At 38.3% G+C, this 72,089-nt stretch overlaps 2 protein-coding genes across 2 annotated transcripts; both read right to left on the bottom strand.

The window, feature by feature from the left end:
- Positions 1-41,707: 41,707 nt before the first annotated feature.
- Positions 41,708-43,057, bottom strand: LOC131996178 (uncharacterized). Its single transcript, XM_059365632.1, has one exon. It carries the CDS (start codon positions 43,055-43,057, stop codon positions 41,708-41,710), a length of 1,350 nt encoding a protein of 449 aa, XP_059221615.1.
- Positions 43,058-43,104: 47 nt separating this feature from the next.
- On the bottom strand, positions 43,105-44,046 carry LOC131996177 (uncharacterized). Its single transcript, XM_059365631.1, has one exon. The coding sequence runs from the start codon at positions 44,044-44,046 to the stop codon at positions 43,105-43,107; it is 942 nt and encodes a 313-aa protein (XP_059221614.1).
- Between the last annotated feature and the right edge of the window lie 28,043 nt (positions 44,047-72,089).

The following is a 72,089-nucleotide window of genomic DNA, read 5'->3' as shown; positions in this document are numbered from 1 at the left end:
AACGTGAAGTCGATTGGCACGGTTGTTGGAAGTCGTAACAGAACACTACGTTCAATCACTTCTTTCAGGGACTCAAGAAATCAAGACTAAGGCCACTTTATATTCGAACCGATATGGGCCATTTGCAATCCCCAACGGCCAAAATGACTAAGGGGCTAGCTATAAGTTCGACGCAGGTCAATATTTTGCGACGTTACAAACGGGATGACTAGATTTATGATATTTTTAGGCTATTTTAAAATGTTTACCATCTGAAAACAGCAAAAAGTGTTTGCTGTTTGAGCACAAAATTATTGCTATTCAATCTTCAGTAGACCTTCTGTTGTTATAGCAAACATTTTTTCTGTTTTTAGTAACAAATTTCTCTGAGTGTACATAAAATGAAACGATTTATTTAGTATACGCGCTGAAATCTGTCCGTTTTGCTACTACGCCTCATTTACAGAAATTGAAAAATATGTTTGTTATGCTTAGTCTATAAAAAAATTTGACAATATTTTAATTTTATAGATTTTTACTTCCAAATTCTTTATTCTATTGTTTTTATTTTTTCGTGATTTTTCGAACATTTTCCAGCTCGATATTATGTTCAATGATTTCTATTCAAAGAATAGCACAGCAAATAACTTATAAATGGTGAATAATAACACACTTGCTTGTTATTAATTCGGATCACCTTGACTAGTTAGTGGATCGCGATATCTCTTACACAATGTAACTTTATCAAGAGCTTTGTCAAATTGATTAAGGTGCCTTACATATCGAAATACTATTGAGTACGGTGTAGAGAACGCCTTTGATTCGAAACAAGGCTCAATAAGTCCTCTAACTCGCCTTAGCACAGCAAAAGAGAAGAAAGCCTTACCTTTCACTATTCCGATACAAACTGACAATATTCGTAATCTTCTCCTGAATAGCTTTTAAAAAAGTCCCATACTATCATGATCGTCCAATAAGCCTACTTTATAATGTTTTGGGGTCGGGGCGGCCCGCAGTAACTTGAACCCAATTTTTATACCTTCCATCAAAGGATGGGGGAATATTAATTTCGTCATTCTGTTTGTAAAACCTCGAAATATGCGTCTAAGATCTAGACATATCCGTCCGTCTGTCTGTCGACAGCACGCTAACTTTCGAAGGAGTAAAGCCAGCCTTTTGAAGTTTTGCACAAATATTTTTTATTAGTGTAGGTCGGTTGGTATTGCAAATGGGCCAAATCGGTCCATGTTTTGATATAGCTGCCATATAAACCGATCTTGGGTCTGGACTTCTTAAGCCTCTAGAGGGTGAAATTCTCATCCGATTTGACTGAAATTTTGCACATAGTGTTTTAGTATCACTTCTAACAACAGTACCAAGTATGGTTCAAATCGGCCCATAACCTAGTATAGCTGTCATATAAACCGATCTGGGGTCTTGACTTCTTGAGCCTCTAGAGAGCGCAATTCTTACCCGATTGGAATGAAATTTTGCACGTAGTATTTTGTTATGATATCCAACAACTGTGCCAAGTATGCTTCTAATCGGTTCATAAACTGATATAGCTGCCATATAAACCGATCTGGGATCTTGACTTCTTGAGCCTCTAGAGGTCGCAATTATTATCCGATTTGCCTGAAATTTTGTACAACGGATCCTCTCATGACCATTAGTATACGTGTTTATTATGGTTTGAATCGGTCTATAGCCCGATACAGCTCCCATATAAATCGATCTCTTTATTTTACTTCTTGAGCCCCTAAAGGGCGCAATTCTTATTCGAATTGGCTGACATTTTACACAGGTCTCCAACATATAATTTAATTGTGTTTTGCCTAAGAAAAAATGCCGGGAAAAGAACTCGACAAGTGCGATCCATGGTGGAGGGTATATAAGATTCGGCCCGGCCGAATTTAGCACGCTTTTACTTGTTATATCCTACACCACCACTTTGGCACAGTGTATTATAAGTTTGTGCATTTGTTTGCAACGCTAAGAAGGAGAAGAGCCAGACCCATTGATAGGTATACCGATCGGCTTGCAATCATGATTCGATTTAGCTATGTCCGTATGTCTGTCCATATATTCTTGTGATCAAAGTACAGGGAAATTTGGCACATGTCACTTCTTTGAACCAAGGATGAACGATCATTTCATTAAAATCGATCCTGATTTAGATATAGCTCGCATATATATATTTCATCTGATATGGACTTTTAAGGCTGTAGAAGCCTCATTTTTGGTTCAATCTTATAAATGAGGTGTTTCATATAACGTCTTAATAATCGGCCCAGATTCAGATATAGTTCCCATATATATATTTCATTCGATATGGAATTTTAAGGCTGTAGAAGCCACATTTTTTGTAAATTTAAAATTTCCAAAATTCTTCTGTTACTTTTCAATTGGTAAAGATGCTTCCATTTTCTTTTTTTTTTAATTCGGGTCGCTATTGGGAGCAGTACTGATCCATCAGCGGTGACAGTCAGAGGTGAATTTTACACTGATTGCCAACGCATTATTTATAGGCCGATCCTAATCTTTCAAAGCCTTCAAAGTGTGCGAATATCTTAGTTTTATAGTGAAAGTTCCGTGTAATTAGCTTCAGTATTTCGAGGACATTTCTCATTTGCGCTAACTTTTGCTCTCAAACTAGTTTTATGATTTAAATGTATTTTATTTTCTTAAAATATACGCAAACAAACTTAAAACATTAAGTTAAATATTTAAACATAAATAAATTTTTGCCAATATTTACCATGAACCATCTATATTATGCGGAAATGATGTCGCTAATTTCTTCTTCGAACTTAATTAAAATCGATCGAAAATCTGTTTTTGTTGGAAAAGATGTCCGGTAAAAATTGCACCCAACTATTATGGTACATGCTTATAATTTCCATCATGTCTTTATGTAAGGTCCGTAAGGTTGTAGACCTTACTTGATGAAGGCACCATATAAACCGATCTCCCGATTTGAATTTTTGAGCCTTTACAAGACACAATTTTTGTCTGATTTCTCTAAAATGTTGTAGTGTTTTGTTATGACTTCCTACAACTGTCAAGTACGGTTCAAATCGGTCTATAACCTGAGATAGCTCCCATATAACCCGATCTTCCGATTTGATTACTTGAGCCCCTGGAAGCCGAAATGTTTCCCCGATTTGGCTAAAATTTTGCACATAGTGTTCTGCTATGACTTCCAATAACTGTCCCAAGCACGGACCAAATCGGTCTATAACCTAATATAGCTTCCATATAAACTTATATCCCGATTTGTCTTCTTGAGATCTTGCAAGCTGCAATTGTTGTATTGGTCTTTTCAGTAGCTATATCTAAAAATAAACCGATTTGAACCATATACGACACAGATGTCGAAAAGCCTAAAATAATTCACTGCGTCAAATTTCAGTGAAATTGGATTATAAATGCGCCTTTTTTGGGGCTAAGACTTTAAATCGAGATATCGGTCTACATGGCAGCTATATGCAAATCCTGATCGATCTAGACCAAATTACAGAAATATGTTTAGGGGCTTAACTCTCTGTCCCAAATTTCGGCAACATCGTACAATAAATGCGCCTTTCATGGGCCCAAAACATTAAATCGAGAGATCGGTCTATATGGCAGCTATATTCAAATCTGGACCGATCTGGACCAAAGTGACGAAGGATGTCGAAGGGCCTAACACAACTCACTGTCCCAAATTTCAGCAAAATCGGATAATAAATGTAGCCTAAGACCCTCAATCGGCGGATCGGTCTATATGGGGGCTATATGAATATATAGTCCGATATAGCCCATCTTCGAACTTATGGACCAAAAAAGAATCTGTGCAAAGTTTCAGCTCAATATCTCTATTTTTGAAGACTGTAGCGTGATTTCAACAGACAGACGGACGGACATGTCCAGATCGTCTTAAATTTTTACGGTGATCAAAAATATATATACTTTATAGGGTTTGAAATGGATATTTCGATGTGTTGCAAACGGAATGACAAAATGAATATACCGCCATCCTTCGGCGGTGGGTATAAGAATGGAACCATACACACTTCAACAACGCAATGAAATTATTGAAATTTACTACAAAAATTGTGAAATACTTGCTGTCACAGTGCGCAAAACTTTTGTTGGGCAATGCAAAATTATCTCATCTGGGGCCCGGAAAACTCAGGAGCTATTGTTGAGAAGCCCCTTCCATCCTCAACGTGTGACTCTTTGGTTGCGGTTTATGGTCCGACGGTGTCATTAGATCTCAATTTTCGAAAATGAGGTTGGATAAAGAATTACGGTGAGTGAATTGCAATATCGGAAAGTGGTTATTGATTTTTTATGGTCGAAGCTGGTTGGTATTGATATAGACAACGTTTACCTTCAGCTAGACGGTGCTTCCTGGCACATAAGCAACGAAACCATTGGGTTTTTACGGGAAAAGTTTCCGGGCCATATTATCTATGAAAGAGTTGTTCACAATTGTCCACCAAAATCTTGCGTTTTAACACCTTGCGGCTTTTTCCTTTGAGACCACGTGAAAGATAAAGTGTACGCCAACAACCCATAATCGATACAAGACCTCATGTTCATCGTTGTCACAAGAAGCTTAGTTACGAGCTGCCGGGCACATCCACAGGTTGCGGATAGTGGAATGCTCTATACGGAGTAGCTGCAAGTGCAGTCGCGGACAATCAGCGAAGGGGAGAGTCTCAGTAAGAGACCGGGCTCCATTGGCTCTGGCATAAATACTGAGTGCCTATGATGCTCGATATGACAAGGCGAGTTTTTGATAACCAATGGCCATCATGTTCCCTCCGCGATCGGTCTCTTGGACCGGAACGAGCTATATCACGTATAGGAGCTTGACGGGGATAGCCACCCCAGCATATGTTCGTAGGGTTATAAAACAACAACAAGATATTAAAGATAGAATTCGTGGGGCTATCGCGGACATAGCCAGCCACTTTGAAAAGGACATGGTCCTGTACGTGTGGTCGTGGTTGGCATTCGGTTCATGTTCCTTTTTACTATTGATGATTTATCATCCTCTTTGTCATGAAATGAATATCAGATCATTTACATTAAAAAATGGCATATTTCTTCAAATGACAAAATAACAACTCTTATTGAAAGACCGTTAATTATAATATTGTGAATACAACTAATCATGGCACAATGTGACACATATTTCCCTCTTCGTAGAAATTGGTTAAAATTTAGACATTCATACCTCCCCTATATAAATATATACTGTGTTCTTTTCCATTAATTGCTTTTAATCTGTTTTGTTCTTGGGTGTCAAGATTATGGCTTTGCCCGATTTTCCACGCACTTACTTATTCCGTTAATTCTGGAACAGTGATATATGTCACGAATCATTCGAAACACCTGTATTTGACATTTGTCATAGAATAAGCTATTGGGAACTCTATTAGCTATTGGGAACTCTATTACTTAAATCCCTGTCCACCGGCAGCCGTTGTAGTCGTTAACTATTGCATAAGCTACAGTTCTTTTTTTTTAATTTAGTGCGGTATTCTAGTCGGTTTCGGAGTTTACCTTAGAGTGGTTCATAGTTAAGTCTGTAACAGAAAATTGCACTTTCAAACCTTACATATGTGTAATGGTTGAAATGTGTATACTCGTAGTATAGTCTTTAAAATAAACTAATGCACAAAAAACAACCTCAAACATGCACAACGCAAACTATTCATGTTTTGTTTTCGCTGTTTCCACAAGGAAAGAAAACTTTAAGTAGAAACGAAACCGATACAACTAAAAATGTGCTAAACTTTAGCAGTAAACTAAATACACCCGCTTTTCGTGTTGACTTTGTTCGTACAATGTGCTTTAAAATAAGGAAAACATGCTGTTAAATTCTTATTTAGGAATTTAAAATATTCATATGTACATATATTTTACAGCCATGTCCGTCCGTCTGTCGAAATCACGATAGCGGACGAACGCGTTAAGCTAGCCGCTTGAAATTTTGCACAGATACTAATTATTGACTTAGGTCGTTGGGGATTGCAAATAGAGCACATCGGTTCTGATTTAGATATAGCTCCCGTATATCCCGATTTGACTTCTTGAGCCCCTGGAAGACGCAACTTTTGTCCGATGTGGCTCAAATTTTGCATATTGTGTTCTGTTATGACTTCCAGCAACTGTTCCATGTACGGTTTAAATCAACCCATAACCCGATATAGCTCCCATACAAATCGATCTCCAGATTTGATTTCTTGAGCCCCTCTAAGCCTCATTTTATGAAATTTTCATGTAGTGTTCTATTGCAATTTCTAACAACTGTGCCAAGTACGGTCTTAATCGGTTTTTAACCTGATATAGCTACCATATAAACAGATCTCCCGATTAGACTTCTTGAGCCTTTACAAGCCGCAATTTTTGTACGTTTTATATGCATTTTTTCCATCTTGTGTTCTGTTATGAATTACAATAACTGTGCCAAGTACGGTCCAAATCAGTCTATAACCTGATATAGCTCCAATATAAACCGATCTCCAGATTTGACTTTTTGAGCCCCTGGAAGCCGCAGTTGTTGTCCGATTTGGCTGACATTTTTCATGCGGTGTTCTGTTACGACTTCCAATAATTGTGTCTAATACGGTCCAAGTCAGTCTATAACCTGATATTGCTCCCATGTTAACCGGTCTCTCGATCACCCTTTTTTGCTGATTTGCCACAATTTTGGTACATCTTGACATTATGAGTCGATTAAGGCATGTCCCTCACTCCGTCCGTCCGTCAGTCGAAATCACGATAGCGTTCGAACGCGTACTAAATCAGATTTGGTTATAGCCACCATAAAAACCGATCTCCCGAATTGACTTCTTGAGCCCCAGAAAGTCGCAATGTTTGTCCGATTGAGCTAAAATTTTGCATGTAGTGTTCTGTTATGGCTTCCAACAACTGTGCTTAGTACGGTCTAAATTGGTCTATTACCTGGAATAGCTCGCATATAAACCGATTTCCCTATTTGACTTCATGAGTCCTTATAACTGCAATTTTTGTCCAATTTATCTAAAATGGAGCATGCAGCGTTTTGTTATGACTTTCTACAACTGTGCCAAGTACAGTCCAAATCGGTTTTTAACCTGATATAGGTAGCATATAAACCAATCTCCCGATTGACTTCTTGAGTCTTTACAAGTCATGATCGTGGGTTCCCAAGATTAGGTCCGGCCAAACTTAGCACTCTTTTACTTGTTATTTTTTTTATGATAACATCCATACAAAAACCAATGTCTTTTGTAAAGCATGGGTTGATAAATTGATAAGTACATTGAAGTTTTCATTTAAATAAAAGTGTAATTGGTAAAAAAAATTACTGATACAATATATAAATGAAAAGTTAAAAAAACAGAAAAAGCAAAAAAGAAAACTTAAAAGAAACAAGTAAAAAGGCGTTAAGTTCGGCCGGGCCGAACTTTGGATACCCACCACCTCGGCTATATATGTAAACCACCTTTCGTCAAAATCCGGTGCAAAACTCATAACTTATGTCCCATAGCAGAAATATGTGGAGGGGCTTAACTTTACTCTTTGTCCCAAATTTCGGCAACATCGAACAATAAATGCGCCCCAAAACTTAAAACCGAGAGATCGGTCTATATGGCAGCTATATCCAAATCTGGACAGATCAGTGCGATAATGCAGAAGTATGTTAAGGGGCTTAACTTAACTCACTGTCCCAAATTTCGGCGACATCGGACAATAAATGCGTGTTTTATGGGCCTAAGACCCCAAATCGGAGGATCGGTCTATATGGCAGCTATATCTAAATCTGAACCGATCTGAGCCAAATTCACAGAGGACACAACTCACTGTCCCAAATCATAACACAACTCACTGTCCCAAATCATAGGAAAATCGGCTAATAAATGTGGCTTTTATGGGCCTAAGACTCTAAATTTGAGGATCGGTCTATATGGCAGCTATATCCAAATCTGAACCGATCTGAGCCATATTGACGAAGGATGTCGAGTGGCCTAACACAACTCACTGTCCCAAATTTCAGCAAAATCGGATAATAAATGTGGCTTTTATGGGCCTAAGACCCCAAATCGGAGGATCGGTCTATATGGCAGCTATATCCAAATCTAGACCGATCTGAGCCAAATTAACGGAGGATATCGAAAGGCCTAACACAACTCACTGTACCAAATTTCAGCAAAATCGGATAATAAATGAGGCTTTTATGGGCCCAAGACCCTAAATCGGCCGATCGGTCTATATGGGGGCTACATCAAGATAAAGTCCGATATAGCCCATCTTCGAACTTAACCTGCTTATGGACAAAAAAAGAATCTGTGCAAAGTTTCAGCTCAATATCTCGATTTTTAAAGGCTGTAGCGTGATTTCAACAGACAGACGGACAGACGGACGGACATGTCTAGATCGTCTTAGATTTTTACGCTGATCAAGAATATATATACTTTATAGGGTCGGAAATGGATATTTCGATGTGTTGCAAACGGAATGACAAAATGAATATACCCTCATCCTTCGGTGGTGGGTATAAAAATTCACTATGTTACTGATACAATAAATAAACAAAAATCAAACAACTAAAAGCGTGCTAAGTTCTGCCGGGCCGAATCTTATATTCCCTCCATCATGGATCGCATTTGTCGAGTTCTTTTCCCGGCATCTTAGGCAAAAAAGGATATAAGAAAAGACTTGCTCTGCTATTAGAGCGATATCAAGATATGGTCCGGTTTGGACCAGAATTATATTATATGTTCGAGATCTGTGTAAAATGTCAGCCAATTCGAATAAGAATTGCGCCCTTTGGGGGCTCGAGAAGTAAAATAGAGAGATCGATTTATATGGGAGCAGTATCGGGCTATGGACCGATTCAGACCATAATAAACACGTATGTTGATGGTCATGAGAGGATCCGTTGTACAAAATTTCAGGTAAATCGGATAATAATTGCGACCTCTAGAGGCTCAAGAAGTCAAGATCCCAGATCGGTTAAATGGCAGATATATCAGTTTATGAACCGAATTGAATCATACTTAGCACAGTTATTGGATATCATAACAAAACACGTCGTGCAAAATTTCATTCTAAACGGATGAGAACTGCGCACTCTAGAGGCTCAAAAATACAAGACCCAAGATCGGTTTATATGGCAGCTATACCAGGTTATGAACCGATTTGAACCTTTTTTGACACAGTTGTTGAAAGTAAAAATAAAATACGTCATGCAAAATTTCAGCCAAATCGGATAGGGATTGCGCTCTCTAGAGGCTTACGAAGTCAAGTCAACAGATCTGTTTATATGATAGCTATATCAGGTTATGAACCGATTTCAACCATACTTGGCACAGTTGTTGGATATCATAGCAAAATACTACGCGCAAAATTTCATTCCAATCGGATAAGAATTGCGCACTCTAGAGGCTTAAGAAATCAAGACCCAAGATCTCTTTTTATGGCAGCTATATCAGGTTATGGACCGATATGGCCCATTTACAATACCAACTGACCTACACTAATAAGAAGTATTTGTGCAAAATTTCAAGCGGCTAGCTTTACTCCTTCGGAAGTTAGCGTGCTTTCGACAGACAGACAGACGGACGGACATGTCTAGATCGACATAAAATGTTGCGGCGATCAAGAATATATATACTTTATGGGGTCTCAGACGAATATTTCGAGTATTTATAAACAGAATGACGAAATTAGTATACCCCCCATCCTATGGTGGGGTAGCGCCCACCATTCACAGTTACGTTACGATTCGCATCATCTTTGATAAATTATCCGATTGCTTCCATAAGGCACTTCGACTTTGTTGGATTGAAAAGTAGTCCTTTGGTATTTGCCTATGTTTTTATCCTATCCAGGTCACTACTAAGGCGAAGAACGCTATCGATCAGCCTATCCGGTGAAGAGCTCATATACAACGTCTGAATATACACGAATACCACAGTTCTGTAACTGTCCAGGAAGGTCATGGCTATATAAGGAAAACCAGTAATGAGGGCTTAAGTCGGGCGGAGCCGACTATATAATAACCTGGACCTACCCTACAATCATAAATTCGGGCAACATATATATGTATATGAGAGCTATATCTAAATCTGCTATGGTGCTGTATTCAAATCTGAACCGATTTTACGAAATCTTAAAAATATGTTAAGATCAGTAACAAAACAATCGGTGTCATATTTTGGACAGATCGTTTGAAAATTAAATTTATAAGTGTAAATCGGGTGAAATATATGTAGCTATATATCCAAATCGTAGTCGATTATAATGAAATTTTGCGTATATGTTTAGTTTAATAACAAAATAATATATGAGAAAATTGTATGCAGGTTGGTCGAAATTTGTTGTTGCTACGGCCATATAAGTGCAAATCAGATTATACATATATATGGGAGCTAAATCCAAATCTGCACCGATTTAGATGATTTTGTGCGGATCTGTTGAAAATTGTAGCTACTAAGGCCATTTAAGTGCAAATCGGGCGATTCATATATATGGGAGCTATATCTAAATCTACACCGATTTTTACCAAAATCAAAAGCGATCGTCCTTTGGCCAAAAAAGTGTCATGTGCAAAATTTAGTGATGATTGAATAACAAATACGACCTGCAATTTGATTACAAGACGGGCGTATGGACAGACGGACATGGCTTAATCAAATCAGAAAGTTATTCCGTGTCAATCGGTATACTTATCATTGTGTCTTGCTCTTCTCATTCTTAGCGTTGCAAACACATGCGGAAACTTATAGTACCCTATAACACATTGGTGGTCTAGGGTATAACAAGTAAAAGCGTGCTAAGTTCGGCCGGGTCGAATCTTATATACCCTCCACCATGGATCGCATTTGTCAAGTTCTTTTCCCGGCATTTCTTCTTAGGCAAAACAGGATATAAGAAAAGATTTGCTCTGCTATTAGAGCGATATCAAGATATGGTCCGGTTTGGACCACAATTAAATTATATGTTGGAGACCTGTGTAAAATGTCAGCCAATTCGAATATGAATTGAGTCCTTTGGGGGCTCAAGAAGTAAAATAGAGAGATCGATTTATATGGGAGCTGTATCGGGCTATAGACCGATTCAGACCATAACAAGTAAAAGCGTGCTAAGTTCGGCCGGGCCGAATCTTATATACCCTCCACCATGGAGCGCATTTGTCGAGTTCTTTTCCCGACATCTCTTCTTAGACAAAAAATGATATTAGAAAAGATTTGCTCCGCTATTAGAGCGATATCAAGATATGATCCGGTTTAGACCACAATTAAATTATATTTTGGAGACCGTGTAATATGTCAACCAATTCGAATAGGAATTGCGCCCTTTGGGTCTGTATCGGGCTATAGACCGATTCAGACCATGATAAACACGTATGCTAATGGTCATGAGAGGATCCGTTGTACAAAATTTGAGGCAAATCGGATAATAATTGCGACCTCTAGAGGCTCAAGAAGTCAAGATCCCAGTTCGGTTTATATGGCAGCTATATCAGGTTATGAACCGATTTGAACCATACTTGGCACAGTTGTTGAATATCATAACAAAACACGTCGTACAATATTTCATTTCAATCGGATAAGAATTGCGCACTCTAGAGGCTCAAGAAGTCAAGACCCAAGATCGGTTTTTATTGCAGCTATATCAGGTTATGCACCGATATGGCCCATTTACAATACCAACCGACCTACACTAATAAGTAGTATTTGTGCAAAATTGCAAGCGGCTAGCTTTACTCCTTCGGAAGTTAGCGTGATTTCGACAGACAGACGGACGGACATGGCTAGATCGACATAAAATGTTGCGACGATCAAGAATATATATACTTTATGGGGTCTTAGACGAATATTTCGAGTAGCAACAAACTGAATGACGAAATTAGTATACCCCCATCCTATGGTGGAGGGTATAATATTCCACATCGGTCCACGTTTTGGTATTGCTACCATATCTTGGATCTTGACTTCTTGAGCCTCTAGAGGGTGCAGTTTTAATCTATGTTGGCTGAAATTTTGAATGAAGCGTATTGTTTTGAGTTGCAATAGCTGTGCCAAGTATGGTCTAAATCGGTTCATAAGCTGATCTAACTCTCACATAAACCGATTTCCCAAATATATTTCTTAAGCCTCTAGAGGCCGCAATTCTTATGCGATGTCGTTGAAATTTTATGAAAAGTCTTCTCCTCCAACATTCATGATAAATATGGTCTAAGCCGTATATAACCGTATTAGCTCCCATTTAACATAGATAGATCTCCCGAGTTTTCTTCTTAAGCCGCTATGGGGCTCATTTTCAATCCGATTTGTCTGAAATTTTGCACAGTGACTTCTACTGTAGTCTCCAACATCCAACTGAAGTAAGTTCCAAAGTGATAATAATCTGATATATCTCCAATTGCAAGGCAGTTTCAACCATTATCATAGATTGCGATCTATGGTGGAGGGTATATAAAATTCGGCGCGGCAGAACTTATCCCTCTTTTCCTTGCTTCCTTATTGCTTATTTCGAAGATTTTTATAAATACCAAATTAAAATACAAAATATGCTTTCATTAATACCAGCCATCGAAGATTATATTTCAGTAGCTAAATTGTGGTCATTTTAAATGAAACCTTGACGACACGTTTGCGTTACTAACGATGGTGATAACCACCAAAATACAGAAACAACTGAGCAACGATATCCTTGATTATAATGATACTTGTAGCATAATTATGGCAAATGTTTATAATTAAACGAGATGATGTGTCAATTTTGCTAGTATACATTTTAAATTAGAAAACAATCACCAAACTACTTGAAATTTCACATTGGGTTTTATTTAAAGGGGCTATAGACTGCCGGTACAATTTTATTATTTTGAACATAATAAATAAATCATTCGAGATTAATTTAATCTACTATTAGTAAACCAATTATACTGGTCAACAAATTGTTGTTGTGTGTTGTTTCATTTTTCGTTTCGTTTTCATCTTACATTGGCGCATTAAGCTGCTAACCGCAGAGTGGAGTGGGCGTGTTTTCATTTCGCTCCTCAAAGAAAATATCTATATCTCGGAAGTAGCTACCTATTGTATTTTCCTTAATTTATTCCTCTTATGGACATAGGGCTTCTACAAGATTATCCCATTTTACTCTTTCTTGACTTGTTACTTTCATCTCTTCCCATGACATATTCCATTTATATCTAGCAGTATCGTACGGCGCCAGGTGTTCGTCCACGAGTTCGGTTACCTTGTGGGTTACATTTGAGGTTATAGCGATTAATACTTTCATGTGCTTTGCAAAAAGTGTGGTCTATCCATTTCCATTTTCTTTTTGCGATCTGGTATTTTTTTGGTGTTTCATTGGTTCTTCTCCAAAGTTCATCGTTGGTGATAGTATTTGGCCAAAAAATCCGACATATAATGCGGTGGAATTTGTTTATTTGCGTCTGAATGCTTTGAATTATCGTCTGTTGTGGGTTAGTCAGATTTTATAAAAGCGTCCAAATGCAGCTCCGGCTTTGCCTAACTTATAGCAGACGTCTTCGTTGACTCCAACATTTATTGACATCATACATCCCAAATAGCAAAAGCTCTCCACAAACTGTATTATTTGTTTATCAATTTCGAAATCCATATCGTTTAGCAAGCGTAACCAGGTCGTCGATTTTTCTCTAAATATCTCAGTGTTTGTGGGAAATAAGGCTAAGTACTACTTATTACGCAAAAATTGTAACGCCTTCCAGGAGTAGGCTCAAAATGGACTCCAAACACCCAGTAGCTATGGTGGTGGCATCAGACCGTAACATGTTGTCCTCCCTCCTTTAGGTGTTGGTGTATTGGCACCTGTAGTTGAGCGTAATACTTCAAGGTTGTAAGCTTGTTAAGTTGTCGGACTAACATATGAGGAAGAAACTGATAAACAGACGCATGCTTAGTTCGTCCCAAGCTGTTGTGTTTCCGTTTCTGATTCAATCCGGGCCACGAAAAATTAAACTAAGGAGTATGCACCGGCAGCGCGATCGGGCGAAAGAGCAGGATGCTGGAAGGGAAAGGCCGGAAATTTCAAGCACTCCTACGGAAGAGTATTACACTGCTAAAACGATGGAAAGAAAAAGAACTCAGTGATTTCAAGTACTCTGACCAGACCAAGCGAGCCCTCCCTAAATACAGACTACGAAGGGAGACAAAGTCGGAAAGGGAACAAAGCAAGCGCGCACGGATCCTCAGACTTCATGAAGAAGGACTGTGACGTCAAAAAAGGATGCCTCAACCATTACATAAGGGAATGATCGTTGCTGAGAAAGGTAAGGAACCGACCTCTTACCCCGGTGTGGCAATGAATTACAATAGAGACGAGCTTACGTATGCAGTCATTGCTATCAGCACCCCATCCTGTAGATTCCACAAGATAATAGGTCCAAGTGGATGATCTGATGAATGGAATTTCAAACATGTCTTGATCTCTGAAGAGAAATGTTAGGTTGCTGAGAAATGTTACGTCTTTCAAAGGGACCAAGTTTCAGTGAAAATTTTCGTTAAGGTTACGTAAGGTGCCACTTGGGACATACACCTAGGCCAGTAGTGACCTCGAAAAAGAAAATCGATGTTATTAAGTACGGTTGAACCATCCAGATCGCTTTAAAAAACTCAACAATTTGCGAATGTTCACATCCGTTAAAATGGACAAGTTCTCAAAGAAATGAGAATCTAAAGTGGAACTCCTTCTGACTGCCAGTGCGGGACACACACACAGCAAAGCTTCTTTAGCCTCTTTTTCCTACACGTCCTTACAGCTTCTGCAAAAGTCGATACTGGCAACATTCAGTCTGTCCGCATGTTTTCCGATCAGACAGTGGCCTGTCATGATGTACACAATGACTGAGACGTCTGTTCTAGCCAGTGACAGTAAAGCTGTAGGCCTCTTCAAGTCTAGATTAGTCCATAAAAATTTTGAATGCTCACAACTTCTCCATCTATCATCCGTTGCCCTTTTACCCTGATTCTGAAAACTTTGCTTACATGTCGCTAGAGGCATACCCACAGATTCCAGTTTACAATTCCCTGGGATATGACTGTGGCCCGGCACCCTGATCAAGTGAATTTTGACCTATTAAGCCATATCGTTGAGTAGTCTGCGACAGTCAAGGTCAGTTTTTGAACTCAGAAATACGTTGACATTGCCCAAAAGGTCTCGAGGATAGGATCTTCCTTAGCCTGGAGGCTTCATATGCATCCTCCATGAAGGTGCAGAGTTCCGACCAGGATTTGTTCTGAGCCTTTCTCAGCTCGCCCTTGTATTTTCTTTGCTCCGTCTTATAGAGCTATGTGTTTGAAACAAAATCCCTAATTGTCAAAATTGATTGGACGATAAATAGGATCTTCACATTGATTACAAAAAAACCAGTAAGGAAGGGAAAAAGTCGGTCGGTACCGACTGTATAATACCCTACACCTACCCTATAAGTACAATGTGAGACCTATATCCAATTCAGAACCAATTTTGATGGACCTCGGCGAGCAAATATATTCAAACTAATATAAAAACTACGGTTGACAATGACAACATTATGGCAAATTACCCAAAATCTGACGAACATATATATGGGAGCTATATCTAATTCTGAACCTATTTCGAGCAAACTTCTCAGATGACGTGGTAGTCGTCAAGGAAAGCGTTGTGCAAAATTTTTGCAAGATTGGTCAAACAATTCGCTTGCAGTGGCTCTTGGTGTGAAAATCTGGCGATATACATATATGACAGCTATATCTAACTCTCGGCCGTTTTCTATGAAATTCACCAGTAATATTAAGAGTAATAAGAAAATCCTTCCTGCCAAATTTCGACAGAATCGGTTTTTGCAATATTTCTCAAAATCGGACGAACATATACATGAGAGCTATACCTAAATCTGAACCGATTTCGAGCAAATTCCTTAGATACAGTGACTGTGACAGTCGATCGGTATACTTATCAATGGGTCTATCTCTCTTGCTCTTGGGTGTTACTAACAAATTCACTAAGTTATAATACCCTGTACCACAGTAGTGGTGTATGGTATAAAAAGTCAGGCGAATATGACTTTATACTATTTTTTTTTTTATATTACAGCCACAGTAATGGTGTAGGGTACAATATGTATTTTTATACCCTCCACCATAAGATGGGGGGTATACTAATTTCGTCATTCTGTTTGTAACTACTCGAAATATTCGTCTGAGACCCCATAAAGTATATATATTCTTGATCGTCGTGAAATTTTATGTCGATCTAGCCATGTCCGTCCGTCTGTCCGTCCGTCCGTCCGTCCGTCCGTCCGTCCGTCCGTCCGTCCGTCCGTCCGTCCGTCCGTCCGTCTGTCTGTCGAAAGCACGCTAACTTCCGAAGGAGTAAAGCTAGCCGCTTGAATTTTTGCACAAATACTTCTTATTAGTGTAGGTCGGTTGGTATTGTAAATGGGCCATATCGGTCCATGTTTTGATATAGCTGCCATATAAACCGATCTTGGGTCTTGACTTCTTGAGCCTCTAGAGTGCGCAATTCTTATCCGATTGGAATGAAATTTTGCACGACGTGTTTTGTTATGACATCCAACAACTGTGCCAAGTATGGTTCAAATCGGTTCATAACCTGATATAGCTGCCATGTAAACCGATCTTGGGTCTTGATTTCTTGAGCCTCTAGAGTGCGCAATTCTTATCCGATTGGAATGAAATTTTGCATGACGTGTTTTGTTATGACATCCAACAACTGTGTCAAGTATGGTTCAAATCGGTCCATAACCTGATACAGCTGCCATATAAACCGATCTTGGGTCTTGATTTCTAGAGCCTCTAGAGTGCGCAATTCTTATCCGATTGGAATGAAATTTTGCACGACGTGTTTTGTTACGATATCCAACAACTGTGCCAAGTATGGTTCAAATCGGTCCATAACCTGATATAGCTGTCATATAAACCGATCTTGGGTCTTGACTTCTTGAGCCTCTAGAGGGCGCAATTATTATCCGATTTGCCTGAAATTTTGTACGACGGATTCTCTCATGACCATTAACATACGTGTTTATTATGGTCTGAATCGGTATATAGCCCGATACAGCTCCCATATAAATCGATCTCTCTATTTTACTTCTTGAGCTCACAAAGGGCGCAATTCTTATTCGAATTGGCTGACATTTTACACAGGTCTCCAACATATAATTTAATTGTGGTCCAAACCGGACCATATCTTGAAATCGCTCTAATAGCAGAGCAAATCTTTTCTTATATCCTTTTTTGCCTAAGAAGAGATGCCGGGAAAAGAACTCGACAAATGCGATCCATGGTGGAGGGTATATAAGATTCGGCCCGGCCGAACTTAGCACGCTTTTACTTGTTATATACTAAATGCCACATGAAAAATTCCTTTATATGCCAACTTTGAGCTAAGAACGAAAATATTCGACTGGATTCGAAGAAGTTATTAGGTCAAAATTAAACGTCATGTCAAGGGGTTATCGTTAACCGGTCGCCATAATATTGCATATCTTGCTTATTGGTATCAAAATCAAAACAATTGAGACATTTTGATGAATACTCTTGGTCTTCATAAACATCTAAGTCGATCTACCCAAGTTCATCCGTCTGTCTGTTGAAATCCTGCTTGAAGAATTAAGATCTTGAGCTGAAACTTCGATAGATTATTTTATGTCCATAGTCAGATTAAGTAAGAATATGGCTACATCAAAAATAGTCTCTTTAACGACCGATTATGCTGTACTTATTGTATTACCCGATTTGATTAATATTTGATTTGATGACACATACAATGATTTGTGTTGACATCCGGGCCGTTTATAGACCAAATTTGACTATATACGGGCTATAACAAATATTGATCGAAATATTGATCTGAGACCCAACAAAGTATTGTATATATATTCTTGATCTTCTTGCCATTCTGAGCCGATTTAGTAGCCCATCTATCTGTCTGTCGAAAGCATACGAACTTTCGAAGGCGTAAAGCTAGACACTTGAAATTTTGCACAAATAATTACATTTAGTGTAGGCCGGTTGAGATTGTAAATGGGCCATATCGGTACATGTTTTGATATTGCTGCCATATAAGCCGATCTTGAATCTTGACTTATTATCCGATTTGGCTGAAACTTGTTTTGAGGTGCTTTGTTATGACTTCTAATAACTGTGCTATGTAAAGCCAAAATAGGTTCATAAACCGACCTTGACCCCTTAAGGCTGTGAAGAGCGCAATTATTATCCGATTTGGCTAAAATTTTGCATGAAAACGACATCCAAACACAAGTATTGTTCAAATCGGTTTGTAACCTGATATAGCTCCCATATATAATGATCTCCCGTTTATATTTTTCGAGCCTAAAGAGTGCGCAATTCTTATCCGATTTTGCTGATATTTATCACAACGACTTCTGCTACAACTTTCTACATATATGCTAAATATAGTCTGTATCGGTTAATAATCTGATATAGCGTAATTCTTATCCGATTTGGCTGAACTTCTCCACAATGTCTTCTAGAATGGTCTCCAACATCCAATCTAAGTATGGTCTGAATCAATGCAAATTTTTTGTCCATGAACATTCCACTAAGGAACAGAGGCAAACTTCTCACATATCAATGAGAGCAGTCCGATTCAAGTTTAAGCTCAATGATAAGGGGCCTCCTTTTTATAGCCGAGTCCGAACGGCATGTCGCAGTGCGATATCTTCACATAGTACTTCACAAATGTTGCAAGCAGTAGGAGGGAAAAACCACCGCTGAAAATTTTTTCTGATGGTCTCGTCAGGATTCGAACCCAGGCGTTCAGCGTCGTAGACGGACATACTAACCTCTGCGCTACGGTGGCCTTACGACATGCATTGATGGTCCGAATCAATGCATATCTTAATATGGCTCCAAGAGCATGACAATATTTATCCATTATCCCTTGTTTGTCTATAAAGACATACTGGGCAAATAATTTGACAAATGGAACCCATGGTGGACGGTATATAAGATTCGGCCCGACCGAACTTAGCACGCTTTTACTTGTCTCATATAATAACTTACGCCCATAAAATCTGAATTTATTACCTGATAAGGTTGAAATTTAAACAATCATCTGTATTAAGACCCCGGTTTCAGTGCAGAATATGGTCAAAATCGGGTTTTGTTTTAATAAGCCCCCCATGTACATCGATCTCCCGATTTCAGGTCTCAGGTCCGTTTATTTTCCGATTTCACTGAAATTTACTTCAGTAGGTTGTATCAGGTGTCCATTCCGAGTATGGTTTAGATTGTAGCTTTTTTGGTATAGCCCCCATAAAGATCGATCTCCCGATTGGAGGTCTTTCCCCCATAAATAGCGAATTTATGACCCGATTTTGTTTAAATTAAGTACAATGAGCTATGTTAAACCCCAAATATCCTCCCCGAATGTGATGCTGATCGGATCACATTTGAATATAGCATTCTTATACAACGATCTCCTGATTTACGCTATTGAACCCCTTTTCTTACCAAGGTCCAGTTCGGAACATATGTCGATATAGCTGATATATTTTCATAATATTGCATTTTCCTCATATTCCGGTCCATATTGCCGATCGCCGCGGGAATATTATGGTAATTGGTCATCAAAAGACTCAAATGAATAGCTCGCCTTGTCATATTGAGTACCACAGGCACTGTGTCTTTAAGTCGGTACTCCCCAGCCTTTCTTGCTCTTAATCATGCTGCACTGGATTTTAATGAAATGTTGTTCATATATACTTGAGTTGGCAGGTATTCGATGTTCGGTGTTAATGCCATTTTACTTGTTTTATATTTTTGTTATTGTTGTCGTTTTTTTTGTTGGGCCGTAGCACCTTCCAGAAAAAATGTCTCGCTACGCCTAAATGAACGCCTCATGGATCTATGCATATCAGCCAGCAACAAAACGGCAATCGACCTTGTGGGTCTTGCAAGACGATCCAAATCAAACTATAGCTGTGCGTGGAAGAAGCCCTCCGAATAAAATGATCGAGGTTTCTTCGGCAAAACTGATCATGTGGCGACTGTTCTGCTTGAGTAACGTGGTCGATTCTGAGTGGTACACCACAATTTCATTGCCTGAAGTCCTTGGAGAAGTTTGAAAAAAGAACAAGAAAAGACGAATCATTGTTCATAATGACAATGCGAGTTCTCAAACATCGGCTCAAATCAGTGGCTTTTTGACCAGCCAAAACGTCGAATTGCTGGGTCATCCGATGAATAACTCTGACTTGGCACCCAATGACTTCTCTTTATTTCTGCACTGCACTGATTTTCGACGCAGGAAAATGCTGTTGATGGGTTCCAAAACCAAGTTTTGGTCGTGTCTTAATCGGAGTGGAAAAATTGCTTTGAAAAACAAGTAAAAAGGTGTTAAGTTCGGCCGGGCCGAACATTGGATACCCACCACCTCGGGTATATATGTAAACCACCTTTCGTCATAACCCGGTGAATAGCATAGCAGCTATATCGAAACATGGTCAAATTTAAACCAAATTCGACACTAACATTGCGTCGTCTAATAAGTATAAGTCATTGTTCAATTTTGTAAAACAAAATATTGGCCTTTTTGGTGGACATATACAAATATAGCTCGATCGGAACCACATACAATACGGATGTTGAAAAGCCTAACATAAGTCACCGGGTCAAATATCAGCGAAATCGGATTATAAATGTTCCTATTAGGGGGACAAGATTTTAAATCGAGAGTTCGGTCTTTATGGCAGCTATATCCAAATCTGAACCGATCTGGGTCAAATTGAGGAAGGTTGTTAAAGGGTCTAGCACAACTCACTGTCCCAAATTTTGGCAAAATCGGAAAATAAATGTCCAAAACCCTAAATCGAGAGATCGGTCTAAATGACAGCTAAATCCAAATCTGGACGGATTTGAGCCAAGTTGAAGAAGAATGTTGAAGGGCCTAATATATCTCAAAACTAATTTTTCAGATGAACATTCCACTAAGGAACAGGGGCAAACTTCTTACATATCAATGAGTGCAGTCCGATTCAAGTTTTTAGCTCATTGATAAGGGGCCTCCTTTTTATAGCAGAGTCCGAATGGCGTGCCGCATTGCGACACCTCTTTGGAGAGAAGTTTTTCATGGCATAGTACCTCACAAATGTTGCCAGCATTAGGAGGGCAAAACCACCGCTAACACTTTTTCTGATGGTTTCGCCAGGATTTGAACCCAGGCCTACAGGGCCATAGGCGGACATGCAAACTTCTGTGCTACGGTGGCCTCCTAATACCAAATCCCCAAATTTCGGCGACATCGGACAATAAGTGAGCCATTTATGACCCCAAAACATTAAATAGAGAGATCGGTCTATATGCCAGCTATAACCAAATCTGGACTGATCTGGGCCATATTGAAAGGTGTCGAAGGGCCAAATACTACTCACTGTCCCAAATTTTGGCAAAATCGGACAATAAATGCGCCTCTTATGGGCCCAAAACCTTAAATAGAGAAATCGGTCTATATAGTAGCTATATCCAGATTTAAACCGATCAGGGCAAAATTAAGAGAGATGTCGATGGGCCTAAGACAACTCACTGTCACAAATTTCAGCAAAATCGGATAACAAATGTGGCTTTTATGGGCCTAAGACCCTAAATCAGAGGATCGGTCTATATGGGGGCTATGCCAAGATATAGTCCGATATAGCCCATTTTCGAACTTAACCTGCTTATGGACAAAAAAAGAATCTGTGCAAAGTTTCAGTTTTATATCTCTATGTTTAAAGACTGTAGCGTGATTTTAACAGACAGACGGACGGACATGTCTAGATCGTCTTAGATTTTCACTCTGAGCAAGAATATATATACTTTATAGGGTTGGAAATGGATAATTCGATGTGTTGCAAACGGAATGACAAAATGAATATACCCCATCCTTCGGTGGTGGATATAACAATACATTATTTTGGATAAAAATTCTAATATTCATTATTAAGCCAGTAATTTCTCAAGCAGCCAGGCAGCCATTAAATCTTTGGGGAACATATTTCTGAATTCAAAAACCGCCCTCGACTGTCGTAGATAACCCAGAGAGTTATAGAGAAGACGAGCTTGAGAGACTAGGAACTACATTGCATATTCCAGGGGAGCTAGAATCTATGGGTATGCCTCTATCGATAGTAAGCTAGGTCTTCATGATCTTAGGGTCTGATGAACAATCCAAAATAAGTGAACAGTGCAAAATAAGTCATTCTGTCCGTCAAGCGGATATCTTCGTTCGTTCGAACGCTTTCATGATTTCGAGGCACGGTCATATAGTCTTTAATTTGCTCAACATATATTAGAACAAGTAAATGAGTGATAAGTTCGCTAGGGCGAATCTTGGGTACACACCATCATGGTTTATACGAATGAAGTCAATTTGTATTTTAATTACTTTGTAACAATCAGATCATGTATTGCATAGATTTTTAAAGGCCTATATCTATAAGAATTTATCATGCTTGGATTCGTTGTGAGTATTGGAGGCCAGGGTATATATATCCAAATCTTAATCGATATGGCCCATTTTCAATCCCCAACGACCTACATTAATCAGAAGTATCTGCGCAAAATTTCAAGTGGATTTCTTCATTCGATCGAACGCTATCGTATCTTCGACAGAAGGACGGACCGTTACGGCTAGATCGACTCAGAATGTCAAGACGACCAAGAATATGTATACCTTATAGGGTCTCAGATAAATATTGCGAGTTGTTACAAACGAAATGACTGGACTAATATACCAATATAGTTTTGGGATTAAAAGTATAAAAAACCGATCTCGGACTTTGTCAATTGCGTTGGGAGATCGGTCTGTATAAAGATTTATTACATTATGGTCCTATCTAGATAATGCTCAACACGGATATATCGGGGTATGGTACAACTAAAATTTCAGTGAAATCGGGAAGTGGCTGCCTTTTAAATCTGCGAAAAATCTTAAATTAGGTGATCGATCTGTATGGCAGATATATTCAAATATAGACTAACCGGAGTATTTTCGATTGGAATACGGAATGGTCAAATACTCACTTTTCAAAAATTAATCGAAATCGGATCAAATGAACGCTATTTATGAGCTCAAGAAGCTTTATCGGGCCTGTACGGGGGTTATAAATAAATATAGTCCGATCTAAATCATGCCTGGTACGGATGTGGAGGAGCAACTCACTATGCCAAAATTCAGTGAAATCAATGTTGAAATAGGTCTATATGACAGCTAGTCCGATTTTGACTAAAATTGCAATTATATTGTTGTTTGTAGACCGATTCTCACGAAATGTGCACCAGTGATTATAAGTCTCGACATTAATAGTGAATGTCATGGAATTTGGCTCAGATTTAGATATAGCTCCTATATATATGTTCGTCCGACTTGGACTAAAATTGCAATTATATCGTAAATTGTATATCATTGAATATCACGAAATTTCGAACGAGTGATTCTGTTAAAAGTCTCGACATTATTATTGGATTTCATAGAAATCGGTTCAGATTTTGATATAGCTCCAATATACATGTTCATCCGATTTGACTAAAATTGCAACTGTATCGTAATTTGCAGACCGATTCTCACGAAAATTCGCATGGGGGATTCTTTTATAAGGCTGAATTTCATGAAAATTGGTTCAGATTTAGATGTAACTCCCAGAGAATGTTTCGTCCGCTTTGGGCTATTATTAGTCATTTGTTAACCGATTCGCACAAAAATCGTCACAAAGGATTCCCTTATGACCCCAGGCATTGCTATTGAATTTAGTAGCAATAGGTTCAGATTTAGATGTAGCCCCCATTAATATTTTCGTCTGATTTTGAAAAATAATCAAAAATTTAGCAGTTTGTTAACAGATTTTCACAAAATTTGGCACGAAGGTTTCTTTTAAAAATTTTTTGATGACTTATGAATTTCATAGAAATTTGTCCAGTTTTAGATATAGCTCCCATATATATGCATCTCCCGATTTTCTGCATCTCCCGATTTTCACTTTTAAGGCCTTTTACTAAACCATTTATCAATCGTTCTTCTCAAAAAATCAAATTTAAGCTAATTCTAAACTAATTTCGACGACTATCTTGCATATCCAATCCATCCTGCATATCCAACTATTAAATTTCTTTTTTAAATTGAGTGGACCTTTGTGCGTATGATTACTACTCGGTTATTATGCCCACGTTACCCATATCATACGCCACCTTGGCCACTCATGTGACGTGCGCCAAGATTTTTCGCAAATAACTAATTATTTGCTAGTTTAATGACCAGATCGCGAGTGTTATGAATTTAATGGCACCTCCGAAGGCTTATTTTGATGAAGTGGTTCAATTTTTAACTACCACTGATACAAAATATTGAAAAAATCGGACTAAGATTTTTTTGTATTTTATATATATACACTACCCCCCGTTAATACAAGCCTCCCAAAAATCCATGTAGGCACTCAGTTTGATTTGAAGCATGGTCATAACTGCGCAACAAATTTCAGGAACCTGTCCCTCTCCGTAAAAAAAATACCAAATAGTACCAACAATAAATTTGTTACCACTTTGGTACTACTTTTCTAAAAAGTAATTCCCAATTTGGACATTTGTTGCTTAATCTCCAAAGTAAATTATACCGTATAGTACGTTTTAATACCTAAAGGTACGAATTAAAGGAAAAATATTCAGTTGCCCAATATGTACGGTCAAGGTGTACCAGTATACCAATTTTGAGAGCTATATCTCAACCAGTAAATTAAGTAAAATTTTGTTTGTTTTAGTCGCCTAATTTATACTTCAAGTTATTGGGTTGCCCAAAAAGTAATTGCGGATTTTTTAAAAGAAAGTAAATGCATTTTTAATAAAACTTAGAATGAACTTTAATCAAATATACTTTTTTACACTTTTTTTCTAAAGCAAGCCAAAAGTAACAGCTGATAACTGACAGAAGAAAGAATGCAATTACAGAGTCACAAGCTGTGAAAAAATTTGTTAACGCCGACTATATGAAAAATCCGCAATTACTTTTTGGGCAACCCAATATACTTGTATCCTACATTTCAAATGTCTTGCTCAATCCGCAAAAAAGTACGTAATAGTACCTATAGTATAATAGTACTTTAATGATCGAATTTCAGAAATACTTTTAGTCGCTCAATATATACACCCAAGGTGTAACTGCGTCTCCAAATTTTGGGAGCTTTAGCTCAATCCAAAAGGATAGTACCATTTTGAACGTTTTAGTACCAAAATGTATGAATTTCAAAAACATATTCTCGTCGCCTAATATATGCTGTTCAGGTGAAATTGTGTTCCAATTTTAAGAGCTGTAGCTCATTTAGTACCTAAATGTACAAATTTCAAAAATATCTTCTAATAGCCAAAGATATACTGTCAAGGTGTAACTGTGTCCCAAAAATGTTAATGTTTTAGAACTCTTGCTCAGTAAAAAAAAGATGATACCAATTGCAGCCCTATAAGTACGCTTTCTTCCATATCTAGTATGATTTCATAGGTCGTATTTTTGATAAAACGATCATTTATACAAATTTTTTACCTAATTCGTACTCTTGTGCAACTTGGTACTGACATAGAGGAGTTTTGAAAAACCATTCGGTCACCCAATATATATTTCCTAGTTGTACTTACATGCCAAATTTCAAATCTCTAGCTGAATTAGTAAAGAAAGTACCAAATACTAACAATTGCGGCACTAAACGTGTACTTTCTCCGTTTCGTTTCTCATATTTGTTCTTTATGTATAGGTACATATCGGAACACCAATTATTTAATATTTTTTGATATGGAAGTTCTATCTCTATCCGTTAGCCCTGTACGAATCGGACGAATATCACAAAATCCCATTTTATCCCGTGTCTATGATCCAATTACATTCGTACCAAATTTCATGTTTATAGCTTTAGCCGATTGGGCTGGGCAGTCGTCAGTCAGTCACGGGATAAAATATCCTTCAAATATTTCGTTTATTGAAAGCACAGTACGGCCGAATAATATATTGGGTTGCCCAAAAAGTAATTGCGGATTTTTCATATAGTCGGCGTTGACAAATTTTTTCACAGCTTGTGACTCTATACTTGCATTCTTTCTTCTGTCAGTTATCAGCTGTTACTTTTCGCTTGCTTTAGAAAAAAAGTGTAAAAAAATTATATTTGATTAAAGTTCATTCTAAGTTTTATTAAAAATGCATTTACTTTCTTTTAAAAGAATGACAACACCATATATTTCGCTTTCTCGCTTTTTTTATTTGGAGACCATGTTATCGTTGTTCTTCCCCTCTGCAGACCATACATAAAACATAAGATCATCTTAAAAAAAAAATGCAAATACACATGTCACAGTCTGCGATCGAAATAATTGACTGACTTCGATGTTAAACAACACTGAGGCCAAGAATTTCGTACGAATTTCGTAAAACCGTTTCTTATGCAGTGCCTAAAATTTATGATCAACATTCGCGCAAAATTTCATGATTCTAGCTTTAATCGTTTGGGCTGATCGTTGACAATATGGACAATTCTATTGTAACTGGTATGAAATTTTTATACTCACCACCGACGGATGGGGGTATATTAATTTTGTCATTCCGTTTGCAACACATCGAAATATCCATTTCCGACCCTATAAAGTATATATATTCTTGATCAGCGTAAAAATCTAAGACGATCTAGACATGTCCGTCCGTCTGTTCGTCTGTCTGTTGAAATCACGCTACAGTCTTCAAAAATAGAGATATTGAGCTGAAGCTTTGCACAGATTCTTGGCCAGAGAGTTGTGTTAGGCCCTTCGACATCCATCGTCAATTTGGTTTAGATGGGTCCAAATTTGGATATAGCTGCCATATAGATCGATCCTCCGATTTAGGGTCTTAGGGCCATAAAATCCACATTTATTATCCGATTTTGCTGAAATTTGGGATAGTGAGTTGTGTTAGGCCCCTCGACATCCTTATTCAATTTGGCCCAGATCGGTTCAGATTTGGATATAGCTGCCATATAGACCGATCTCTCGGGTTTAGGTTTTGGGGCCATAAAAGGAGCATTTATTACCCGATTTTGCTGAAGTTTGGGACAGTGAGTTGTGTTAGGGCCATCGACGTCATTCTTCAATTTGGCCTAGATCGGTCCAGATTTGGATATAGCTGCCATATAGACCGATCTCTTGGTTTTAGGTTTTGGGGCCATAAAAGGCGCATTTATTACCTGATTTTGCTGAAATTTGGGACAGTGAGTTGTGTTAGGGCCATCGACATCATTCTTCAATTTGGCCCAGATCGGTCAAGATTTGGATATAGCTTCCATGTAGACCGATATCTCGATTTAAAGTCTTGGCCCCATAAAAGGCGCATTTATAATCCAATGTCACTGAAATTTGACACAGTGACTTATGTAAGGCTCTTTGACATCCGTGTCGTATATGGGTCAGATTGGTTTATTTTTAGATATAGCTACTAAAAAGACCAATATTTTGTTTTACACAATTGAACAATGACTCGTTCTTAATAGTATTTGGTCCAAATTGGAACATATAACTGCTATGGGGCATAAGGTATGCAATTTTCACCGTATTTTGATGAAAGGTGGTTTACATTACCCGAGGTGGTGCGTATCCAAAGTTCGGCCCGGCCGAACTTAACGCCTTTTTACTTGTTTTTCACTGAAATAAACGAAAATATCTTCTGAAAAAATATACTTAAAAGCTTCATTTTATATGAACTTTGTGCAGTTTTTTTTTTCCTTTAACGACAGCCAGGCTTTCGGAGTATATGCAAGTCCTAGACACGCTGTAAAAGTAATGGCCAGATGAGGCGCCAAATAATCGGCCTCCTTTTGTAGTAACGCCGGTCCGGTTGACTTAAATGGTTTGAAGCTCCTCAAGGATTCCTTCATCATAAATTACATAATTATAAACCTTCGATCAACCTCGTTTTTGCAAGATTCCGGTGTCTCCGTTAGGCCCGTCGTATCCTGTGGAAAATGGGTTTTCATCAAAAGCTTCAACATGTCCTCCGTTGTTTCTGCTTTCACTCCCGTTTCGTCTACTAACGTTTCAGTTTGGACATGGGTTTTTGAGAGAAACATTTTTATCATGGCGGCGTCACTAACGCTATCGACCTGGTCGCAGAATAGGTTCCAGGAAGCACGTTTTGGCGCTCTGCTAATCTAATGGTATTCCTTGAGCCGTGTGTAATACACATCACAATATACTTCCGCTCTTTTACGACGTACTCTGTTGAAAAAGTCTGCGGACCTCTTACCCAACCAGCGTTTTCTTGGGTAGATTTCCTTTCCCGATGAGGGAAACTATCTTCCAAAGACTCCACTAGTGCAGTCGTAATCATGTTGACATTGTCGTCAATGTTTTCTATGCTTGGACAAACTAAATTATCTTGCCCAAGTCTGCTTCCTAGTAGTCTTCCGAATTTTGGCCAGTTGGTTTTCAACTTATTACGGAAGCTTATCCTATTTGGCGCTTGCCGCACTAATCTTAACCTTATGTAGCGATGGTCTGAGAAGGAATGCTCAATGGAGACGCTCCAATCCTGCACCACATCGATTAGATTTTTCGAATATATTGTCACATCTAAAACCTCCTCTCTGACCCTATTCTGCTAGAGCTTGGCCTCGCTTATTAGTGTTGGTACTACCCCACGAAATGTGGTGAGAGTTCGCATCGCACCCTACTAGTACCTCATTTCCTGTCTGTTTTGCTTTCCTCACCAACTGTTGCAGCTTCGACGTAGGTGGCGGTGCCGGAGAATCGAAAGGCAGATAAAGTGTTGCCAGATATGCTCCACCGTCTCCCTGTCTCATCACTGTGGCATCCGACGTTGACGACTCTAGGGAAAATATATAATTAAAATGAGTAGCTGTCTCGCTCCGGTGGAGGTTTATCTGGATTACCTCAATCATTGGTCCTCCACTAGATGGGCTTCTTGGGAGTGGGTGATGGTCTCATTTAGGCTGCATTGAATTTCCCGTCACTACACTGCCTGCTGTTTAAATTTTAGGATGTTTGCACATCCTAGTATTTGGAATCTTGAGAATGTCGGTGATTGGTCCGTCATCGGGTCCCTGTTCGTTAGGCTGTATTGCGCCTACCGTCCCCGAACTGCCTGATGTTCCAATATTAGGATCTTTGCCTCTACTAGTTTTCCAAATTTTAAGTAAATAGGCTTCTTGGTATTAGGCATTGAGTTCTTTTTATCCATTCTAGTCTCCTTCCTTGGTCTTCCTCTGTCTCCTTCGTTGTGCCCCGTATCGCTTTCTCAGTCTGCTTGTGAGGTTAGCAAAGTCATCGCTCACCTCTGCCGTCATCTTGCTGATCTTATCTCACGATTCGGCTGCGATGACTGTTTCACTGACACTGTTTGAATCCGAGTCGGAAACACCACTTTTACTTAAAGGCGGGGACGAACTGTGCATCCATCTGGTTTATCCGTCTCTTCCTCATTTATTAGTTTGACGACTAGTTGTGCGCTTGAAGCATTACTCTCGACTACAGGTGCCAAGGCACCCACACCTATAGAAGGGCAGGACAACATGCTGCGGTCTAACGCCACCACCGCAGCTGTTGGGTCTTTGGAGTTAATTTTGAGTCTACTCCAAAAAGGCGTTAACATTTTTTCGCAATAGGTAGTACCGGTTCCGAGATACGGATATTTTTCTTTGAGGAGCGAAATGAAAATACGTCCGCTCCACACAACGGCTACTTTGCTAATTTTCCATCCGGCGTTACCGTTGCAATTAGTGAAATTTGGAGGTCTTTTACAAATCTCTTGATTGCCTAAAAATTTTGTAGTTGGGGGTATATTTTGTAGGATGGGGGTATACTAATCTAGTCATTCCGTTTGTAATACCTCGAAATATTCTTGATCGTCATGTTATTTTAGGTCGAGCCAGCCATGTCGAGCCAACCTGTCGAAATCACGATAGCGGTCGAACGCGTAGAGCTAGCCGCTTGAAATTTTGCACAGATACTTATTATTGATGTAGGTCGTTGGGGATTGTGTCATATCGGTTCAGATTTAAATATAGCCGCCATATAAACCGATCTCCCGATTAGACTTCATGAGCCCCTCGAAGCCGCAATTTTTGTCCAATTTGGCTGACATTTTGCACATACTGTTCCGTTGTGACTTTCAACAACTGCTCCAAGTACGGGGAGGTCCAGAAGTCGTGACGCTCGTTTTTGGCCGCACAATCACTACAATCGTCAACCCCAGAGAAGTTCTTTTGTTTTGTTACTATTGAGTTCTGTTTGTTCTGTTATAGTAACCATGAATTAAATAACTTAATTGAAAATATATTAAACTGAATGCATATATTTCGGCCCTTGTCTTCGACCCTCATCATATCCCAATTTATATGCCCTACCTCATAATAGGTAACAACGTTTGTGCAAAATAGTTCGAAAACAAGATCCCATTTGATGTTAGCAGCAACAAGCATTGATGATCATAGCAAATGCATACACATCGAGTGTCGCGGAGTTGGTTCCAACTTTTGGAAAATAGTTCGTTAACAACATACCGTTGGATAGCAACAATCATAAATGTTGTATGCGAGTAGCAACAAACAGCGGCTCACAAGCAGACTATCATGGCTGCCATGGTGAGTTTGCTGGTTATAAAAGGTGATGGATGTGACGAAACGGGATCAGTCAGTGAAGTAACGGATCAACCAGATGGCTAGACGGTAAAAAAAAAACAAATAAAGGCCACAGGAAGCAAAAGAGTATACCCAACCAGTGAAAAAAGTGAACTAGTGAACAGAGACAGTGCCAACTGTGATTTATCTCGTATCTCCGAGCCTTCTTACGTGGTGGCGAGACCGTAGGCAACGTAAACTTTGTTTCTTCTCGTGTCTCTAAGTCTTCTTACGTGGTGGCGTGCCCGTAAGCATCGTAAACTTTGATTTTTCTTGTGTCTAAGAGTCTTCTTAAGTGGTGGCGTGCCCGTAAGCAACGTAAACTTTGATTCTTCTCCTGTGTCCGAGCCTTCCTACGTGGTGACGTTCCCGTAGTCAACGCAACCTATGATTTTTCTCGTGTCTTCAAGCTTTCTTATGTGGTGACGTACCCATACCTCCGAACCTGGTGGTGTGCCCGTAAGCAACGTAAACTTTGATTCTTCTCGTGTCTCTGAGTCTTCTTACGTGGTGACGTGCCCGTAAGCATAGTAAACTTTGATTCTTCCCGTGTCTCTGAGTCTTCTTACGTGGTGGCGTGCCCGTAAGCATCCTAAACTTTGATTTTTCTTGTGTCTTAGAGCCTTCTTACGTGGTGGCGTGCCCTTAAGCAACGTAAACTCTGATTCTTTTCGTGTGTCCCAGCCGTCCAACGTGGTGGCGTACCCGTAGGCGACCTAACCTTTGATTTTTCTTATGTCTCCGAGCTTTCTTATGTGGTGACGTACCCGTAGGCAACCAATACTTGAGTCTTCTTATGTGGTGACGTTCCCATAAGCAACGTAAACTCGGATTCCTCTCGTGTCTCCGAGCCTTGTTGTTGCTGTTGTAGCAGTTTATTGAACACTAAGGCGGCAGCCTTTGCCGATGAAGAAATCTATCGGGTCAATCCTGTATGTTCAACCGGCTGCCATGGGTCGAAGCTTTTTACATGGTGGCGTACCCGATTAGATTCTTCTCGCGTCTCCGAACGTTCTTACGTGATGGCATGCTCGTAAGCAACGTAAACTTTGATTCTTCTCGCGTCTCCGAGCCTTCTTACGTAGTGACGTTCCCTTAAGCACCCTAACATTTATTCTCCCGATTTGACTTCTTGAGCCCTTAAAAGCCACAATTTTTGTCCGATTTAACTGAAATTTTGTATGTGGTGTTCTGTTACGACTTCTATCAACTGTGCTAAATACGGTCCAAATCATTCTATAACCTGATATAGTTCCCATGTAAGCCAGACTCTCGATCATCCTTGTTCGGTTCTTAGAAGCTTTAATTTTTGCTGGTTTGACAGAAGTTTGGTATGTAGAGGCCAAAACATAGCACGCTTTTACTTGTTACTTATTATTTAACGCGCCACGGTATCCGAATTGTTTGCGTGCTCGGATTGCCAGAGAGGAGTTTGCCACTTATTATTCAATATGTGCATTTATTACAACTTAGGTTCTGTATGTAAAACATTGATACTATAGAGACCACAAACGGAAAAATTTAAAAGTGTTTTTTGTCTTAAAACAAATTCTAAACTAAAAACTATTTCATCGAAATTTTCTTTCTTTACAATACATAAAATCAAAACCTACTCTGTGAAAGAATAAAATGAAACACAAAGTATTTTGAAGTAAAGTATTTAAATTTATGATGTGCACCACATTACCTCTTTTAGCTTAAACTTATTTAAACGATACCATTTTAGTAGAGCAAGTATTTGTTGCATTCGTATTCTGTTCAGCTGATTCTTCTTCACAAAGCGATGGTAAACGATCTATTGAACTGAATTCTTTATTTCGACTTATTTGCACCTTGAAATATTTGTTATTCCTTTTCAAACTATGTAGGGTCCAGGATATTTGAATTGTAAGTGGTTAACAGGTTGTGATTTTATCCAAACATGAGATGTTTGATCTAAGTCCTTATGAACGAATGGTTTCTGATTGGTATGCTTACTAGCTGAGACCGGTTTTACATTGCTGAATGACTGATGGCGATAGGATAAAACTTCTGATGAGGCTGCATTATAGTCTGAATCTTCCTTAAAGAAATCACCAGGCAAACGTAAAACTTCTCCATATACTAGCTCAGCTGCGGATGATTTTAGATCTGCTTTGTAAGATGCTCTCAAGCCAAGTAATACTGATGATTTTCCTAAGAAATGAGAGCAGTTTTTAAACACGCTGAATTATTCCATTGGCTTGAGGGTGGTAGGAGGCCACTTTTTGATGTCCAGCTCAAATGTTCTTAACCATGTCGGCAAATAACTTTGAAGTAAATTGTCTGCCTCTGTCTGTCCATTGTGTTCAACCAAATCGACATACCCAAACTTCGAAAAATTTTCTGCAGACTTCCATGGACGTTATTTTTATCATAGGAATCACCTATATCCATCGAGTAAAACGATCTACTAATGTTAATTAGTATTGGAACTTTTCGGAAGGTGGTAGAAGACCGCTATGTCCATTTGAATCGAAGAAAACCGTTGAGTTTCCAGCGGAAAATCTCCATACTGCCACCTTGAATTTCGATTGATCTTTGCAGACTGGTACATTTTGCAATTTCTAACCCAGTTTACGCAATCCTTTTAATGGATGACCAAACGTACTTTTGAGTTAGCAAACGCTTTTTTATCGTACACCAGAATGAGAAAGTCCGTTGATATCTTGCGATAACGAAGAGGAGTGTATGGTTTTGCATGTATGATACAAACATCGCAATATAACGAAATATTGCTGTTCGGCATTGGTAACAGTTAAAATTTGAGTGATGAGGAGTCACAGTTTTCGAATTGCTCCAAAGCTACATCGATTGCTCTGTCAGAAGCATCTACTTTCAGTCATATCTCTCCATCAAACTTGGGGTGAGATAGCATAGCAGCATTTGAAAGTAGTGTTCCGTTCATTCCATGCAATAGGAGTTTTATTTTTTTTGATGGATCATTTTAGTGGAGTCGTGAGTGGAGTTGATATTTTTCAGCACCAGGCATAAATTTACGATAAAAATTCTTGGCTTCGAATATTGAACAATTGCTTCAACTTTTGATTAAGTAGGTTTGAGACCGCCAGATGAAATACTGAAACCAAGGAAATCAATTTTATCTACGCCGAATATACATTTGCCAGGATTGATAAGAATTCCGTGCTCTTTCAGACGTTGAGGTGAGAGATATGCTCTTCTTCATTCTTAGATACAGTAAGCACAACAAGTAAAAGCTAAGTCCGACCGGGCCGAATCTTATATACCCTCCACCATGGATCGCATTTGTCGAGTTCTTTTTCCGGCATCTCTTCTTAGGCAAAACAGGATATAAGAAAAGATTTGCTCTGCCATTAGGGCGATATCAAGATATGGTCCGGTTTGGACCACAATTAAATTATATGTTGGAGACCTGTGTAATATGTCAGCCAATTCGAATAAGAATTGCGCCCTTTGGGGGCTCAAGAAGTTAAATAGAGAGATAGATTTATATGGAAGCTGTAACGGGCTATATCCGATTCAGACCATAATAAATACGTATGCTAATGGTCATAAGAGAATCCGTAGTACATAATTCCAGGCAAATCGGATAATAATTGCGACCTCTAGAGGCTCAAGAAGTCAAGATCCCAGATCGGTTTATATGACAGCCATATCAGGTTATGAACCGATTTGAACCATACTTGGCACAGTTGTTGGATATCAAACACGTCGTGCAAAATTCATTCAAATCGGATAAGAATTGCGCCCTCTAGAGGCTCAAGAAGTCAAGACCCAAAATCGGTTTATATGGCAGCTATATCAAAACATGGACCGATATGGTCCATTTACAAAACCAACTGACCTACATTAATAAGAAGTATTTGTGCAAAATTTCAAGCGGCTAGCCTTACTCCTTCGGAAGTTAGCGTGCTTTCGACAGACAGACGGACGGACGGACGGGCAGACGGACGGACAGACGACGATCAAGAATATATATACTTTATGGGGTCTCAGACGAATATTTCGAGTAGTTACAAACAGAATGACGAAATTAGTATACCCCCCATCCTATGGTGGAGGGTATAAAAACGAATGGAAGACCACGACAAACTTCATCCACGTACCTTTGAAGTGTTTGCGCTGTATTTCTCATTTCCCGGATGTCATCTTCAAAAACTCATAAAGGTGTAGTTATGGCTTTTTTTTTTTTGATATATTAGAAGGGTTAACTCTTATTTGGAGGTATGCTCGTACAAGAGCCAATTTAGAAAAGATTTTACATCCTATCACATTATGCGGTAAATCGGTTATAAATGGAATAGGATACTTATCTGGTGTAATTATCTTGTTGAGAAAACGATAATCCCCGCAAGGATGCCAAGACGCCAATATCCATTGGGTTTTGGCACCATATGCAAAGGGTTAGCCCATTTGCTATTCGAGAATTGTATATTACCTTGATCCAACATGAATTCGAACTATTTCTTGGCTATGTCCAATCTTTTGGGATCAAGTCTGCGAGCAGATACCGGCCTTCCAGAAGTAACGATGAAAAGGATTGCAATTGATCTTGGTACTTTTCAGTGAAGAATTAACACTTGTGACGTCTGGAAAATATTTTAATAAGATTCTTATAAGGGGAATTTTCCATTTTGATAACATGAACCATTGGTATTTGTGAACTGTCAATTTCAACTTGGGTTTTGAATAAAGTTTTCCCATCAACTAAAGCGTGGTTTTCAGATCTGACAGTAAATGGTGATGCTTGAGAAAATTTTAACTCACAATCGGATGAGCTATATCTGCTATTACAAATATCCACGAAAATTGTCTTCGCATTCCAAGATCAATTCGCAGTAATGGAGTACTATAGGTTCGAATCTTCGTACTATTGGCTGCGTATAGTTTCATGGGAAAAAAGCTTTTTGCTGACGTTTGTTTCATTGATATTGGTGGTATCACCGAAATGTCAGCACCAGTGTCAACTAAAAATGTACGTTTAGTTTTGTAGTCCTTGACTGATAAGCGACATGATGTTGCTATTGGTATTTCGGGAGCCGCAGGACCCCAAACAGCATTTAGTTTTTTACTGATGGATGATTGCAATGTGCAACGCATTTGGTGGCTTTGGCAATTTTTACGCCCTTGAGACTTAGAGCCACTACGACGACGATCCTGTTCCCAGCTTTTCATTTTATCCTCTTGAATATGAATTCACTTTTCTATCAAGAGCTTCAAGTCTTGCAGTAAGTTGACTTACCGGGGATGCGCTATTTCCACTATTTTGTCGGCTTGTAGGGCTAATTGATCAAGATTCCAATTTCTTATTGCTAAAATTTAACGTATATTCTCTGGCAATTGCTCCAAAAAAAGGGGTTTGACCACGTTACCAGTTGAAAAAGACTTCATAGTTTGCAGGAAATGAGATAGCTTCATATCGCCGATGTTTAAATAGCTACATAAATAACTTTTTCAGTTTTGCTTCCGAAACTGCAAACTAATCAATTTGTTTTTGATGGCTTTAAATTTGTTGATAATTGGGGGGCGAAATGAGAATGTCTGCAACAAGCATGGATCCAAACAAGCAACAACGTGGGAATATTTGATTTCAAAACAAATTTTGCCCATGAACAATCCGCTAAGGAACAGGGGCAAACTTCTCACCAATCAATGAGTGCAGTCCGATTCAAGTTTAAGCTCAATGATAAGGGGCCTCCATTTTATAGCTGAGTCCAAACGGCGTGCCGCAGTGCGGCACCGTTTTGGAGAGAAGTTTTACATGGCAAAGTACCTCACAAATGTTGCCAGCATTAGGAGGGGAAAACCACCGCTGAAATTTTTTTTGATGGTCTGGCCAGGATTCGTACCCAGGCGTTCAGCGTCATAGGCGGACATGCTAACCTCTGCGCTACGGTGGCCTCCTATTTGATTTCATTCCTCGTAATTCTGGATATTTGGAATGTGGACTTTATTAAAATTTCCTTTTTTTACAATACATAAAATCAAAGTCTGCTTTGTGAAAGAGTAAAATAAAACACAAAGTATTTTGAAGTAAAATATATAAATTCATAATGGCCACCACAATACGTTTTGAGATTACACACTTTTGAATGGAAATCGGTATTCACATCAATATTCTGGGTGTTATAATCAAATTGCAATACTGTTATGTCGCATAACCTTTGATAAAGGAAGAAGTGTTTATTAATGAAATTTGTTTCTATCATACATACATAAATATTTAATTTCTCATAAAAACATTCACACTGTTTTTTTTTTTTGTATTTTGTAATAATGTCAAGCTGACTGTTTTGTCCGAAATAATGTGCAATTTTTCCAAAACACAAAACATATGTCAAAAGTTGATATGTAATTAAAATCCATCCAAAAAAGTGATCATTTACAGACACATGACTTTTGTATTTAATTTTCTATGCCAGAAATGGTTGAAGCCGTTCTTTGCCCTATTGTACGTACGTGCGATTTGTATATGTATGTGTCTCCCCATACGAATACATCTGAGTGAAGTGTAAGTGAGTTTGTGTAATTTGCCTTTTGTTTCATGTCCCCGTATATGTGACTGCGTGAAAGCCATTAAAGCTGGCTTTGATGACATCCACTTTTAATTAGATTTTCTCACTGTGACACATTTGTAAAATCCTCTTCACAGTTGCCTGTTAATATCCTTTTGCTGCTTATGTGTATTCGCACACACACATACTAGTGTAAATTCATGCAGTATATCGCAGGCTATTTCGCATCCTTGTGTGCATAAATAGATGGATGAAAGCGCGGTCTTTTGTGAATGAATTTCCGTATTGGAGACGTTCCACATTAGATTTAGTCAAATGGGGACAAATTCTTAAAGTAAAACAGATGCGTGAATTATTTCACATGATATCCTGACCTTTTTATACCCACCAGCAAAGGATAGGAGTGTCATTCAGTTTGCAACATATGGAAATATCCATTTCCAACCCTACAAAGCATATTTCGGATCGTCGTAAAATTCTAAGGCGATTTAACGATGTCCGTGTGTATGTCCGTCTGTCCATCCATCCGTCCGTATGTTAAAATCACGCTATAGCTTTCAAAAATTGAGATATTGAGTTCAAACTTTGCACAGATCCGTATTTCTCTAATACGGCTATATCCAAAAATGGCCAAATCGGACCATATTTGGATATACAATAGCTGTCGTGTAGACTGATCTGTCGATTTGAGTTCTTCAGTCCGTAAAAGCCGCATTTATTATTCGATTTCGCTGAAATTTTAAAAATTGAGTTATTATTAGCCTCCATTCATCGGAAGCGAATATGGTACATATGCCCTATATCTGTTAAGCTGAGACTTGTAAAGGATTTCTCGGCACCTGAATCAAAAATGATACAGATCAGCATATTTTTGGATACAAACCCTATAAATTATATATATGTTTCATCCTCCGTCCGTCTGTTGAAATCATACTACAGTCTTGAAAAATTCATACATTGAGCTGAAATTATGTACAGATAATTTTTTTTTACCATAGGCACGTTAAGTTCGAAGATTGACGATATCAGACTATATCCTAATAAAGCCCCCACCACCGAAGGATGGGGGTATATTAATTTTGTCATTCCATTTGCAACAATTCGAAATATCCATTTCCAACCCTATAAAGTATATATATTCTTGATCAGCGTACAAATCTAAGATGATCTAGCAATGTCCGTCCGTCTGCCACAGTCTTTAAAATAAAGATATTGAGCTGAAACTTTGCAGAGATTCTTTTTTTTTTTTTTTGTCCATTAGCAGGTTAAGTTCCAAGATGGACTATATCATACTTTATCTTGATATAGCCCCCATATAGACCGATCTGTCGATTTAGGGCCCATAAAAGACACATTTATTATCCGATTTTGTTGAAATTTGGGACATTGAGTTGTGTTAGGCCCCTTGACATCTTTTGCAATTTGCCATCTTTTGCAATAGCTGCCATATAGACCGGTCTGTCGATTTAAGGTTTTGGCCCATAAAAGGCGCATTTATTGTCCGATGTCGCCAAAATTTGGGACAGTGAGTTAAATTAGGCCCCAAGACATCTTTCTGCAATATGGCACAGGTCTGTCCGGTTTGGATATAACTGCCATATAGACCCATCCCTCGATTTAAGGTCTCACTGTCCCGATGACGCCGAAATTTGTGACAGTGTGTTGTGTTAGGCCTTTTATTTTTTTTTTTATACCCTCCACCATAAGATGGGGGGTATACTAATTTCGTCATTCTGTTTGTAACTACTCGAAATATTCGTCTGAGACCCCATAAAGTATATATATTCTTGATCGTCGCGACATTTTATGTCGATCTAGCCATGTCCGTCCGTCCGTCCGTCTGTCTGTCGAAAGCACGCTAACTTCCGAAGGAGTAAAGCTAGCCGCTTGAAATTCTGCAAAAATACTTCTTATTAGTGTACACAAATAGTGTAGTGTGAACACGAATGTAGTGTGAATACGAATGCAACAAATACTTGCTCTCCTAAAATGGTATCGTTTAAATAAGTTTAAACTAAAAGGAGGTAATGTGGTGCTCATTATAAATTTAAATATTTGGTTGCCCAAAAAGTAATTGCGGATTTTTCATATAGTCGGCGTTGACAAATTTTTTCACAGCTTGTGACTCTGTAATTGCATTCTTTCTTCTGTCAGTTATCAGATGTTACTTTTAGCTTGCTTTAGAAAAAAAGTGTAAAGAAAGTATATTTGATTAAAGTTAATTCTAAGTTTTTTTTAAAAATGCATTTACTTTCTTTTAAAAAATCCGCAATTACTTTTTGGGCAACCCAATATATTCCCGAGGTGGTGGGTATGCAAAGTTCGGCCCGGCTGAATTTGACGCCTTTTTACTTGTTTTTTCTTTAAAGAAAAAATTTGCTTACAGAGTGTTATAACTGGGTGCATTTGTTTGTAACACCCAGAAGAAAGAAAGTTAGACCATTTGATAAGTATACTGATCGAGTTAAAATCACTTTCTAATTTGATTAAGCTTTGCTCGTCTGTCTGTCCATGTTAATTTGTGAACAAAATGCAGGTCGCAATTTTCATCCGATCATCTTCAAATTTGTCACTGATATTACACATTTTTGTTATATATTATCAAAATCGGTTCAGATTTATATTTATCTTTTTTAAGTCAAAATTTCAAGGAAAATTTCTCTATAGAATACATATCAGTACAGAATTCTCTCAAGATAAAATTTTACCCAGACACAATTGGAAATTTGCTTACGACAAAATATACAAGAATTTCTTCTAAAAATAACATTTTAATCAAATTTTTTCAAAGACAAATTTTCAACAAAAATATTTCTAAAGACAGAATTTATAAAAAAATAAAAAAAAAACAGAATTTACAAACAAAATTTCAGTGGAGTTTTTCTAAAAAAAAAATTCTCTATAAATTTTTTCTTTACAAATAAATTTTAGTGAAAGTGAAAGTTTTTTAATCCAAATTTTTGAGATTTTTTAAACGAAATATTATTAGAAATTTCTGAAGTTAATATTTTCATGAAATTTTCTCAAAACAAAATAAAGAAACATTTTCTGAAAAGGTAAACAAAGCATAACATATAACAAAATTATTTCTTACAACTAAGAGCGTGCTAAGTTCGGCCGGGACGAATCTTATATACCCTCCACCACGGATAGCATCTGTCGAGTTCTTTGCGCCGTGTCTCTTTTTAGGCAAACAAAGAATAATGTATAAGAATTGTTATGCTATTGGAGCTATATCAAGCTGTAGTCCGGTTCGGACCATAAATGAATTGAATGCTAAATATTGTAGAAGTCATTGTGTAAAATTTTTATGTCCATTCGGATAAGAATTGCACCTTGTTCGGGCTCAAGAAGAAAAATCATAAGATCGGTTTATATGAGAGCTGTATCGGTTTATATGAGAACTGTATAGATCGATTCAGACCATATTTAACATGTGTATTGAAGGTCATGGGAGAAGCCGATGTTCAAAATTTCAGCCAAATTGGATAATAATTGCGCCCTCTATAGACTTAAGAAGTCATGATCCCAGATGGGTTTGTATGGCAACTATATCAGGTCAAGTATTGATTTGCGACATCATTAGCACAGTTGTTGGAAGTAGTAGCAAAGCACATCATGCAAAATTGGATGAGAATTGCCTCTAGCGGCTCAAGAAGTCAACATCCAAGATCGGTTTATATGGCAGCTATATCGATACATGGTTTTTTCCTCCATATTCATCAGTTGGCGTGCTATGGTATCCAAGATGTAATTACATTGAGGCTCGAAGGTATTCAGCTTTCCACAAGTCAGTCGCATCTCTTTCACTAAGGGACTGGCTTTCGCAATAACGCCAAAAAATGGTTCCATGTCGTAATAAACGAGCAGATTCCATTTAGATGAGACAACATCCACAGATCCGATGTGGTCGAGGTAAATTATGACTTAATTTCTTTCAGTTCTTAATTTCTTTCAGGTAGGCTCCAATTCGTATAGGATCCGATTTAGTACAGCCAATATACATCAAAAGCAGTACCCAAATATATGACATTCCAACCCGTGTTTTCTTATCGACTCTTGTATAGTTTACACGAGTTACCTTAGGACTTTCCTGAACTGGAGGCACGTTCTCTAATGGGCATATCTTATTTATTGGCCTCTTTACTGAACCGGAAGCAGTCTTGACCGTCACCGCCCGCACCAATCTATCCTTTCCAGGATGTGCATCGGTAATCCGCGCTAGAGGCCACCTAGCGGGGTAAGTTTCTACGTTCTTTATAATAACGATTTGACCTTCTTGAAGATTTTTGGTCGATGTTTTCCATTTGTACCTCTGTTGTAGAGTGGTCAAATAATCGTTCGTCCAACTGTTCCAGAAATGCTTCTTCATTTTTTGTATTAGCTTCCATCTATCCATGCAGCCAATATTCTTTTCGTTAATAGACTCTGGAACCTCTATTAACGGACGTCCAATCAAAAAATGACCAGGAGTAAGTACCTCCAATCCGTCAACATCTTTATTCATGCTGCATATAGGCCTTGAGTTTAATACTGCCTATATTTGAGCTAACCTCGAAAATGATCGATTTCCTTTCATCTTTTTAATAAAACGCAGAATATATGCGTAGACTCTTAAGAGTTTATTGAATGAAGAGTATCTTTCTACCAAATCATTCAATAAAGTGGGCGTAACCTTGGTAGAAGTAGTAGAGCAAGTCATAACTTCTGGAGGGGATAAGGACCATTCCTCTCTCGGCAACCGCAGCCACTGGGGACCATACCACCATAAATCTAGCTCTTTTAGCTTATCCGGAGAAACGCCTCTTGACCCTAAGTCTGCTGGGTTTTCTTTCGACTTAACATGACGCCACTGCGCCTGAGGCACCAAATTTCTAATGCCTTCTACTCGCGTTCTTATGAATTTGTTCTTATTTTTGTTATTTAGTATCCAAGCTAAGGTTATTGTTGAATCACTCCAGGCATAGACTTCTATATTTCCTTCAACAATGTGTATAATCTTTTTCAATAGCCTTGCAAGCAAAAAGGCTGCTGACAACTGTAATTTAGGCAGAGTCTTTTTGTTTTTAATTGGGTTTACTTTACTCTTTGCAGCTAGCAGAGAGACACCTTTATCGGTTGTAACATATACCACAGCAGCATAAGCCTTCTCTGATGCATCAGCAAATTCCAAAATTTTAATATTATTTTTGGAAGAAGTGTTCAGCCATCTGGGTATTTGCACGTCTTGTAGAGATGAAATTCGTGTTACAAAATCTTTCCAGCTGCTTTCTAATTCTCCATTTAGTTTCTCGTCCCATGACATCTCTAGCAACCACAAGCTCTGAATAAATAATTTTGCCGTTATTATAACTGATGTTACCAGTCCAAGCGGTCCAAATAGATATGATAGAGCTAATCTTTTCGTTGTAACATCAGATGAGTACTTTGATATCTTGAAACGAAAATCATCTTCTTTAGGTTTCCACTGCAGTCCTAATGTTTTTACATTAGTATTTTCCTCAATGCTAATTATTTCATTCTCCTTGTCTTCATTAGATGATTTTATGATGAGCTCGCTATTCGAACACCATTTTCTTAGATGGAATCCATATCTGTCTAGATGCTGTGATATTATTTGTCGAAGCTGAAGACACTCCTCTATCGTATCTGCGCCAGTCAGAAGATCGTCCATGTAAAAATCTTCTTCGATTATCTTCTGCACCTGCATATTCGAACATTCTTTCGCTATTTCATTGAAAGTCCTTACTGCCAGGAACGGAGCACTAGCTGTTCCAAACGTTACAGTTGTTAGCTGATATTCTTTGATTTCGTTTTTCATATCTTTCCGCCAGAGAACATGTTGATACTGTTGACTTCCTTCATCCACAAATATCTGCCGGTACATCTTTTCGACATTTGACGATATAACATACTTCTTCAAACGAAAGTTGACTAGGATGTCGAAAACGTCCCTCTGCAATCGTGGCCCACGTACATGACATCATTTAGACTTCGACCATTAGTTGTCACAGCGGATGCGTCGAATACTACTCTGACTTTTGTAGTCAAACTATCCTCTCGAATAACAGCTTGATGTGGTAAATAATATTTACCGCTGTGAATCTGCTTTACCTGCTTCATGTGCCCTAGTGTGATATATTCTTCCATAATCCTTGCATATTCATTTTTCATGGCACTATCCTTGCTCAACCTTTTTTCAAGGCTAATGAGTCTCGCTGCTGCCTGTTTATATGATCCTCCCAGTGCTTTGTCTTCTTTAAATGGGATTTGCACTATAAAACGCCCGGCAGCATTTCTTTTCGTTGTAGCAGCATACATTTCCAAACATTTATCCTCATCGTTTGCAACCATGTCAATATCCAACTCTTCAGCCTTCCAAAACCTTTCTATCTCTGTAGTGACATTGACACCCGTCTTCGCTACTGGTGCTTGAACAGTTAACGGACCAGATAACATCAACCCCACCTTCCTATTTTGCCCCAACATTCCATTCTTTTTATGTATGCCATTTTTGAGTATCTCGACATACACATCGCCGCCAAGCACCATGTCTATCCTTTCATTCTTGTAATAGTTGGGATCAGCCAATTCAAAGTTTTTCCATACGTGCTTATTGTGGACGAAGGAAGAATCCAAATGAACAGATGCAAGAGCTGGTAAAACAAGCGATTCGACTTCGAACGAAAAGCTGCCGGGGAACCTTGGCTGGATTTCGATAATAACTTTGGTTTTTGCAATTCCCACCAAATTGTCTCCAAGTCCATGCAACTCCATATTGGTTTTTTCTCTAGGGATTTGAAGTATCTGGGCTGCTTCTTCTCTTAAAAATGTAGACTGCGATCCTTGGTTCACTAAAGCTTTCAAGGTTACCATCTCTCCATGTACATTCTTCACTTGTACCTGGGCTGTTGCAAGCAGGACACTCTTTGTCCCATTGGTTACACATGTGGTCGACGTTTTCGGGAAATGTAGCAGCGTATGATGTCTAAATCCACACGTTGCGCGCGTTATGTTACTTTCGCATCGAGTATTTTGGTTATGACTTAGGCACTTTTGACAGATCTTGGTTGATTTAAGCCCTGACAGTCGGTCTGGCACTGATAATCTCAAGAAAGTTCGGCACTCCTCGGTTAAGTGTCCATATTTTTTACAATAGAGACGCTTATTTTTATCTGTATACACCACCATACTTTTGTAGACTGCTGCGGCCGGTGATTGTAGTTGCTATTGAATTTTTTCGACCCGGCTGCTACCAAATTGTTGTACCGCTCCTCTAAGAATTCCAAGACATCTTTAAGTTCCTGGATTTCTTTTGATTTTCTTGTATGCTGCTCGTACAGTAACAAGCCTTCCTTGTCTAGTTTACGGATTATTACCCGAGCTATTACCGCATCAAAGTTTTCTATGTTGCACTTCATCGCTTTTAATGCTTGAACACATTCTATTGTAGTGTCCAACAATCCTTTTATTTGTTTGGAGATTTCGCTAGTAACATTAGGCTGATCAAACAAACGATCTAATATTGTCTGGAATAAGATCCTCTTATTTCCATAGCGTTGGTTTAGAATTTCCCACGCTGGTTGGTAATTGCTTCCATCGGCTGGCAAATGTTTTATGATTTTCGATGCTTTTCCTTTGACATGTGCCTTTAAATAATACATTTTTTCGACGTCTGCTAAGCTTTCAACATCATGTATTAGCTTTTTATATAGGTCGTGAAATGGCGACCATTCTTCTATTTTTCCATAGAAATCTGGAATTTTAATGCTATCCAACTTTATTGGACTTTTTAAATCGGAGTTTTTAATTTTTTCCAATTTTAATAACAGCTTATTTGTATACTCTGTACAACGCTGCTCTGCGTAGTCGATTTCCGCTAAGACGCTCCTTCATGATTCTATGTGGCGCAAAAACAGCTCCTGGGAGAATTTTTTGATCTGCTCCATTTGGACACCCATCACATTCCTTGCTTCTTCCAGCAAGCATTTATCATTAAGTTGGTCCAAATTTTTTAAGGTGATGTTGAACTTGCAGATAAGATTTCTAATCCATTCCGCATATATCAAGTTTTGATTTCCAGCTCCTATCTCTTCTAATAGAGCTGACGGCTGTATATTGAATTCCGGAGTCTTACTTACGCTAACTTCACTCTTCTCAGGTTCCGTTATTTTTTTTTTTCTATGGCTGCATAAATCTCATTTACTATGGCATTTATATGTCCATAATAATTTTTGGCGAAATATTCATCATCGTTGATTCCAATTGCCGTTAACTTATCATGGTTGTCGGAAAACTCCTTCCAGAGTCCATCCAATTGACTTCTGTAGTTTTCTTTAACTACAGATCTTGCCGTTTCTTTAATGCAGCTTTGCTTTATTTTAACAATAAAATCGCCGAGTTGTCTCTGGCGCAAATAGAGCTCCATTCGGCCCATCTTCGTTTTCTTGGTAATTGCTGCTTTTTATTTATGTGCGGTCTCTTTCTTTTAATTCGCTGTTAAAGCCGCGAATTACGCTTCTTCACTGCTTTCTTCTTTCTCAGTGGTTATTTAAAATCCGTTGTTTAAGCCACGGACCACGCTTCTTCACTGTTATTATTTCTCAGTGTGTTTTCCTTTTTTAATAAACAATTTTAATTTAATTGTTTTTTTGTAAGACCAAATCATACATGAGTAAACCTACACTTCTTTTTGAGTGTAAGATTTATACTCTGTTTTACTTCTCGTTGTTCAAAGCCACGAGGACGCTTTTTACTGATTTTTATACCCTCCACCATAAGATGGGGGGTATACTAATTTCGTCATTCTGTTTGTAACTACTCGAAATATTCGTCTGAGACCCCATAAAGTATATATATTCTTGATCGTCGTGAAATTTTATGTCGATCTAGCAATGTCCGTCCGTCTGTCCGTCCGTCCGTCCGTCCGTCTGTCTGTCGAAAGCACGCTAACTTCCGAAGGAGTAAAGCTAGCAGCTTGAAATTTTGCACAAATACTTCGTATTAGTGTAGGTCGGTTGGTATTGTAAATGGGCCATATCGGTCCATGTTTTGATATAGCTGCCATATAAACCGATCTTGGGTCTTGACTTCTTAAGCCTCTAGAGTGCGCAATTCTTATCCGATTGAAATGAAATTTTGCACGACGTATTTTGTTATGATATCCAACAACTGTGCCAAGTATGGTTCAAATCGGTCCATAACCTGATATAGCTGCCATATAAACCGATCTTGGGTCTTGACTTCTTGAGCCTCTAGAGTGCGCAATTCTTATCCGATTGAAATGAAATTTTGCACCAAGTGTTTTGTTATGACATCCAACAACTGTGCCAAGTATGGTTCAAATCGGTCAATAACCTGATATAGCTGCCATATAAACCGATCTTGGGTCTTGACTTCTTGAGCCTCTAGAGTGCGCAATTCTCATCCGATTGGGATGAAATTTTGCACGACGTGTTTTGTTATGATATCCAACAACTGTGCCAAAAATGGTTCAAATCGGTTCATAACCTGATATAGCTGCCATATAAACCGATCTGGGATCTTGACTTCTTGAGCCTCTAGAGGTCGCAATTGTTATCCGATTTGCCTGAAATTTTGTACGACGGATCCTCTCATGACCATCAACATACGTGTTTATTATGGTCTGAATCGGTCCATAGCCCGATACAGCTCCCATATAAATCGATCTCTCTATTTTACTTCTTGAGCCCACAAAGGGCGCAATTCTTATTCGAATTGGCTGACATTTTACACAGGTCTCCAACATATAATTTAATTGTGGTCCAAACCGGACCATGTCTTGATATCGCTCTAATAGCAGAGCAAATCTTTTCTTATATCCTTTTTTTGCCTAAGAAGAGATGCCGGGAAAAGAACTCGACATATGCGATCCATGGTGGAGGGTATATAAGATTCGGCCCGGCCGAACTTAGCACGCTTTTACTTGTTATTACTCAGATTTTTTTTGACAATTTTTTTTTTTTAATTGTTTGAAAGGCCTAGTTCCATTGAGTTTCTTACCACTGGTGGGGGAAAACTTATTTTTTCGAAGGACCAAATGCTTAAACGAATATAAACTACACATTCAAGTGCTCTGTTAATACTGAATTTTATTTGTCAATGTTCTATCACTAGAACTCTTGAAAATCTTAAAATAAACTAGAACGAGATACCCAAGCAGTGATATATTCGTTCGTTCTTATCTTCTATTTTTATACCCTCCACCATAAGATGGGGGGTATACTAATTTCGTCATTCTGATTGTAACTACTCGAAATATTCGTCTGAGACCCCATAAAGTATATATATTCTTGATCGTCGTGAAATTTTATGTCGATCTAGCCATGTCCGTCCGTCCGTCCGTCTGTCTGTCGAAAGCACGCTAACTTCCGAAGGAGCAAAGCTAGCCGCTTGAAATCTTGCACAAATACTTCTTATTAGTGTAGGTCAGTTGGTATTGTAAATGGGCCATATCGGTCCATGTTTTGACATAGCTGCCATATAAACCGATCTTGGGTCTTGACTCCTTGAGCCTCTAGAGTGCGCAATTCTTATCCGATTGGGATGAAATTTTGCACGACGTATTTTGTTATGATATCCACCAACTGTGCTAAGTATGGTTCAAATCGGTCCATAATCTGATATAGCTGCCATATAAACCGATCTTGGGTCTTGACTTCTTGAGTCTCTAGAGTGCGCAATTCTTATCCGATTTGAATGAATTTTGGCACGTCGTGTTTTGTTATAATATCCAACAACTGTGCCAAGTATGGTTCAAATCGGTCCATAACCTGATATAGCTGCCATATAAACCGATCTTGGGTCTTGATTTCTTGAGCCTCTAGAGTGTGCAATTCTTATCCGATTGGAATGAAATTTTGCACGACGTGTTTTGTTATAATATCCAACAACTGTGCCAAGTATGGTTCAAATTGGTTCATAACCTGATATAGCTGCCATATAAACCGATCTTGGGTCTTGACTTCTTGAGCCTCTAGAGGGCGCAATTCTTATCCGATTTGAATGAATTTTGGCACGACGTGTTTTGTTATAATATCCAACAACTGTGCCAAGCATGGTTCAAATCGGTCCATAACCTGATATAGCTGCCATATAAACCGATCTTGGGTCTTGACTTCTTGAGCCTCTAGAGGGCGCAATTCTTATCCGATTGGAATGAAATTTTGTACGACGGATTCTCTCATGACCATCAACATACGTGTTTATTATGGTCAGAATCGGTCTATAGCCCGATACAGCTCCCATATAAATCGATCTCTCTATTTTACTTCTTGAGCCCCCAAAGGGTGCAATTCTTATTCGAATTGGCTGACATTTTATACAGGTCTCCAACATATAATTTAGTTGTGGTCCAAACCGGACCTTATCTTGATATCGCTCTAATAGCGGGGCAAATCTTTTCTTATATCCCGTTTTGCCTAAAAAGAGATGCCGGGAAAAAAACTCGACAAATGCGATCCATGGTGGAGGGTATATAAGATTCGGCCCGGCCGAACTAAGCACGCTTTTACTTGTTTTTACTATCCTAAGTACACACGCGCTCTAATCTCATTGCTATCCTGAGTAAACATGCGCACACATGCGTGTTTATGACTCAGTAAAAGGGTCAGCGTAATAGTGATTAGCATTAAGAAGATATAAAGCACTTTTGCTGTATCTTTCTGATGTCTTTTTCTCTATTCCTAAACAGCACCCAAACATGTGTTCATAGTTTTATGAACAACAAGATTTAAGAGTTGATTGGAGGGCACGTCCCACAGTCGTAAAATCTTGGGAATAAATTTACAACTTTTGAACGGATAAAGATATGTATTCGAAACTTGGCACAATAAGTGCTGAGATGGTTTCCAATAAATTTGGAGACATTTGTAGGTCCAGGGGCTGATACGGGGCTCGAATTTTGGTCATCTTGGGCATTTAAAATTTGAAAGTGCTACCAAATTAGCATTTATAGTCCGATCGTCGTGATTCTTCTTGCTAAATAAAATCCAATATATAAAATAAAATCCAATACAATAACATACATACGTACCGAAATATCCCAAATGGTGTATAATATATCGAAGATACAAATTGGTATTTTTGAACTTACAGGACTATTTCTTAAACGGTTGCAAAACTGACTACGTCATTGGAAAGGTTAAAAAATGCCCGAATAATAAAAAATGGATATAGATAGATATTCCTACTAAAAGTTATACGATTTACAACTTAAAATTTGCGAAAAAAAAATTAATTACCAATTGTGATGCAAATATTACTGAAAATCTAAAATACAAGTAAAAACGTGTAAAGTTCGGCCCTACCGATCTTTGGATACCCACCATCACAGGTAAATTAACCATCCTCTTTTATAACAACTGTACTACCATAAGCATTGTGATATGCAAATCGGGGCTGGTCTGAATTATATTTGATTAAGGTCTCGAGAACTCTTATACAAATCCGTTTTTTTATTGGATTAAGACCAAAAATTGGAAGATCGGTATAAATGGCAGCTATATCTAAATATAGTCTGATCTGGACCATGTGCTGGTCGGATGACGGGAGGCTTTAATCAACTCACTGTTTCAAATTTCAGCGAAGTCGGGTAATAATTGCGCTTTTTATGGGTTAAGATCCTACATGGGCAGATCGGTCTATATGGCAGCTATATCTAAAAATACTCTGATCTGAAACATATTTAGGTCGGATGTCGGGAGACTAAGAAAAGCTTACCATTTAAATTTTCGGCGAAATCGGGTAATTATTGCGGCTTCTATGGGCTTAAGATCCTACATCGGCAGATCGTGAACAGGCAGATTTCAGATTTCTGTGGGTTAACACTCGAACCCTAGGTTTAGCCCGGTCGTTTGCTATTTCCAAGACCCTTTAGGTCTTTCTGCAAAGCTGATTCGGGTTGTCTGCATATAAGACGGGCTCGAAACCCTTCTCAAACAGCATCGGTAATAGGTTAATTATGGTGACCACCCATAGAAGTGTATATTAAATGCCCCCTGTGACATGCCCTGTGTCACTTTCACCTTTTCTTTACCTTTTAAATTTCATGGCTTAGGCAATATTTCTATACAATGTGTGTGTACAGTCGGCCTCTTGTATCATATACAGGACATCGTAATATCTTCAAATTACGTTGAAATTTTACAGAATTGTGTCCTAACGTTATCTGAAGCCTGAATGTAAGTCAGATATATTTTTCAACTGGATAAGAGCCTTAAGCACACTTCCTAATGCAGACAACCCTGGTATAGAAGCAATATAATGTCTGTACTGGAGTGGCCCCCAAAGTCTCCGAGTCTTAATTCGATTGAAAGTATCTGGAATATCATTAACACTCAAATAAGAGAAATATATCCGTCCAACTCAAATGCATTTTAGTCACTCATTTAAGCTTCTTAGTTAGTAATAAAACTTTCGATATCACAGAACTGAACCTCTATGAACTGACTCTATGCCTAGGATGATCTAAGTCCTATTTAAACACAAGATATCGTTAAGTAACTAGTAAGCCATCAGAACGCAATTTGGCTACATTTTCAACTCAAAACTTGCCTTCCTTTCCTAATTTTGCAGTTTTTCGTTTGAAACCCTGTTTAGATTTCTAAACATGGGATATTAGTTGATGTGTGTCATGGAAATGTTTTAGCCTTGAGAACGAATAGATAAGATACTTTCCATTTTTTGTTTATTTTCATGAGGAACCCTCGTGTTTCTGTATTCCCTCAGTTTAGCTGCACCAAGGCAACCAAAAACCCCACACGAGCTGCTAAGTCAGCGCATTGGACACCTTATTCTAGACACCTTATTCATTTGGTTGCACCCAAACCAACTACTTACAACCATTCATGGGAAACCTTCATGCTCCCGTATTCCCACAAGTAACACGAGCCGCCTATTCAACACCCCACTACAGGTTAATAGCCCAATATTCTACACGGGCCACTGTGTCAGCAAGAAATGCAATGGCAACGTTGGCAGAGCGACAGCGGCGCAACATAATGTGGTGGCTTAGTTTTAAGTAACAGCATTATTGTAAGCTCAGTTTTTAACTCATACTCAATGAATAAAGTTTAATCCATTCATTAAAAATAATTTATATAAGGATGAGATTTTGAAGAAATAAATGAGTATCAAAAAAGTACTCCGGGATTAAATTCGTTTTATTCATTTGGTCCTTCGAACCGGATTTGAACCAGTGACCTATGGGTTGTTAAAACGGCCCATACACAAGTTATGCCCGCTGGAGATATTCGCTAATGGTGGTGAAAAGGAAGCCGACATTGAAGTGTCGCAGACATATATTTGCAAATTACCTCAAAAAAGAAAAATAAACGTAGCAATGATGTTATGGATGATCATGGCAATGATGGCAAGTGTTCAATCGATGTCAACCTCAATTACCGGCGGTGCGATAAAAGAATTGGGAAATGACACAATCATTTATATGGATAAAATTGGCAAAATCAACCGAGTAACATCGTCATGGAACCTTATGACATATTTCGATCTGCACGGGTATTTTGTCACGGTGAATCATCTGGATAAGGGTCTAGAAGCGTGTAAATCATTATGTGTTCGGCTGAGATCGTTCGAGCAGCAGTGCGACACGCAGATGGATATTATGACGAACAGACTGAACACTATAGATGAGAACCACTTGTTACTCTCACACAAAAAACGTCAACGAAATAAAAGGGCTCCTTTAGAGTTTGTTGGGTCTCTTTTCCACATTCTTTTCGGAGTAATGGATGCGGACGACAGAGAGAGTATGGAAGCAAATATGAAAAATGTACTTGAAAATCAGCACAACTTGAAATATTTGGCTGAGAAGCAAACGTCTGTGGTGGAAGCAACGCTTAATGTGCTGAAAAAGACCACGGATGAAATAAATGGACAGTTTAAAGAGCTGAATGAGAAGGTGCAAAACATAAGTCAGATGCTGAACACTGACTATTCCCTCTTCAAAAAGGCGATGGACTTCTTCGCGGTAGCCGATCAACTTAGCAGCTTGTTTACTGAAGTGGAACATATTCAAGCCAGGGTAATTGGCTTATTAATTGACATCAACCATGGAAAAGTAAATCCAAATTTAGTACGGCCAAACCAGTTGCAGGCAGAGGTGATGAAAATAAAGGATCAGCTACCTAAAGGACTAAGGTTGCCTGGTGAGAAGGACAATGTGTTGCAGGCAATATACAAGGTGATGACGGCGCATGGTCTGCTGGTGGAAGAAAAATTAGTGATTGACGTGCAGATTCCCTTGGTAGAAAAATCATCAGCAGAAATATTCCGCGTCGTACCACTGCCGATGGTGAGAAACGGAACCGCAATGGTAGCAGCTTTAAGACAGCAGTTCCTGGCCTACAACTATGAAATGGATGCTTATCATCTACTGTCGCAGTCATTGATGAACCAATGTCAGCTAACTGGTGAAGATGAATTTCTTTGCAGAGGCAACTGGGCCTGGGAAGACGCCAACGATCATTCATGTGAGCTAGCAGCGCTTAAGCCAACAAGTAAATATGGCTGCCAGTTTTTGAAGACTCAGAACAGGAATTTTTGGATTGAGCTGAAGACAAGAGGGTCATGGTTGTTTAAAACTAAAGATCAAGTTTCGGCCCATATTCTATGTGCTGAGCGCACTAAAGGAGTATTTGAATTACCAGGCCTAGGTATCATCACTCTCCAGCCTGGGTGTACTGCTAGGATTGGACGAACCGTATTAACTGCGTCACAAGAAGCAAAAACTGAGATGTCCTATAATTCCACATCATATATCTTGAGAGAGGTGAAGGACATAGCGATGGTGGACGAGCTAAACTACAATAAAATCGATCATTCGTCAACGATTCAAGGATTGGAGGAAGAAATTAAAATGATGAAGGCGAATCCGATCCACCTTAAGGAGCTATCATGGCATCACATCAGTGGTCATATTTCACTAATCTTAATAATATTATTTTTAAGTTATGTAATCTATAAGTATTTAACAAGAGAAAGTAACATAGTTGTTGTTCGTCCTCGGGATGTTTAGATTTTGACATATATATTTGAATTACAGTCCATTTTGCTGAATTTTTACAGTTTATAAGTAGAGCTATTTCATAATTAGTTTTGGCCGCCCGCAGAATGTTTAGATTTCTAAACATGGGATATTAGTTGATGTGTGTCATGGAAATGTTTTAGCCTTGAGAACGAATAGATAAGATACTTTCCATTTTTTGTTTATTTTCATGAGGAACCCTCGTGTTTCTGTATTCCCTCAGTTTAGCTGCACCAAGGCAACCAAAAACCCCACACGAGCTGCTAAGTCAGCGCATTGGACACCTTATTCTAGACACCTTATTCATTTGGTTGCACCCAAACCAACTACTTACAACCATTCATGGGAAACCTTCATGCTCCCGTATTCCCACAAGTAACACGAGCCGCCTATTCAACACCCCACTACAGGTTAATAGCCCAATATTCTACACGGGCCACTGTGTCAGCAAGAAATGCAATGGCAACGTTGGCAGAGCGACAGCGGCGCAACATAATGTGGTGGCTTAGTTTTAAGTAACAGCATTATTGTAAGCTCAGTTTTTAACTCATACTCAATGAATAAAGTTTAATCCATTCATTAAAAATAATTTATATAAGGATGAGATTTTGAAGAAATAAATGAGTATCAAAAAAGTACTCCGGGATTAAATTCGTTTTATTCAACCCAAAAGTGTCTTTATTGTGTAAATTTATATACACACAACCATAGGATCGGGGTATACTAATCTAGTCATTCATGGTCGTCACACCTCGAAATATTCGTCTAAGACCCCAAAAAGTATATATATTCTTGATCCACTCGGCGTTCTGAATCGATCTAGCCATGTCCGTCCGTCCGTCTGTCAAAGTCACGTTAGTGATCAAGAGTATAAAGCTAGCCGGTTGAAATTTTGCGCAGATACTTAATATTGATGTAGGTCGATATCCCCATTAAATGGTCATATCGATTAAGATTTAGATATAGCCCCAAAATAAACCGATTTCGTGGTTTGACTTCTTGAGCTCCTGGAAGCCGCAATTGTGCCAATACGGTCCAAATAGGTCTATAACGTAATATAGCTCCCATATAAACCGATCTCTCGATTTGATTTCTTAAGCCCCTGGAAGCCTCAATTTTTGCCCGATTTGGCTGAAATTTTGCATGTGGCATTATGTTATGATTCCTAACAAATTTACGAAGTACACTAAAAATCGGTCTATAACCTGATATAGCTTCCATATAAACCGATTCGCCCATTTGACTTCTTGAGTCCTTACAAGCCGTAATTTTTGTCCGATTTGGCTGAAATTTTGCATGCGGCATTCTGTTATGATTTCTAACAATTTTGCGAAGTACGATCCAAATCGATATATAACCTGATATAGCTCTTATATAAACCGATCTCTAGATTTGACTTCTTGAGTCCTTACAACACGCAAGTTTCGGCCGATTTGGCTGAAATTTTGCATGTGCTATTCTGATATAATTCCTAAGAACTTTGCGAAGTATTGTTCGAATCGGCGTAGAACCTGATATAGCTCCGATATACACAGATTTCCCGATTTTACTTCTTGAATCCTTTCAAACCGCGACTTCCAACAATTGTTCAAGTACGGTCCAAATCAGTCTACAACCTGATATAGCTCATATAAAGGCCAGTCTATCAATCATTCTTGTTAAGTTCCTAGAAGCTTTAATTTTGGTGTTTTGACAGAAGTTTGGTATGTACAATAGAATAAAATTATGCCCTTCAACTAAAGTTCCCAAGATTCGGCCCGGCCGAACTTAGCACGTTTTTACTTGTTTATTATTCCCTCCACCATAGGATGGGGGTATACTTATTTCATTATTCTTTAATAGTGTAGGTCGGTTGGTATTGTAAATGGGTCAAATCGGTCCATGTTTCGATATAGCTGCCATATAAACCGATCTTGGGTCTTGACTTCTTCCTCTAGAGGGCGCAATTCTCATTCGATTTGACAGAAATTTTGTACAACGGCTTCTCTCATGACCTTCAACATACGGGTCTTATATGGTCTGAATCGATCAATAGTTTGATACAGCTCCCATTTTGCTTCTTGAGCCCCTACCAGGCGTAATTCTTATCCGAATGAACTGAAATTAATCGGTCTATAACTTGATATAGCTCCAATAGCATAACAGTTCTTATTCAATTTTATTTGTTTGCCTAAAAAGAGATACCGCGCATAGAACTCGACAAGAGCGAGCCATGGTGGAGGGTATATAAGATTCGGCCCGGCCGAACTTAGCACGCTCTTACTTGTATTATGTTTTAATTTCAAAAAAAAAAAATCTGACATTTTTGTAACGGAACTAAATGAGAGCAAAAATGACCGCAATGAGAGAATCACACGATGTACTTTCTTAACAGAGCACGAATTTTGATAATAAAATTCAATAATTTGCAAGCGTTGTTCATTTGTTAGACGATTCATGGTTAAATTATAGACCAAACTGAAGATGTTTGATATTGAAAAAAAAAAGAACACGAAACGTGCATGAGCTTTTAAAAAGGAGATAATAATTTAGGGGGGCCTCGGGTCCGAACCCCACCCTAAAATGAGTTTTTCTATAGAAAAAAGAAAATAAATTAAATTTATTCTAATCGCAACATTTTAGTAAAATTTGTTAAAATGACAAAATTTCATATTTATAACATAAAACATTTTAATGGTATTGTTTCTTAAGACGAAATTTCAACTTAATATTTTTAGACAGAGCTTTATCACAATTTTTCCTAAATATAACATTTTAATGATTCAGAGTAACATTCTCTTTGTTGCTCACAGCTATCCCGTGCCCGGCACCATACAGTATTTAAGGCAATTGGTACGGAGCTTATAATGTGTTAGGATTGAAATCTGTCAGTCAAAAGCAAGTAGCGTTCATTCTAGTAAACATTTATTAGTTCTGTAGGCTTTGACCGCAAAGTTGGACACAGTGACACAATTTTTTTACAAATTTGCTTTTTGAATTATTGGTTTTCTTAAAAAAAACAATTTTTGACAGTGAAAAAATTACCATGAAAAGAACTTAATACCCACCTTAAGTAAGGCAATGTATTAAAATAATATTATTTGGCAGACTATTTATCTATCTATGATAGCAAGTTTTTTATTACACTTTTTGCTGTAGCTAGGTCATTTGACATCAATTATTTATTTCATCTACGGAGAAAAAATTAGTGGGCAAAGAAAGAAAAAAGTTTACAACTGCGATAACGTGGAAATCTCTTCCAATTTCTGATTTCTAGTTCTTCCACTTTTTCTTATTTTATCTCCAATAAATTAGGAAAACTTTTGGACTTATAAAGACATGATGCAAATTATAGCCATAACTTTTCCAACAACAACGGGTTTTTGATCGATTTTAACAAAGTTTGGAGAAGAAATTAGCGGCATCATTAATTAAAATTTGGTCAACATTTATTCTCTGATATATCTAATCTAAATAACATTTATAGTGGCTTAATTGTTCTATTTGTTTGTGTTAAATTTTATGGAAATAAAGTAATTTTAAACCAATTGACCGACACAAACCTGTTTAAATCATAAAACTAGTTTAAGAGCAAATTAAAAAGAGCGCAAAATAAACAAGTAAAAATGCGTTAAGTTCGGCCTCGCCGAACTTTGGATACGCACCACCTTGGGTATATTCGTAAACCACCTTTCGTCAAAATCCGGTGAAAACTGTATACCTTATGCCACCTAGCAGCAATATCGAAATATGTTCCGATTTGGACCAAATACTAATAAGTAAAAGTCATTGTTCAATTGTGTATAACAAAATATTGGTTTTTTAGTAGCTATATTTAAAAAATACCGATCCGAAACATATACGACCTAACATAAGTCACTGTGTCAAATTTCAGTGAAATCCGATTATAAATGCGTCTTTTATTGGGCCAAGACTTTAAATGGAGATATCGGTCTATATGGAAGCAATATCCAAATCTGGGATTATTTGAGCCAAATGGAAGAAGTATGTCGAGGGGATTAACTTAACTCATTGTCCCGAATTTTGGCGACATCGGACAATAAATGTTCCTGTTGTATGGCAGGTATATCCAAATTTGGACCGATCTGTGCCATATTGCACATGTATATCAAGGGGCTTAACATAACTCACTGTACCAAATTTCGGCGAAATAGAACAATAAATGCGCCTTTTATGGCCCCAAAACCTTAAATCGAGAGATCGGTCTATAAGGCAGCTATATTGAAATCTTTACCGATCTGAGCCAAATTAAACAAGGATGTCGAAGAGCATTACACAACTCACTGTCCCAAATTTTGGCAAAATAAATGCGCCTTTTATGGGCCCAAGACTTTAAATCGAGAGATCGGTCTATATGGCAGCTATATCCGATCTGTACCACATTGCCGAAGTATGTCGAGAGGCTTAACTTAACTCACTGTCCCAAATTTCGGCGACATCGGATAAAAAATGCGCCTGTTGTGGGCCCAAAACCTTAAATCAAGAGATCGGTCAATATTGCAGCTATATCCAAATCTGAACCGATCTGAGCCAAATTGAAGGAGGACGTTGAAGGGCCTAAAACACCTCACGGTCCAAAATTTTGGCGAAATCGAATAATAAATGTGGCTTTCATGGGCCTATGACCCTAAATTGGCGGATCGGTTTATATGGGGGCTACATGAGGATGTAGTCGGATAAAGCCCATATTCGAACTTAACCTGCTTATGAACAAAAAAAAAAGAATCTGTGCAAAATTTCAGCCCAATATCTCTATTTTTAAAGAATGTGTTGCAAACAGAATCACAAAATTAATATAACCCTATCCTTTGGTGGTGGGTATAAAAATGTCACCAAATACTTAAACTGAAACTACCACTATAAATCTTAGATATTCGCAAAGAAAACAATATTTTGAAGGCTTTGGAAGATCAGGTGCGGCCCATAAATAGCGTGTTGGCAAGCAGTATAAGATTCAGCTCTGACTGTAATCAAATTTCACCGCCGACGGGCCAATTCCTGCATCCAGTAGTGACCACAATTAAAAACAAAATACCAATGTCACAGTAACGGAAAAATTTGACAATTTTCGATTTTGTAAAAATTTTGGGAGGGCCCCCCACAAAAAAATCTTGGTATACCAGGGACGTCCCTGGTATATCAAAACATGGACCGATTTGGCCTATTTACAATCCCAACCGACCTACACTAAAAGGAAAAATTTGTGCAAATTTTCTAGCGCCTAATTTTACTCCGTCGAAAGTTTGAGTGCTTTCGGATGGACGAACGGACATGGCTAGGTCGACTTAATATGTCATGACGATCAAGAATATATATACTTTATGGGGTCTTAGACAAATATTTCGAGGTGCTACAAACGAAATTACGAAATTAGTATACCCCCATCCTATGGTGGAGGGTATAAAAAGCGTTAAATAAATAGTTCATAGGCATCTACGGGGGGGTTTGTATTTCCGCCTATGACGTTGACCGGATAGGTTCGAATCCTGGAGAGAACATCTGAAAAGATTTTCAGCTGTGGTTATCCGTTCCTAATGTTGGCGATATTTGCAATGTACTGCGCCATGTAAAAACTTCTTCCCAAAGATGTGTCGCACTGTGGCATGCCTTTCAAACTCGACTATAAAAAGGAGGCCCCTTATGATTGAGCTTAAATTTATTAGGACAGCACTCATTGATATGTGAGAAGTTTGCCCCATTTCATTATGGAATGTTCATGGGCAAATTTCCATTTGAAATAGCTCATATTTCTTCGAAATCCTTTTGTCATTGTAAATTATGAGCGACAAATAATTTTTATCGCACAGTCAACAAATTAAAAATATTATATTCTCCAAAAGCGAATTATCAAAGTAATCAGGAATTAAATATCGCATAACCAAAGTACAAAATTGAATATTTGGTGTTCATAAGAGCCAGAATAGTGAAACAATGCCACGAAATTGGGAGGTCAATAAGAAGAATACAATCCTCAAGCCAAATCATAGCGATAGTTTAGTTATCACTGTAGTAACACCTATGTAAGTCGTGCTGGCATCGGTAAAAGATGTTCACACTCGACGTTCTCATAACACCACACGACCTCACGCATTTCGTGGTCGCCCGGATTCCCGCCTGCAGGCCCGTGTTTTGGATAGGCTATCGGAAATCTCAGCACATGGCTCCTAACTCTCAACCTGAAGTGTGGTCTCAGGTATCCGATCGGAAACCTCTTCCACTCCTTTCCGGTTTCCTATTGTCGCCTCGATTATTCGGCGGTGGTGTGACCAGCCCCTACCCTTTTTCCATTTACCCATCTCATTAAGTTCCGTCAATCCAAAACTGTGCACTTGGCAGCAATGTCTCGCAAACGACCTCAAGTATCATCTCAGGTATCCATTTGGAAGCTTCTTCCATTTCTTCAAGGTTTCCGATCGTCGGCTCGACTATACCGCGATGGTGTGACCTGCCCCTATCCTCTTTCAATTCTCCCATCGTTTTGGTGGGGTCCTTCAAGCAAACCGAAGGTACAAGATCAATATTCTGCTCTTAAATCTTTTTAATCTTTCGTGTTACTTGTCTTTCCCGACTTTTGTGAATGCCGGAAAGCTAGCTTAAGCATGCGGGTTACTCTCCTGGACACTTTGATATGTTATACTCTACTTACGGTTCACACTCAAAGAAAAAAGTTTGCTGAATATATTAGTATTAAATTCTGCTGCTATAACAGCAGTAGTTTTATGATTACAGCAATTTCTACAACGATTTCGGAGCAGCAGGCTGGCTGCTGAAAAGGGGATGTAAGAAAAACACCAAGTAAAAGCGTGCTAAATTCCGCCGGGCCAAATCTTATATACCCTCCACCATGGATCGCAATAGTCGAGTTCTTTTTCCGGCGTCTCTTCTTAGGCAAAACAGGCTATAAGAAAAGATTTGCTCCGTAATTAAAGCGATATCAAGATATGGTCCGGTTTGGACTACAATTAAATTATATGTTGGAGACCTGTGTAAAATGTCAGCCAATTCGAGTAAGAATTGCGCCCTTTGGGGGCTCAAGAAGTAAAATAGAGAGTTCGAGCTGTATCGGGCTATAGACCGATTCAGACCATAATAAACACGCATGTTGATGGTCATGAGAGAATCCGTCGAACAAAGTTTCAGGCAAATCGGATAATATTGGGTTGCCCAAAAAGTAATTGCGGATTTTTTAAAAGAAAATAAATACATTTTTAATAAAACTTAGAATGAACTTTAATCAAATATACTTTTTTATACTTTTTTTCTAAAGCAAGCTATAAGTAACAGCTGATAACTGACAGAAGAAAGAATGCAATTACAGAGTCACAAGCTGTGAAAAATTTTGTCAACGCCGACTTTATGAAAAATCCGCAATTACTCTTTGGGCAACCCAATAATTGCGACCTCTACAGGCTTAAGAAGTCAAGATCCCATATCGGTTTATATGACAGCTATATCAGGTTATGAACCGATTTGAACCATACTTGGCAAAGTTGTTGGAAATCATAAAAAATATGTCGTGCAAAATTTTATTCCAATCGGATAAGAATTGCGCACTCTAGAGGCTCAAGAAGTCAAGATTCAAGATCGGTTTATATGACACCTATATCAGGTTATGGACCGATTTGAACAATACATGCCACAGTTGTTGGATATCATAACAAAACACGTCGTGCTAAATTTGATTCCATTCGGATAAGAATTGCGCAATCTAGAGGCTTAGGAAGTCAAGACCCAAGATCGGTTTAAATGGCAGCTATATCAAAACATGGACCGATATGGCCCATTTACAATACCAACCGACCTACACTAATAAAAAGTATTTGTGCAAAATTTCAAGCGGCTAGCTTTACTTCTTCGGAAGTAAGCGTGCTTTCAACAGACGGACGGACAGACGGACGGACAGACGGACGGACATGGCTAGATCGACATGAAATGACGAAATTAGTATACCCCCCATGTTATGGTGGAGGGTATAAAAACAAGTAGAATCGTGCTATGTTCGGCCGGGCCGAATCTTATATACCCTCCACCATGGATCGCATTTGTCGAGTTCTATGCGCGGCTTCTCTTTTTGGGCAAACAAAGAATATTGAATAGGAACTGTTTTGCTATTGGAGCTAAATATATCAAGTTGTAGTCCGATTCGGATCATAAATGAACGCTGAACATTGTAGGAGTCATTGTGTAATATTTCAGTACATTCGGATAAGAATTGCGCCTTTAGAGGCTCAAGAAGCAAAATCGGGTGAAAGATTAATACAAAAGCATTATCAAGCTATTGATCAATTCAGACCATATTAGAAAAGTATATTGAAAGTCATAAGAGAAGCCGTTGTACAAAATTTCAGCCAAATCGGACGAGAATTGCGCGCTCAATTGGCTCAAGAAGTCAAGATCCAATATCGGTTTAAATGACAGATATACCATATTATGAACCGATTTAAATCATACTTAACACAGATGTTGAAAGTGATACCAAAATACTACGTTCAGTCAAGTCGGACGAGAATTGCGCCCTCTAGTGGTTTAAGAAGTCAAGACCCAAGATCGGTTTATATGGCAGCTATATCAAAACAAGGACCGATTTAAACCATTTACAATCCCAACCGACCTGCACTGATCAGAAGTATATGTACTAAATTTCAAGCTAAATTTAGCTTGCTTGCGGGCGGAAGGACAGACGGATTGATATCGCTAGATCGCCTTAGAATGACATGACGATCAAGAATATCTTTACTTTATGGGGTCTCAGACGCATATTTCGAGGTGTTGCAAACAGAATGACGAAATTAGTATACCCCCATCCTATGGTGGAGGGTATAATAAAATAGAAATGTAAATGTGTGTTTCATTGGATGTTTATAATCACCACTGAATGTATACGTTCCATAATCTTTTTTCCTTAAATGTAGAAACAAAAGGCCATGCTAGTCATGTCCACATTATTAGAGCAATAACAAACAAGTATAAAGGTATTAAGATCGGCCGGGCCGAACAGTGGATACCCACAACCTCGGGAATATATGTGAACCAGCTTTCGTCATAATCCGGTGAAAAATTCATAATTAATTCCCCCATAGCAGCTATATCGGAACATGGTCCGATTTGGACCAAATTCGGCAGGGACATTGAGTGGTCCAATAAGTACAAGTCATTGTTAAATTTTGTAGAATATATACTGATCTTTTTGGTATAGACCGATCTGAAGCGTATACGACACTGATGTCGAATAGCCTAACATAGCTCACAGTGTCAAATTTTAGCGAAATCGAATAATAAATGTGCCTTTTATGGGGCTTTGACTTTAAATCGAGAGATAGATCTCTATGGCAGCTATATGCATACATGATCCGATCTGGGCCAAATTGAACAGGGATGTCGAAGGGCCTAACACAACTCACTGTCCCAAAGTTCAGCGAAATAGGACAATAAATACGCCTCTTATGGGCCAAGACATTAAAATTAAGAGATTGGTCTATATCCAAATCAGCACTGATCTTGGCCAAATTTAAGAAGGATATCGAAAGGCCTGACACAACTTACTGTCCCAAATTTCGGCGATATCGGACAAAAAATGCGCCTTTTTTGGCCCCAAGACCTAAAATCGAGAGATCGGTCTATATGCAGCTATACCCAAATCTGGACCGATCTGAGCCAAGTTGTAAAAAGACGGTGTTAAGATCAACACAACTCACCGTTCCTAGTTTTGGCGAAACGCGCCTTTTATGGAGCCAAGACTTTAAATCGAGAGATCGGCCTATAAAGCAGCTATATCAAAATCTGATCTGTGCCAAATTGAAGATGGTTGTCGAAGGCCTAACACAACTCACTCTTCCAAATTTCGGCGAAATCGGACAATAAATGTGCTTTTTATGAGTCCAAGACCTTAAATCGAGGGTTCGGTCTATATGACAGCTATATCCAAATCTAGGCCGATCTGGGCAAAATTTTAGAAAGTCTTCTAGAGGCCTAACACAACTGACTCTCCCAAATTTCGGCGAAATCGGAAAGTAATGGCGCCTTTATGGGCCCAAAACCTTTAATCGATAGATTGGTCTATATGGTAGCTATATCCAAATCTGGACCGATCCTGGCCAAATTAAATATTGTGGCAAAATTGGACAATATTTGTGCCTTTTATGGGTCCAAGATAGTAATTCGAGATATCGGTCTATATGGCAGCTATGTCTAAATCTGGACTGATCTGGGCCAAATTGACGAAAAATGTCGGAGGCATTAACACAACTCAATGTCATTCAAATTTCAGAAAAATCGGATAATAAATATGGCTTTTATGGGCCTAAGACCGTTAGTGGGCGGATCGTTCAATATGGGAGCTATATCAAGATATAGTCCGATATAGCCCATCTTCGAACTTAACCTGCTATGGATAAATAAGTAAAAAGGTGTTAAGTTCGGCCGGGCCGAACTTTGGATACCCACCACCTCGGGTATATATGTAAACCACCTTTCGTCAAAATCCGGTGCAAAACTCACACCTTAATAAATGCGCTTTTTATGGGCCCAAAACCTAAAACCGAGAGATCAGTCTATATGGCTGCTATATCCAAATCTGGACCGAACTATGCGATAATGCAGAAGTATGTCAAGGGGCTTAACTTAACTCACTTTCCTAAATTTCAGCAAAATCGGATAATAAATGTGGCTTTTATGGGACTAAGACCCTAAATAGGAGGATCGGTCTAAAAGGCAGCTATATCCAAATCTGGACCGATCTGAGCCAAATTGACGGAGGACGTCGGAGGGCCTAAGACAACACACTGTCCCAAATTTTAGCAAAATCAGATAATAAATCTGGCTTTTATGGGTCTAAGACCCTAAATCGCCGGATCAGTCTATATGGGGGCTATATCTTGATATAGTCCGATATAGTCCATCTTCGAACTTAACCTGCTCATGGACAAAAAAAGATTCTGTGCAAAGTTTCATCTCAATATCTCTATTTTTGAAGACTGTAGCGTGATTTCAACAGACAGACGGACAGACTGACGGACATGTCTAGATCGTCTTAGATTTTTTCGCTGATCAAAAATATATATACTTTATAGGGTCGGAAATGGATATTTCGATGTGTTGCAAACGGAATGACAAAATTAATATACCCCCATCCGTCGGTGGTGGGTATAAAAATGTTTCTGTGCAAAGTTTCAGTTCAATATCTCTATTTTTAAAGACTGTAGGGAGATTTCAGCAGACAGATGGACGGACATGGCTAGATCGTCGTAGATTTTTACGACTATCAGGAATATATATACTTTATAGGGTCGGAAATGAATATTTCGATATGTTGCAAACGGAATGACGATCCTTCGGGTATGGGTATAAAAATGTAAAAGAGTTCAGCTACATTTCGAAATGTATACCAATGGCTGTTGATCAGGTAGCTTCTTTACAGTGATATTACACAAATTAAAATCATCTCTTGCAACGTAATTTCTAAAAAAAATTCTTAAAAATATGGACAAGTAACACATTTAGTTGACCGAAATTTTTGCTAATACATCAGTCCTATGTTTGCTGAAACAGCAATAATGTCAGCTTTTCCCTTTTCAATAGACTAAAACTGCTGTTTTAGCAAACATTTTAGCTATTCTGAATAACACATTTGGTTAAGTGCATGCATTATATTTCTATTTCTTTCAACTTTCTAGTAAAATGACAATGAAAACGACCAGCTGCTCCTATTCGATCATTATCTGCGTGTTTAACATCTGATTTCAACATTGCCTTGAATTAAATGACAAATAAAATTTGTTATGTAAATTGTCATTTAAAACTATTTATTTCATACTAAAAACTATCGCAAAAAACCTTGCCTTTTATATTAAAAATTGTCGTTCATTAATGCGTTAAATAAAATTTTCAGATACCCAACATGTATACCTGTTTCCCCTAGGAATTATTTAATCCCGCAATAATGATATAAAATAATTCACTTCATTCATGTCCATCATATGTCAGAGAGCTCCTCTTCCAAATTTGCTAGCAAGTTTAATAACTTTTTTTTTTTGAAAAGGACGAGGTGAAGGCATGCTTATGAATGGTTCTATGTATGTATATTTTATGTAAGCACAACTATGGTAAATTAGGAAAATCAGATTTATTGATCAGATTTAAGTGTTCACAACAAGATGTACAAACCAATCCTGTACGTGAGTTTTTACGTACGTTTCTCGGCATCGTTAAGCAAATTGCAAACATATTTCATGTAGTCAGCATGAGATTCCAGTCATCCATCCAACAGATTTGTTGGGACAGCCAAAACAGAATCCCCATCGATGGCCAGCAAGAAATTACAAATCCGATTAGAGTACTTGTATCACAAGCGGAAAAGGAAAGCAGGCCACAAAAATTGATGAATAATAATGTGGCATTGGTTCTTATATTTGGAACACCGATAATAAATGGGAGATTAGCATACATTTATTATTTAATGTGATGTTGCATAAAATTTCGATAGAACGAGGAAAGAAGTTACTCGAAGTAATCTACATATACCATTCATCGTAGCCCAGCGGTAAAATTGTAGAGGCCACTCAGCCTATAATTAAACCTTAATTAAACTAAAAATGTTCTGAGGTCAAACGGGCCGAACTTTAGGTACTCAACACTTGGGATTTCGGTAAAAAAGTAAGAGCGGGTCAAAGTCGGGAAAAGCGGACTTTAAAATACCCTACGCCACATTGGGAATGTAGGTTAAGTCACTAAAATTTGCTTTAATTTTAAATGTAGAATTTCGACCAAAATCCGCTTGCATTGTAAAAGCGAAATTACGATTGGGTAACAAATGACCAAATTATTCCAGTATCAGACAAAATCAGAAACAAACAAATTGAAAAAGAATATGGGAGTTATATCTAAATCTGCCCCTATTTCACCTAAAATTGAAAACTAGCTGACCCGGGCCCGCTCCGATGCGCCTTCTTTTACTTTTTATGGAACAAAAGTTTCCTTGAAATATTTATTTTCGAAAATTAAAGAGCTCTTTGTGAAATACCATGCTAACAGTTTAACAATAAAAGTGCCTTTATCCGAATCCCATATGATTTTTATTGGTCTAAGAATTTAAGTTTGGATGTAAGGTATACTCCATTCATAAAATACTTTATTTCAGCCCGATATTCTCATGATATCTGATTTAGGGGTGTTTTTGGGGATGACACTTGGCCCTGAAAAAATATCAGCATCGTGTTCTTCTTTCAAATACTATTTATTTAAACCCCATATTGCCATTGGTTTACACGATGAGGCGTCCCCCAAACACATGACCCCAAAGTAGGTTATTAAATTCGTTTTCTAATCTCAATTATATTTCATTTGAGCCACATATTGGCATGGTCGAAAAATTTTTACCCTTTGGGGGGGTTTTGGGGAATGGGTGATGCCCTAAATACATGGTCCTACATTTGGATATCAAATTCGTATTCTACTCCCAAATACCTTTATTTGAGCCCCATATTGCTATGGTCAGTAAAAATTGCTATTTGTGGGGTAATTTGGGAAAGGCGTAGACCCCCAGAAAATTGGTCCAGAAAGTGGGCATCAATTCTTGCTCTACAACCCAATACCTTTCATTTAAGCTCCACATTGACATGGTCGGTAAATATGCCCAATTTTGGGGTGTTTTGGGGATTGGAAAATCCCCAAGCCCGGAAAATATATCAGGAACGTGCTCTATTCTCATTTAACTATATATCATTTATTTGAACTCCATAATGTCATTGGCCACAAAATTGGATATCACATTCGTTTTCCAATCTCTTTCAAACTCCTTATTGCAAAAGTCAGCAAATATGTCCGGTATTATGGTGGGATGTGCCCTAGACAGTTGGTCCCTAATTTTGATATCAGATACGTGGTATACTCCTAAATACCTTTAATTTGAGCCTCATATTTCCATAGTCGGCAAACATGACCAGGCTTGGGGGATGGGCGGCCACTTAGTGGGTTGGCCTTGAAAATATATCGGATTCATGTTCTACTCTAAAAACCCTCTTATTTGAGCCTCATATAGCAATAATCGGCAAATACTTCCAATATGGGTGGTACTGTGGGGTTGGGGTGGCCTCACAGGCACTTTTCCCGAATATTGATATGAGATTCGTGCTTTACTCCCAAAGACCTTTCATTTGAGCCCCATATTGCTATGGTCGTAAATTTGTCACCTTTGGTGGATGTTTTTAGGGAGAGGCGGAGACGACCCCCAAACACTTGGTCCCATATTTGGATATCAGATTCGAATTCTACATTCAAATACCTTTTATTTAAGGCACATACTTCCATGGTCAGTAAATAAGTCCTGTTTGGGGGGTGCTTTGGGGAAGGGGTGGATACCCAGAAACGTGGTCCCTCATTTCGATATTAGATTGGTATTCTACTCGAAAATACCTTTCATTTGAGTTCCATGTTGCCATGGTCGGTAAATATGTCCTATTTAGGGGTGTTTTGGGGCTTGGGGTGTCCCCCTAGCACTTGGTTCGACAATTGGATATCAAATACGTTTTCTTATCCTAAATACCTTTCATTTAAGTCCCATATTGGCGTGATTGGTCTAAATATATGTTTGGTAGGTTTTAGGGTGGGGCGGTCCTCCTAGATACCCCATTAAAATTTGGATACGAAATTATTAACAAAATTTCGCTGAAATGGCGTCACCTATTTCCGAGATCTGGCGTTTCTGAGAATTAGGGTAAGGGGGAGGGTTCGCTCCCCTTCAGATATCAAAAATATAGTACCCTATTTTCAACACTGGATCATTATGCACCATCAGTGAAAATTTCAAGAAAATTTCGAATGACTCCTATGCCTAGTTTCTTGTATATACCAAACAATGCTTTGTGTGTTAAAAAATAAACACAACGATGGAGTGCGGGAAATAATATCAGATTAAAATAATTTTTGTAGTGTCCGTACGACTGATTGGAAAATTACAAACAAAACAGAAGAAATTCCAGTTTAAATTAAGTTGTGTAGTTATCGGACGAAAGACAAAACAAGTAAAAAGGCGTTAAGTTTAAACTTTGGAATCCCACCACTTCGGGTATATATGTTAACCACCTTTCGTCACAATCCGGTGAAAAATGGAAAAATTTTGCCTCCATAGCAGCTATATCGAAATTTGGACCAAATTCGGCACCGACATTGAGTGTTCTAATGAAAAGAAGTGACTGTTCAATTTTATAGACCAAAATATTGGTCGTTTTGCCGGGTATATCCAAATATATACCGATCTAAATCATATAGGACATGGATGTCGAAAAGTCTAACATAAATCACGGTATCAAATTTCAGCAAAATTGCATTATAAATGCCCCTTTTATGGGCCAAAGACCTGAATCCAAGAGATCGGTCTATATGGCAGCTATATCCAAATCTGGATAGATTGCAGAAGGATGTCGATGAGCCCAACACAACTCACTGCCCAAGTTTCGGCGAAATCGGACAATAAATGCGCCTTTTATGGACCCAAGACCTTAAGTCAAGAGATTGGTCTATATGGAAGCTATATTCAAATCTGGACCGATCTGGGCCAAATTGAAGAAAGATGTCGAAGGGCCTCACACAACTCACTGTCCCAAATTTCAGCAAAATCGGATAATAAATGTGGCTTTTCAGGGCCTAAGACCTTTATTAGGCGAATCGGTCTATATGCCAAATCTGGATCGATCTGGACCAAATTGAAGAGGGATTTCGAAGGACCTAAGACAACTAACTGTCCCAAATTTCAGCAAAATCGGATAATAAATGTGGTTTTTATGGGCCTAAGACCCCAAATCAGCCTAAGACCCTAAATCGGGTTTGGCCCGTGCTGAAGTCTTGTCATTACAGATTGTTACGCTAAAGGTTTGTCTTAGGAAAAAATAAATTAAAATTTGTTTAGGAATTTCATTACAATTTTTTCCTTAAGAAAAATAATCTTAATACGGCCCTGGCCGCAGCAAATATGAAATTTTGGCTTTTTAATAAAATGTTGCTGAAAATTTTTGCTTTGAATAAATTTAATTCAAATTTTTTGCTCAAATCATTTGGAGGGATGGGAGCTACATCTAAATCTGAACCGATTTCGAGCAAACTTCTTCGATATTGTCGTAGTCCTCGAAGAATCGTTGACCGAAATTTTGGCAAGATTGGATACTAAATGGGCATGCAGTGATTCTAGTGTAGGACTTCCAAAAACCTATGTAGTCACTCAGTTTATAAGATTATTTAGTTTTGAAATAGTTTCGTATAAAATTTCAGAAATCGGTCCCCTTCTGTAAAGAGAATACCAAATAATGCCAAGCATAACAATGCATCGGAAAAATCATTAAGTCGCCCAATATATATCGTCAAGGTGTAAATGAATCCCACTTTTGAGCGATTAGTCAAGGTGTAGCTGTATCCCAATTTTGAGAGGTTGAGACCACTCTCTAAAGGAAATATCATTTTGTATGTTTTAGTAACTAAATGTACTATTTAGAATAATGTTCTGATCAACCAAAATGTCTAGTTAAAGTGTATTTGTATCGCAAACAATTTTGAGAGCTTTAGCTCACTCCGTTAAGAAAGTACCATTTTGTACGTTTGGGTTTCCTAACATACGAACAATAAATATCTTAAAGTTGCCAAAGAAAATATTTGTTTTAGGTACCAATTACACAACATGTCGTATTTTAGTCAAGACTGCGATAATGTTTGTCAAATTGGTTAATTTGAGCAGTTCTCTTTCGCTGTAGGAGAAGATAAAAGTGCAAAATGGTACTTTTTGGTTCCAAGATGTACTAATTTTGAATGGATTATTTAGTCACCCGTTATATATTTCCTTCTTGTACTTAGATGCCAAATTTCAGACCAATAGCCCCATCTGAAAGAACCAAATTGTACCAAAATGTACGAATTTTTAATAGAACATTTAGTCACCCATCATATATTTCTTAGTTGAACCTATATGCCAAATTTCAGATCTCAAGCTTTATCCGAACAAAAAGTACAAAAAGGTACCAATTTTGGTGCCAAAATATACGAACTTTGAATAGATCATTTAGTCGTCCATCATTTATTTCTTAGTTGTACCTACATGCCAAATTTCGCAAGTCTAGCTCCATCTATAAAGAAAGTGCCAAATTTGGTACCAAAATTTTCGAATTGTGAAAAATCATTTATATTTCGGGTCGTCGTAAAATTCTAAGACGATTTAACGATGTCCGCATGCCTGTTTGTCTGTCCGTCCGTCTGTTGTAATCAGTCTAGAGCCTAAAAAATTGAGATATTGAGCTGACATTTGGCACAGATGCGTATTTTTGATGCACGCTGCTAAAGTTCTTGAACGGGCCAAATCGGACCATATTCGGATATAACCGTTATATAAACCGATTTTCCATTAAAGGAAAACTTTAGCTTTATTTGTCATCCGATTTTGCTGAAATTTGAAACAGTGAGAAGTTTAAGGCTTCCCGACATTCGATCTAAATATGGTCTATATTTAGATATAGCTGCCATATAGACCGATCTCCCGTTGAAGGGTCTTAAGACCATAAAAGCTTATTTATTACCCGATTTCGCTAAAATTTGCAACAGTGGGTTATTTTAAATCTCCCAACATCATACTCAACTATGGTACAGATCGGACTATATTTAGATATAGCTGTCATATAGACCGATCTGCCGATAAAGGATCTGAAGCCTATAAAAGCTTTATTTTGTTACCAATTTCGCTAAATTTTGAAACAGTGAGTTATTTTTAGCCTCCTGATATCCGATATAAATATGTTTCAGATCGGACTATATTTACATAAAGCTGCCATAAAGCGGTACTGCCGAAAAGCGGTCTGAAGCAAATAAAAGCTTTATCTATTACCCGATTTCTCTGAAATTTGAAACAGTGTGTTTTTCCGAGCCTCACGATATCTGACCTTAATATGATTCAGATCGGTTTATAATTGGATACATCTGCCAAAAAGACCAATATTTTGTTCTACAAAATTGAATAGTGACATATATTGTAAATTAGACCACTTAATGTCCGTGCCGAATTTGGGGCTTAAGTTATCAAATTTTCACCGGATTGTCACGATATGGGGTTTGCATATATACCCGACTTGGTGGGTATCCAAAGTTCGGGCCGGCCGAACTTAATGCCTTTTTACTTGTTTCTTTTCATCCTCATCCTTTTGCACCAGATGTCTTTGAAGTCAAATTTCAAAATTCTATCTCCATCCATTAACCCTGCACAAAGTTCATCCATTTCCTTTCTGTTCCCTTTTCATACCAACCACCGAAGGATGGAGTATATTGATTTTGTCATTCCGTTTGCAGCACGTCGAAATATTCATTTCCGACCCTATAAAGTATATATATTCTTGATCAGCTTAAAAATCTAAGAAGATCTAGCCATGTCCGTCCGACTGTCTGCCGAAATCACGCTACAATCTTTAAAAATAGAGATATTGAGCTGAAACTTGGACATACTCTTTTTTTGTCCATAAGCATGTTAAGTTCGAAGATGGTCTATATTGGACTATATATTGATATAGCCCCCATATAGACCGATAAGCCGATTTAGTGTCTTAGCCCAATAAAAGTCCGATTTTGCTGAAATTTGGGACAGTGCGTTGTGTTAAACCCTTCGACATCCTTCTTCAATTTGGCCCAGATCGGTCCAGATTTGGATATACCTGTCATATAGACCGGTCCGCCGATTTAGGGTCTTAGGTTCATAAAAGCAACATTTATTATCCGATTTTGCTGAAATTTGGGACAGTGCGTTGTGTTAGGCCTTTCGATAGCCTTATTCAATTTCTCAGATCGGTTCAGAATTGAATATAGCTCCCATATAGACCGATCTCTTGATTAA

Source organism: Stomoxys calcitrans, chromosome 3 (assembly GCF_963082655.1).
Source record: "Stomoxys calcitrans chromosome 3, idStoCalc2.1, whole genome shotgun sequence".
Taxonomy (NCBI): Eukaryota; Metazoa; Arthropoda; class Insecta; order Diptera; family Muscidae; genus Stomoxys; species Stomoxys calcitrans.
This window is presented reverse-complemented; position numbering and strand designations above follow the sequence as displayed.

Excerpts from the sequence above, each read along its gene's own strand:
- LOC131996177 (XM_059365631.1), bottom strand. The coding sequence starts at position 44,046 with ATGGTAACCTTGAAAGCTTTAGTGAACCAAGGATCGCAGTCTACATTT.
- LOC131996178 (XM_059365632.1), bottom strand. The coding sequence starts at position 43,057 with ATGTACCGGCAGATATTTGTGGATGAAGGAAGTCAACAGTATCAACAT.